This window comes from Artibeus jamaicensis, unplaced genomic scaffold, assembly GCF_021234435.1.
Source record: "Artibeus jamaicensis isolate MK-2021 breed Jamaican fruit bat unplaced genomic scaffold, CSHL_Jam_final scaffold_1964, whole genome shotgun sequence".
NCBI lineage: Eukaryota > Metazoa > Chordata > Mammalia > Chiroptera > Phyllostomidae > Artibeus > Artibeus jamaicensis.
In genome coordinates this window covers 69,460,651-69,532,739 of record NW_026522030.1, presented here as the reverse complement: position 1 = coordinate 69,532,739, position 72,089 = coordinate 69,460,651, and the positions used below count along the sequence as shown (strand labels likewise).

Genomic DNA, 72,089 nt, shown 5'->3' with positions numbered 1-72,089 from the left:
AAAAAAAGACCATTAATATTCATTTTGAGGTAATTCCCTTAACACTGTGTTATAGCCTACTTTTATATAATGAATGTAACATAGGCATATTTCCATATCCGAATCAGCCTTATCTTAAAATATTCTGTGGATATATTTGTGTATTATACAAGTGTCTATGCACATATAAATATAAATATATACACATATAATAGTATCCACTAAAATGTAGGAATGCTCCAACATTGGGGCTTGCCCTTGGATTTTCACCAAAATCTACTGTTCCCCTTTGGCCTCAGACTTTGGAAGGCCAAAGAGCTGAATGCTCACTTCAACCTCATTCCTTGGATATGACCAATAATTGTGAGGATCCATAGATTCTCATCAAACTAATTAGTACAACCACAGTAATATGAACAAAGTAAGACATCATTTGAATTTATTATTAATATATTATTATTCACTTTAAGATCTACATGTTTCTGGGTGTAATATGGACTAAAATTTCCTTGTGTTTATATATTGAAATTCTATTAGTCGATTGATATATAAGAGACTAATTACCAGTTCAAGAGTAAAATGATTAAATAAAAAATAAATTACTAAAAATATTAATTTCACATGCAAAAATAATTATTAAAAACTTTCCAATACTAAAATAAGGAAATAGACAAATATTTAATACAAATATTAAGAAAGTGTGTTAGCCAATAACCTTGGGAAGAATACTGTTTCTTTTTACAGCTGATAATAATTTATAAAAATTTCAATGATATAAGGAAAAATATTAGATTTACTCTAATTCTAATATTTAGAGAATTATTTGGCATGGGAGCATTACTTATATTAAACAAAACAAACTTTAAGAATGATACAGGTTGCAATAAAAGTAGATTTACAGTTACGAGTACGTGAAACACAGTTTATTCTTGTATTATTTGTTAATTATTGCATTATTTTCCATATGAACAACTGTTAACCTACTTCTGCCCTTTCCTGTATTTAACTTTTGGTTACTGAATTTCACATATGCCATTAATCTTTTAAAAAAAGATCCTATTCAGGAATTATTATCTATGAAGATGGTTTTTTTAAGATTTTTTAATTTTTTAAGTATATTTTATTTATTATGCTATTACAGTTGTCCCAATTTTTTTCTCTGCTTTATCCCCCTCTGCCCTGTATGCCCTCTCCCACCGCATTTCCTCTCCTTAGTTCATGTCCATGGGTCATACATATAAGTTCTTTGGCTTCTCCATTTCCTATATTATTCTTAACCTTCCCCTGTCTATTTGGTACTTACCAATTATGTTTCTTATTCCATGTACGTTTTCCTCCATTCTCCCCTCTACCCCTCCTCCTGATAACCCTCCATGTGATCTCCATTTTTATGATTCTGTTCCTGTTCTAGTTGTTTGCTTAGTTTGATTCTGTTTTTCTATTTTAGGTTCAGTTGTTGATAGTTGTGAGTTTGTCATCATTTTACTGTCTACTGATGATGGACTCCTTTAACTTCACATTGTCTGAGAAGCACTTTATCTGCCAGTCTATTCTAAATGATAGTTTTCCTGGATCGAGTAATCTTGGATGTAGGTAGTTTCATGACTTGGAGTACTTCTTTCCAGCTCCTTCTTGGCTGCAAGATTTCTTTTGAGAAATCAGCTGATAGTCTTATGAGAACTCCTTTATTGGTAACTGTCTCCTTTTCTCTTTCTGCTTTTAAAATTCTTCCCTTACCTTTAATCTTGGGTAATTTAATTATGATATGTCTTGGTGTGTTCCTTGGGTCCAACTTGTTTGGAGCTCTTTGTGCTTCCTGGACTTACATGTCTATTTCCTTCACCAAATTGGGGAAGTTTTCCTTCATTATATTTTTAAATAAGTTTTCAACTTCTTACTCTTCCTCTTTTCCTTCTGGTGCTTCTGCAATTCAGATGATAGAATTTTTTTATTTTTTAAATATATTTTATTGATTATGCCATTACAGTTGTCCTATTTCCCCCCTTATTCCCCTCCACCCTACACACCCACTCCCCCCCACATTACCTCTCTTTAGTTCACATCCATGTGTCATAAGTTCTTTAGCTTCTACATTTCCCACACCACTCTTACCCTCCCCATTTATTTTCTCCCCACCGTCTATGCTACTTATTCTCTGTACCTTCTCCCCCCTTCTCCTCCTCCCACTCTTCTGTTGATAACCCTCCATGTGATCTCCATTTCTGTGCCTCTGCTCCTGATCTAGCTGTTTGCTTAGTTTGCTTTTGTTTTAGGTGGGGTTGTTAATAACTGTGAGTTTGCTGTCCTTTCACTGTTCATATTTTTTATCTTCTTTTTCTTAGATAAGACCCTTTAACATTTCATATAATAAGGGCTTGGTGATGATGAACTCCTGGAACTTGACCTTATCTGAGAAGCACTGCCCTTCCATTCTAAATGATAGCTTTGCTGGATAGAGCAATCTTGGATGTAGGTCCTTGCCTTTCATGACTTGGAATACTTCTTTCCAGCCCCTTTTTGCTTGGAAGGTCTCTTTTGAGAAGAAATCAGCTGACAGTCTGATGGGAACTCCTTTGTAGGTGACTGTCCCCTTATCTCTTGCTGCTTCTAGGATTCTCTCCTTCATTTTAATCTTGGGTAATGTAATTATGATGTGCCTTTGTGTGTTCTCCCTTGGGTCCACCTTCTTTGGGACTCTCTGAGCTTCCTGGACTTCCTGGAAGTCTATTTCCTTTGCCATATTGGGGAAGTTCTTCTCTATTATTTGTTCAGATAAGTTTTCCACTTGTTGCTCTTCCTCTTCCTTTTCTGGTACCCATATAATTCTGATGTTGGAACATTAAAGACGTCCTAGAGGTTCCTAAGCTTCTCCTCATTTTTTTGAATTCCTGTTTCTTCATTCTTTTCTGTTTGGTCATTACTTTCTTCCTTCTGGTCCACTCCATTGATTAGAGTCCCAGTTTCCCTTCCATCACTCTTGGTTCCCTGTGCATTTTCCTTCATTTCACTTACTGTAGCTTTCACTTTTTCATCTAATTTGCAACTAAAATCAACCAGTTCTGTGAGCATCCTGATCATCAGAGTTTTGAACTGTGCATCTGATAGGTTGGCTATCTCTTGGTCACTTAGAAGTGGTTCTGGGGCTTTGATTTGTTCTTCCATTTGAGCCATAATTTTTTGGTCTGGTCATGCCTGTTATGTATGAGGGGCAGAGCCTTAGGTGTTCACTAGGGTGGGGCAACCCAGTGGCTGGGTTGTGATGCTGTATGTGGGCCGGGGGGGATCAGAGAGGGAACAATGGTGCTTGCTCACTCTCTCTCAGATTTCAGTCCCTTCTGCCACTTCCCACAAGCAAATCAGGCCCTTCTGGTGCTGGGCCTGGTGTGTGGGCTTGTGTACATTCTAGAACCCTGTGAGTCTATTCAATGAACTCTCCTGTGAGGCTGGGAGACTCTACTGGCACCTCAATCCCTGCAAGTTTTTTCAATTGGTGCTTTTAGGCTTTATTTCCCGGTGCTGGGACCCTGGGTTGTGCCGTCTGTCTCACTGCCCATTTTTGCCTGGTTTTTCTGTGCACAGATGTGTGTCCGTGGTCAGCCAACCACTTTGTGTGCCTCACTGGGTATGCTCATTTCTTCCCCGTGCCTGGGGTCTGCTAGCCCCACACTGCCTGTGCGCTGGGTCTCCCAACCACTGCTATTTTCTGCCATGACTCCTCTCCACCGGCCACCAACTTCGCCCCTCTTACCGATCTGGATAAAGGGTTCATTGTCGGACTTCCATACCATTCAATTTTCTGTCTGTTCTGGTTGTTTTTGCTTCTAAATCTTTGTTGTCCTTAAATTTGGTTGTGCGAGGAGGCACAGTATTTCCACCTATGCCTCCATCTTGACCAGAACAGATGTTGGAATGTTTGAAGTTGTTCCAGAAGTTCCTAAGCCTCCCCTAATTTTTCTGGATTCTTGTTTCTTCATTCTGTTCTGGTTAAATGTTTATTTCTTCCTTCTGTTCCAATTCATTGATTTGAGTCCATTTTCTTCCCTCCACTGTTGGTTCCCCATATATTTTTCTTTATTTCACTTTGCATAGCGTTCACTGCTTCCTCTATTTTTCAGTGAATGTTCTATTTTCCCCTACGTTGTTAGGTATTTTCCAGGGTGGGACAACTCACTTTGCTGCCTTATGGGGGAGGGATCAGAGAGGGAACAATACCACTTGCTCTGCTCTTGCCCTGCTCTCAGTCACTTCCCCTGCTACCCACAAGCAAATTAGCCCCTTCTGGTGCTGATTCCCAGTGGGTGGGCCTGTGCACACTCTAGGACCCAGCGGTCCCCTCCAATGGTCTCTCCTTTGTGACTGGGAATTTCTCCTGCTACTGCAACTTCCACAGATTTTTACCACCAGAAGCTTTGAGGCTTTATTTCCCCATGCCGGAATCCTGGGTTGTGTGGTCTGTCTCACTTCCCAGTTGTTCCTCCTGGTTTATCTGCATGGGAATGTGGGACCACACAGTCTTCCAGCTGCTGCCTTGCCCATCCAATCCACCACCTTGTTGTGTGTCTCCTCTGCCCATCTCTGCCTCTCCTACTGATCCGGATTAATTTTTTCTCTGTAATTCCTTGGTTGTTGGATTTCCATACAGTTCAATTTTCTGGCAGTTCTGGTTGTTTTTTGTTTTTAAGTTTGTTGTTTTTCTTCTTTTGATTATGTGAGGAAGCACAACATATCTACCTACGCCTCCATCTTGGCCAGAAGTCTACTTATTTATTTTTAAAGTGAGGGAAAAGGAGCAAGAAAAACATTGATATGAAAAAGAAACGTCGACTGGTTGCTTCTTATATGTGCTCTGGGCTACAGGGACTGAACCCACAACCCAGGCACATGCCATGACCAGGAATCAAACCAGTGACCTCTTGTTTATGGTGCAACACCCAACCAATTGAGCTAAACTGGTCAGGGCTGTAAAGGTTAATTTAAGGTAAAATTTCATTTTCATCAACATAAAACTTCTTAGGAAGAAAATTAATTTAAAATTATATACAACAACCTACATAGTCTGAGTAAGAAGTTGGTTTGGATTAATAAAGAATAAACATAATTGTAGAAAAGAAGAAATGCTACAAGTAGAGGAAGGGCCCAAAGCATATATTTTCACTAATGATATTTCAAAATAATGTACATTATATGAACTTTTCTTAAAGATAATTCATTATTGTTTGATGTCTTTGGAAACTAAACTTTTTGGAAGCAAAAAGCTTGTCAAAATGTTGCCCTACTGAAAACTGTTTTCAAAAGATGAAGACAAATAACTACTATGATTTACTCAAGTAATTCAATACAAAGCATCTTCCAGGAAACATATTATTAAAAGGGTTTTTTAACCCTGAATTCTATTCTGCTCTTCACACCAAGTTTGATGGTGCTAGTCAGTGCGCTACTTTTGAACTTCTTCCATCGGTCTGATGGCTCGGTGGATTAATGATGAAAGTCAAGTGAGCTTCATCTTTACTTTGGTGCCAAGAGGCCCTGGTTCTTCCCAGCAGAGTGAATTTTATTGAGGAAATATTTATAAAATGAAAAGTTCATCAAGAAGAGTGTTGGGCAATTGTCTCTGACAAGAAACCAAACTTAGCAAAGGCTATAAGTGATTCAGGAGTCACCAGCATCCCATGGTTGTCCGCACTCTTCAGTGGTGTGTTGACAAAGCTATTATGGCACCAAATTGCTGCCTTTAATCACCAGTGATTGGGCCCCTTTCATCATTCTTTTTCATCCAAAGATAAACTACATGACATAGACATGATTTTGGAACTGCCTTATTGTGTAATTTTACAAAATGTTTCAACAAACTGGAACAGCAGCTATTACATGTTTAAAGGCTGCTTGAACAGTAAAAAAGCCAAAAAGTTTGATTTTAAAATTGAACCATGTGGAAAATACTGCCAGTTCAGCATGGCACTAACAACCAAATGTCGCTTGCAGAAAAAGTACCTCATTGATGGAACCTGCAGAAGTGAACCACCTGACAGGCTTGGAGAAGGCAAGTATCTCATTTTAAAACTGCATTAAGGTCAATTCCCGCCACGGGACCCATGCTGGGCTTGGCTCGTGAGCAAGAGAAGCTGAGGGGCATGTGAAAATTCCCAGATGATAGTGTTCTCATAAAAGCCCATTACATTGCTTTGCTTGTAAGTGGAATATTTAAGGACAAACTTTTGCTTGAGTGCATGCAAAAATATTAGAAATAAAGATGACTAAGTGAAGGCAACAACCTGAGGTCTGCTTCTGAGATGTTCAGAAGGCCTCTAAAAGCAGTGCATACAGCTTCAGTTTGGGGGTTTCTTCACCTCCACAGACCAAATCTTCTCCTACAGGAGACAAAGAGGGGAGAAGACTGGACTTTAGCTGGTTACTTACATTTAGAGCAAAGTTTCCCAATGTCTGTACTATTGAGCATTTTGAATTAATGATTTTTTATTGTGAGGGGCTGGCTGTCCTTTGCACTATAGCACATTTAGCAGCATCCCTGGCCTCTACACAGTCAATGTCAATAACATCTCTGCCCCAGTTATAATAACCAAAAATGTCTCCAGACATTGCCTAATGTCCTCTATGCAAAATCTCTCTGAGAACCATTGGTTTAAAGCACAATTTTCAATCGGCGTGCCACAAGAATTTTTAAAACATGCAATACCTGTTTTGCAAAACATGCAAAAGAGGTCAGGGGCACTGACCTCTTTTCTTTTAGATTGTAAAATTTTTAAAAAAGTGACAACAGCCAACACAATAGCCATCCAGTGTGAATGAATCAAAATTATACCTATTTTTTGTCAAATCAGCAAAAAATACAATATATTTCTTGGTGTGCTATAAAATTTTAGTAATTAGTTTATGTGTGCCATGAGATGAAAAAGGCTGAAAATCACTGGTTTAAAAAAAAGGAAATCTGAACCAATGGTACAGACATTTCTTACATGATAACCTGCCATAAAAATGCTGCTATCATCCACTGCACACACTAGTATCTTTTGTGGACCCAACACCAACAAAGCTGCCAAAACACACCACATTCCCACACTGCTTCCAGTTGGAAATGGGCTTCTGTTTGGCTCGTGCACATGAGCACAGTGTTACAGGAGCACACTGCTGAGATTTTTGATACCACACAATACTATCAAAATTTTTTTAATTAAACAGAAAAGTTCTTAAGTGAACATTGAAACATTGGCTAGATATTCAAGTAAACTTCAGCTGTATCCATGTAACCTAGAAGTTCTAAAATGGCCTTCTGTGCCTTTGATGGAATGCCAGTTTACAAATGTGTGCATTCAACCTTGGGTCAGACTGGATTCAGCACACATATCTGAGCAGAAGCAAGGTCAAAGCCACCGTGAGGCCATGGTAGTGCCCAGTGTTGTCTGCTGAACAAATGATGCAATTTAACCATCCTTCGTGGCTGAGCACTGAAGTTGTCTGCAATATTTTGGTTTTATAAATTACCTTGCAAATAACTTTCTTAATTAAAAAGAAATAAGGTCCTATTAAATTATTCTCTTCAAAAAATTGCTAGAAGTGGAATTATGGCATCAAAAGTTTTCAACATTGTTATGGTTTTTTTATAACTAGTATTGTGTCCTCCAGAAAAACTTATTTATACCATCAGCAACGAGTGTACTGCCATGCCCTGGAAATTATAATTTTTTTCAAAGATATTTGCTAATATGTTAAGGGAACATTGTCTCTCTTTTTTATTATTATTATTTCACATTTCCTTGGTTTAGGACAAACAACAAATATTTCATAGTGTCCAAAGGACTATCTATCATTGTTTCTTTAGCTGAGCCCCTGATGACATTGTTGGACTGCAGTTAGGGTGCATGAGGTGTGAAACATGGAACTTTACACTCTAGAGCCCTACTTGGTATGGTGAGATGTTCACATATGGGGGGATGAGGGAACTGAGATTTGCCAGGGAACAGCAGATGCTGAGTCCCCGAGTACAAGTTCACTAAGTGGAAAAGTGAATAAACTGGAGATTTTCAAGCTGCTTTGTTTGAACGAGATATTTGAGGCTTCCAGTCAAAATGGTGACTTAGGCAGACATGGCTCACCTCTTTGCACAACCACATCGAAATTATAGCTCAAATATAGAACAAACATCATTCAGGAACATCAGAAATTGAGTTGAATAAAAGTCTGACTACTATGGAATTTTAAAAAACACATCCATCTAGACTGGAAGGAGGGGCATGGATGTGGAACAGGCTGGCTCCACACCCATGTGGATCAAAATTCAGGAGGGACATCTCAGGAGCAAAGAGTCCCAGATGTACACCAGGGACCCAGCCCAGGATTCCAGTGCAAGGAAGATAAATCCCCACAACTCTGACTGCAAAAACCTGGGAGTGAGTTGGTGGACAAGGCTGCCGGGGAACCCACACATAGACTCACCTACTCAGACATAGCCAGGGGGGCACCTTAAGAACACCAGTTGTATACAGGGAGAGACTGTAGTGTCTGGCATCAGAGTAAGCAGAGGCTCTTGTCCCTTTGCTGAGCCTTCTTCCCCCATAGCTGGTAGACTGGCGCCATATCTGAGACTGTCAACCTGGCTAACACTGTGTGACCCACCTTGGAGATACATGCGGCTCTACTCCACCCAACTTATGGACTTACCCATGCTGCTTTTCCATAAGAATGGCTGGTCTTGGCTCCTTAATCCTATCAAACAAACAACAGCTGAGTGAGCCTTAGCTGCAGCCAGATTAGAGTCACAGCTTGGCTTCACCTGGGAATTTCCAAACCCAGCATAGGTAGCAGCCATCTCAGATGGCTTAACAGCTCATGCAGGGTGGCCCCAGGAAAAACACAGGTGGCAGCTGACCTTGGCCTGTTCCACCCAGAAACACCCAGTGGACGGCAGTAGATCATCTTGGAGCACCATCACCCTGTACCTGCACAGCTGATCCTCCATGGAGGACAGAAGTTTGTGGTCAGTGGTAACAGCCAGTCCTTGCAGCTGACTGGCCTGGGTAAGTGTCACCCATTGACCTACCAACAATAACCAAGGCTCAACTACAAGAGGAGGGTATACTCAGCCCACACAAACTGTGCACCTTGAGTACCCAGCTTGGGTGATAGGGGAGGCTGTGCCACTGGACCCTACGAGACACCTACTACACTAGGCCATACTACCAAGACACAGAGTTAAGGCAGCTCTAACTAATACATAGAAACAAACACAGGAAGGCTGCCAAAGTGAGCAGACAAAGAAAGATGGTCCAAAAGAAAGAATAGATCAAAACTCCAGAAAAAGAACTAAATGAAATGAAGATAAGCAATCTATCAGATGCAGAGTTTAAAACACTGTTTATAAGGATGCTCGAGGAATTTAGTGAGAACCTCAGCAGCATAAAAAATACCAAGCCAGAAACAAAGGATACACAAATTGAAATAAAGAACAGTTTACAGGGAAACAGAAGTAGAATGGATGAAGCTGAGAATCAAATCAATGATTTGGAACATAAAGAACCAAAAAACAACCATGCAGAACAATAATAAGAAAAAATAATCCAACAAAATGAGGATAGTAAAAACAGTCTCTGAGATGACTTCAAGAGGTCCAACATTCACCTCATAGAGATGCCAGAAGGAGAAAGGGAAGAGCAAGAAATTAGAAATCTATCTGAAAAAAATAGTGAAAAACAACTTCTCTAATTTGATGAAGAAAATAGATATGCGAGTTCAGGAAGTGCAGAGAGTCCCAATTATGATGGAGGCCCACTCCAAGACACATCGTTACTAAAATGGCAAAGGCTAAAGATAAAGAGAGACTCTTAAAAGCAAGAGAAAAGAAGTTAGTTGCAAGAAGGTTTCCAGATGGGAAGGGGGAAGGGAAGAATGGGTGTAAAGGTGAGGGGATTAAAAGGTACAAATAGGTAGTTACAGAATAGCTGTGGGGATATAAAGTACAGTATAGGAAATGGAGCAGCCAAAGAACTTCTACGTATGACCCATGGACCTGAACAATGGTGGGGGGACTGCCTGAGGGAGTAGGGGGTGCTGGGTAGAAGGGGGCAAAGGGGGGGGAATCAGGACAACTGTAATAGCATAATCAATAAAATATACATTTTTTAAAGCAATATTTGAACAAGCTGGAACTACTCACATTTTTCACTTGGTCTCTCCCCGCACTCTTCCCTTGCCAGGCATGGATAGTTGCATTTGAAAGACTTGAACTCACATATGAGGTGACTGATAGTTACTGAGCTGCTGCCCTGGTTCGTGAGTGTCAGGTTATCCATTCATTCTTTGAAACAGTCCTGTCACGTGGGCAACATTTCTAGGCTGTGAATCAGGAACTTGAGGTTCAAACAATGAGCCTGAGTTCTGAGGTGAAATGAGTGCAGAGCTGGAACTCACCTTCGGTTCTGCCGATTCCAAAACTCCTACTCCTTTATTTCCCATACCATGCGGAGTACCAATGTCAGCTTCAAGTACTCATGTTTCCTCATGACTCCCCCCTCCCCTCGAGAATGAAAAGTCCATGGTTCTTTCCAACTCCAATTCAAAGAAAGCTACCGAAATTATTTAATTGCTGTGATGACTATTTTAGAACATCTGGTTCTCTTCCACCCCCACCCCCCAATTTGGGGCAAGGAAGAACAGGTGAAGTGATAAGGGAATAAAAGGGGAATTTAATTTCCTGGTACAAGGAATCACAGCATATTATGAAAGTAAACACTCAGTAGCTTCTTCTTCTAAACCCCCTCTGGTGGTCAACTTTCACAGCCTCACAATGTGGGCAGAGCCTGGCCCAGCCTGTATTGTCACATTCCCATTTGAAAATGTTTGAAGGAGAGCAAGCATTTGCCTCCTCCCCAACAGTATTCTTCCAACTGGGGACAGACTTGGCTTCCTGGATTGGTATTGCTCTGATGCCATCCTTCTGTGGCTATTTCTGTCCAGGCCTCATGGGCCCTTGAAACCAGATTCACTGTTATTGAATGACCATGGTATTCCAACTGGAAAACAGGCTGTTTCACCAGCTCTCCACCTGAATCCCCAGTCTTCCAGAGGTAGGAAAGCAAGCAGTTCTTGTCCCTTCTCCATTGAGAACCCAAAAGAGACATATTTGAGCTGCTTAGTCATTTCTTAAGTTAAAAGGGAAGGATATTAAGCATCCAATGACTTTCATTCTGATTTCACAAAAGTCACTTTTAGTCCTGTGCCCTGGAGAATTTCCTTAACATTCCAGGACATTTATTCTTGTGAAGCTCACACAGAATTATACATCCTGGTCCATGGAAATTATGGAGCCTCATGCAAATGTAAGTTATAAACTAGTATTACCCGTAATAGCATTTTCACCATCTAATGTGCTATATGTTTGATCTATTTTGTTTCTTTTCTATCCTCACATTTTTCCAACTCTCCCCATCCCCGAATTAGAATATAAGTCCCATGAAGACAGGGATTTGGGTATTTTATTAATTACTGTTTCCCCAGAGCTCAGAAAAAGGCCAGTCACAAAGTCAGCACTTGACAAATATTTGTTGAATTAATAAATGAATTGATGATAATCCCTCTCCAAGGTTGCCCATAAAATCTTATTTGCTGGAGAACTTTGAGAGAAGGGCAAGCAAGACCCTATCCCTATCCAAATGAGGTTAGTGATAATACTACCAAGAGGCCGGGAGTGAGACAGGAAATCTCTGATGGTCGCTCTGAGTCCTGATTCTACGGTTTTATGGCTCTCTATCCAGTATTGTGCCCTGGGCCAGGCCACTTACCATGTTTGCATCACTGTTCAAAGGCTAACCATCATCTTGCTTTAAAATGTGTAAAACTGGCTCTGAAAATATTAAAAACTCATTATAGACTTATCCCCTTCTCACCTGTCTTGGGGGTGGGGAAATTGCACTTATTGATAACAGACTGAGCTACTGGCTGCTCCAATACTTATGAGGCACTGAGTCTGCCCCGGACTTTCCTAAACAGCCTTCAACTTGACCAGCCAGCCAAGGCCTTTCCAGGATCCTGGTGACAAGCAGCCAGTGGAATTCAGGGCTACAGTATTTAGTCAGCATTCAGATTGTACACTCCTTCATTGTACATTCAGAAAACTCCTCCTTCCTCCCTCCAGGAAAACATATGGTGAGAGCTGCTTTTTTGGGAGCAAGCCCTCAGGAGAAAACAAACTTTTCAACTTAAAAAAAAGTTCCAGTAAACCTGTCTTACTGATTTCTAAGGAAATCACCTCAGAGCTTAATTTTGCTTTTCCCATCAGAGTAATCACTTCTATTACTGAGAAAGTGCAACTGACAACGGCTTTGAGATGCAGCAAGTGTGGGCTTGAAGGCCCAAGTGTGGGCGTGTGTACACATAATGTATGTACAAACCAATGTATACAGTATGCTCATTAGTCACTGGAAGCAATGTTCAAGAATAGTCCATTTGCTTTTCCAAAAATGGCTAAATCATGACCTCGTTGACAGCCCAGCTAGGCAGTGTCTGGTGGAATTTTTGGCTCTGGAAAGGCCAGGTGTTGATGGTTCCAACCTTCGTCAGCACCTCTGAATACTAAAAGGGCTCTGTGTGTGTCTGGAGGGGCAGACAGTGAGCAGGCAGGAGCGGAAAGGGAGGCAAGGATGGGTTCTATGGGTCTTTGCTTCTTGGAACAAAGGCAGGAGTCAGATGCCATGATTGGGGACCGCCAAGCAGCAGCTGTGAAGGCAGGAAGGCATTTGTAACTAGTGCAAATATTAACTGTGTTGAAACAGAATCACAGAACTTTTGTCCCGTATGTCATGCCCCATAGGAAAGCCCTGTTTCTCTTTGTGTTTGCTGTGTTTAACACAGGAATTTATTTCTTTCAAAAATGGATGGAAGTTTCAATAACACTGGGGTTTTTTTGTTCTTTCCCCAGATGCCTGCAATGTTAGCCCCACTAATAGAAGAGCTACTTCCTTTAACTTTTCTACAAGCTAAGACTTCTCTGGTGGGCCCAGGTGTGTCTGGCCCTGGCAGACAGTGCTGGTGTCATCCCTCAGGAATTGCCTGCTGGGGAGCTCAGCGGGTCCTCTGCTGAAGCCCTGGCAGCTCAAAAATACAGCATTTCTAGGGGGAGAAGCATAGCTTATTGAGCAGGAAGATCTCCCAAGGCCAGGTGTGGGGAAAGCCTATCGGGTGCTGCAAACCACAAGAACTGACAACAATGGACAAACTGAGAGTTCAGAAACATGCTTCAGGCCCTAGGCAGAAGCACTCAGTCATTGATGGCTCCATTTTCTATCATAAGATATTAAACATTTTGGCCTTTATCATAGTTCCCCCAAAATGAAAACTTGGCTGCTTTTCCAGATAGAAAATAACACTGACACTGCATGTCAGTTCTCAGTGTGGCTTTTGAAAAGCCCAGGAACGTCTCCAGATCTCCACTTTTGTCTGCCTCTGGTAACAGATGTCGTTTGCTCCTCTATCTCCTTATTCAGGTTTCTTTAGAGAGTTGGTCTCGTAGGGAACTTCAGTACCCACAGCGGGTCAAAGTCACAGCCATGCACCTGCGGGGCAGCTCTGTGAGAATGAGGAAAAAAGCGCCCCCTGTGGACAGACACAGCCCCTCACCAGAACACTAGGCATGGGGAACAGAGCCACCCGCTCCCAGCCCCTGCCCTTCGGATGAGCCTAGGTGTTATGCTGAAATTGAACAGGTGGGTATGGCAGTGCTCACAGATTTGAAGTTGAGGCTAAGGAAGGGAGAAAATGTGGTTTTTCCATCAGCTGGGGATGCTACCAGCAACGGATGGTCCCACTGGTGCATTTCAACAAATTCCGCAAACTAGAAAAGTCTTTACTTCCCACCACAGCTGTGATCTGCTTCAGAGTTTCCTGGCTCAGGAATCAGAGTCCACCTGGCTTTCTCTTTGCCTTTTATCCAGTGCTTGTAAGCCATCTAACACTTAGCTGAGCTCTAGTATACAAAGGGTGCTCAGTAAATGTGTAGAGTTGGCCAAACAGCTTCACTAAATCAGCCCTCTTAGAGGGTGTGAACACTGTCCTTTTCTGTTTCTGGGTTCATTAACCCCTTTGGTTCATGTGACCACACTCAGGATGGCTCTCCTGACAAGCACCCGGGTTACATGACAACCCACAAATAATAAGGTCTTCTTCACTCCACAGACTTAGCACAACCCAGACCATCCACACTCCCAAACAGCGGGGGGAAATTAAATTAAAACAACAGGCCAGGAGCAATTTGAGTTCATTTCACCCTGGCAAGACTTCAGATCAAGTTAGAAGAGAACTAAATGTCTCTAAGGCAAGTCCTGGTGACCTCCCACTGGTCCTGGAGGGGATTCGGCCTCAACCCCACAGGAGCCCTGCCTGCTCCACCGCTCCCAGTGTCTGCCTCAAGAGCCTCCAACACAATAGCCGAAGGTACTGTTTGTGGTTTCCTCTTAAAAAAAAAATAACCTCAGCTATGACAGGTCTAAACTGCAAAGACATTTATTGGCTGCAGTGAATCAGTTCCTCTTCTGCTTAGAGTAACTTTTCTAATTATTAAGTTGCTGATAAAAATCACTTCAATAAATGTGGCTTTTTAAACAAGACCAAGTCTGGGGAGACAAGCACAGACATCAATACCTGTGTCACGTTAACCCCTGAGCCAACTACCCACCATAGCTTTCAAGTTTAAGCCATTGTATTGTGACTGGTTAATTTTTTTAATATATTTTATTGAGTATGCAATTACAGTTGTCTCATTTTCCCCCTTCACTCCCCTGTACCCTGTACACACTCTCCCACCCACATTCCCCTCCTTTAGTTCATGTCCATGTGTCATACTTATAAGTTCTTTAGCTTCTACATTTCCCATACCATACTTGCCCTCCCCCCGTCTATTTTCTACCTACCATCTATGCTACTTATTCTCTGTACCTTCTCCCCCTCTCTCCTCTTCCCACTCCCCTGTTAATAACTCTCCATAAGATCTCTATTTCTGTGGTTCTGTTCCTGTTCTAGTTGTTTGCTTAGTTTGTTTTTGTTTTTGTTTTAGGTGTGATTATTAATAATTATGAGTTTGCTGTCATTTTACTGTACATGTTTTTTATCTTTTTTTTCCTAGATAAGTCCCTTTAACATTTCATATAATAAGGGCTTGGTGATGATGAACTCCTTGAACTTGACCTTATCTGAGAAGCACTTTATCTGCCCTTCCATTCTAAATGAAAGCTTTCCTAGATAGAGTAATCTTGGGTGTAGGTCCTTGCCTTTATTAACTTGGAATACTTCTTTCCAGCCCCTTCTTGCCTGCAAGGTCTCTTTTGAGAAATCAGCTGACAATCTGAGGGGAACTCCTTTGTAGGTGACTGTCCCCTTAGCTCTTGCTGCTTCTAGGATTCTCTCCTTCATTTTAATCTTGGCTAATGTAATTCTGATGTGCCTTGGTGTGTTCCTTCTTGGGTCCAACTTCTTTGGGGCTCTCTGAGCTTCCTGGACTTTCTGGAAGTCTATTTCCTTTTCCAGATTGGGGAAGTTCTCCTTTATTATTTGTTCAAATAAGTTTTCAACTTGTTGCTCTTCCTCTTCTCCTTCTGGTACCCCTATAATTCAGATGTTGGAGTGTTTAAAGATGTCCTGGAGGTTCCTAAGCCTCTCCTCATTTTTTTTTTAATTCTTGTTTCTTCATTCTTTTCTGTTTGATCATTACTTTCTTCCTTCTGGTCCACTCCATTGATTTGAGTCCCAGTTTTCTTTCCATCACTATTGGTTCCCTGTGCATTTTCCTTCATTTCACTTAGTGTAGCCTTCATTTTTTTAATCAAATTTGTGACCAAATTCAATGTGAGCATCCTGATCATCAGTGTTTTGAACTGTGCATCTGATAGGCTGGGTGTCTCTTTGTTGCTTAGTTGTATTTGCTGTGAAGCTTTGATCTGTTCTTTCAATTGGGCCATCTTTTTTTTGTCTTGTCACACCTGTTACGTGGTGAGGGGCAGTTAGGTGTTCGCCAGGGCAAGGCAACCCAGTGGCTGGGTGTGACACTGTATTTGGGGCAGGGGTTTAAGAGGGAACAGTGTTGCTTGCTTTGCTCTCTGCTGGCTTTTGTCCTCTCCTGCCACTTCCCACAAACAAACTGAGCCCTTCTGGTGCTGATTTCCATGTGGGTGGGTTTGTATATGTCCTGGGACCCTGCGGGTCTCTCCAATGAACTCTCCTGTGAGGCTGGGAATCTCTCCCAGCACCTCAATACCCACAGGTGTTTTCAATAGGTGCTTTTAGGCTTTATTTCCCCATGCTGGCACCCTGGGTTGTGTGGTCTGTCTCGATCCCCAGTTTCTCCTGGTTTATCTGCGTGTGAATGTGGGACCACCCAGTCTGCCAGCTGCCTTGTGCACCACGCCCCTCCACAATCCACTGCCTCACTGGGTCCACCTGCTGCCACCCTCATGTACCCAGAGGTCCACCAGCCACCTGTGTGCCCAGGGTCCACCAGCTGCTGCCTTGCACACCCAAGATCCACCAGCCACTGCTTTTTTTGCCACCACCCCTCTCCATTTGGCTGCCTGACTCCTCTCCTCCTACCAGTCTGGATGAATGTTTCTTCTTTAACTCCTTGGTTGTTGGACTTCCATACAGTTAAATTTTCTGTTAGTACTGGTTGCTTTTTTTCCTAAATTGTTGTTGTCCCTATTTTGGTTGTGCGAGGAGGTACAGTGTGTCTACCTATGCCTCCATCTTGGCCAGAAGTCTGGTTTATTAAAATGTGACTCAAAGCTACACAAAATTGGGGGCAACCCTAACAACACCATTATAGCTAGAGAAGCAACAATTCTTTTCTTCCTTGAGGAACTAAATGTTATTTTTACAGCATGTTTAAGGCTTTAAGTACTAAATGTATGGATTTGCTTTCTTATATAAAAATAGTTATTCCAATAATCATCTCTTGATATATTATCTAATTTCCCCCTAACCTCTCCCACCCTCCCTCTGTTGTTAAATTAACATTGTCATGTGAGGTGGTTCTTGCCAATAAGTCATCGGCATGGTTCTGAATAAAAGATTCCTATATCTCTTTTTTGTAGAGAACTCTTTCAGAAAAGTGCAGTTAGGCTGGTGACTGCATTGTAAAGGCCACTACCAAGGGGATGGGCAAACATCACCAGGCATTAGAGAAGAAGGACAGTCACAAATGATTGACATCCATGGAGTTTAGGCACACCACGCAGAAAGGGGGACTTGAAATGTCTAGGATGAAGGGAAAACAGGAGGAAGCAGGAAGAAGACGCAGCAGGCAGACTTCTCTGGTGGGAATGTCTGTCCTCAAGGACCTCTGACCTCTAGTGAGAAGAACAAACTGAAAGAAAAGAAAGAAAGAAAGAAAGAAAGAAAGAAAGAAAGAAAGAAAGAAAGAAAGAAAGAAAGAAAGAAAGAAAGAAAGAAAGAAAGGCAAACAAGAAACAGAAGATGAGATATTTCACTTTCTCTGTCTCATGTTACCATTACGTAACACACAGCCTAAAAGATGATGTTTCCCTTTTTCATCTTCTTGTTGGTAATGGAGTTTTAGAACATACTTGTGTGTGTGTGTGTGAGTGCTTCTTCAGCTAGTCTAAACTGTTAGATCTAAGGCCCACCTACAAAGAGTTAAGAAGACCCATTTCCAAGACAAGAATGAAAAGAAATTCATGGATACATCTAAGAAAGAAGACAGAAAAGATATTACAGAGTGGTTATAGGGGGGAATATCTCTACTGCACATAAATGGAGGCCAGAAATGTTGAGCAGAATTTTATAGATTTCTTGGGAACTTGTAATGTTCTCATTGTTTATTATTTTTTATCCTGTCAGTTCCCTATAGTTACAAGCCATTGCAACCCTTGAAACAAAGCAAAACATGGCAGAAGGTTTATGGAATTTACTTTGTGAGGCAAGAGAGAGACATCTTCTCTTGTGGCTCTTCTGTACAACTAGGAGAGAGAATTCTGGAAGAAACACAGATGAAGACAGGCTAGGGAAAAAGGCGACTCCCTAAGTCCTCTGGGAGAAAAAGAAACAGAGGAAGCATGGGATTAGCTTGGGAAGAACTCTCAAGGGAATTCACCTCCATGAAATTCGTTTTCCTCCTGACATCAAGTCAAAAAACTCCTGATAGATTTTGCTGAGTGCTAAGCACACTGGATTGTGCAGAGCTATACTCCAGTAGTTCTTCCACTGTACTTCAGTCTCAAGATAGCTAACAGTTCACTGAAGTAACATCAACTATACCCACATTCCCCAGGCCCAGAATTAATTCCCACCAGGAATTTTCAATGAAAGCTACAAATCTCTGCTAGCCTTAATCAATATTGTCTGTCCTCCACCCCTACCTATCAATATGGCTTAAGAATCTACTACAAGATTCATCCTTATGAGAGGATTACAATAATAAGTGTAATAATCACAGAGGTAACAATACTAGCCAATGTTTACTGAGCACTTAATATGTGTGAGGCAATGATTTTTGTGCTCTGTATATATTAACTCGTGCCTCACCACACCTCCTTGAGGAAGGGACTATCTGATTATCATTTCATGTGTAAGGAAACTGAGGTATAAAATCACCCAGCTAGTTTCAGGGGAGCAGAATGTGCTATCAGGCGGTGAATCGAGACCCCCTAACCTTGTGAGCACAGAACACCTAAACACTAAGCATCATCTATGGAATCAAGACTTCAGGCTGGGTTTGCCACTTTCCCTGACTACCTGCAACCCTATGGCTTTCAAAGAGTTTGGCCCTGTGGGCTCCTTTCTTCAAGTAAAATGTTGCATAGAAGCCCCATATTTATGCATCAAATAGAAAAACATGGATTGAATTAGGAAGAGGGGAAAGGATGCCTGATCCTCTCCACTTTCAGTCAGCCCCTCCCTATGCCCCAGAAGGTTCCTGAGAGCCTTGGGGCTTCTGTGGAACACAGCTGGAAAACCCCTGGACCAGTCCCTAATTGGTCTCCTTCCACCGGTAAAATTGCCAGCTCCAGAGTCTCTTTCCAACTTGCTTCCAAAACTCCAAAGTTTCTTGTTGTTTCTGGGATAAGTTCTGAAATTTTGCCCTGGGAATTTCAGGATTTCCAAGTCCTGTCCGTAGCCCAGACACCCAAGCTTTCTTATTGTACCCCATCTCTGTCAAGCTGGCCCAACCTTCTTGCCATCTCCAAACAGGCATCATCCTTTGAGCCATCTGAAGTGACCTCGACTTTTCCCTCTGCTTCTACAAATAACCACAGAAATGAAGTCAAACACGCCTCTTCCACAAATTCTTCTCTGACTATTCACCTCAGGACCATGTTTAGGGTTCACTCAGGCCTTGCCACTTCCTGTAGTAATTAGCAGACAGGTTTCACTGCCAGAACAGAGACCAAAACAAGAGTAACTTCAATAAGATACCAGTTGATTTCTCTTGCCAGAATTGCCTAAGCATGTGCACCCTGGGCTGCTGCAGCAACCCCACAGTGCAGGACCCAGGTTCCTTCCACATTGTTGCTCTGCCATGCTCTCTGTGGTGGACAGTGGCTCCGTGCCCGTGTCTGTGTTCCGCCAGGAAGGAGGAGGGGGAGAGGACACATCCTTTACATTTAAAGTCTTCACCCTGTGCTTCAGTCATATTCCACCAGCAAGATGAGAATGGCTGTTTGGAGGACAACTAGCAATCTCCTCCACATTTAACTATTTCAAAAAGAAAAGGGCGAGAGGGGCATTTCCTCTCATCTCTCTTGGAATTAAGAGGCCCTGGAATAAAGGGACCTTGTCTCACATATTCTGTCTCCCACAAAGCCTGTCCAACCTCAGCATCCTTGTACACACATTGAATGTACTCAGTAAATATTAAAGAATGAATATACAGGTATTAAAGAACAGGAAAACAGATACATAGACATTTTTGGAAACTGCAGATAATGTTGAGTTTCTTTATATCAGTGCTGAATTTAAAGTTTAAACTACTGGGCCCTAAATGTAAAAGGGTTTATGTACTTACTTTTAGAGAAGTTACTCTAAAAGATTATCTGAATAAGCAAGACTTTTTCAGACTGCCTTTATCCTGACCTCCCAACACACACACACACACACACACACACACACACACACACACACACACACCACTCCTCCAATTTATTCAAATACAGGACCTGAGAAACTGCTTCATTTATACTCGTACTTCGTTCCTCAGATAGATAATGCAAAATTAATGAAAGGTTTGAAAAGCTAAAGCTTAAAACATAAAAGCATTTTTATACAATTATCTTTGTGGGTTCCAATGTATGGCAATAACCTCTCAGATAATTCACTGAGCACTTCACCAAATGACAAAAATTTAGGCAATGTTTAGACCCAGGTAATGTTACTGTCTGAGTAACATTAGAGTCTGGGTCTTTCAAAGAGAATTTATTCTCAAGCGGTCACAGTCATTCATTTTTGTGTGAGGGGAATTTGTTCTTGGGTCCCCTGAAGATACTAAAATCTGTGGATACTCACTTTGTATAAAGTGGCATAGTGTTTACATATAACCTATGCACATACTCTCATATACTATAAATCATCTCTAGATTACTTATGATACCTTATAAAATGTAAATGCTGTGTACACAGTTTTATACTACACTGTTTAGGGAATAATAACAAGAAAAAGTCTGCCCATTTTCAGTACAGACCCAACCATCCTAAGCCTATCTACTTAGTACCCATCAGCAACAATGTAACGAAGACAGAGGTCGGTTGAATTCCAAGATGTGGAATTCCAAGCACTGGGGACCAACTATATTAAAGAAACTACCCATCTTATATCCTTTTTTTTTTGAAAAGCAATAGTTGGATTTATGTTTTGATCTATTCATCTCTATGCACATTAGATATTACAAATACCACCAAAGTTTTAAGAAGCTTTAAGGCAATTATAGTTACAGAGCAGTAACTACATGTACCCTATTTGCCAGTTGCAAAATGTCCTATGAGTTCAGACATCTCTGGCCTTGAATGAAACGACAATAATAGCAGTAAAATAATAATAAAAGCAGCTTCCCTATTGTACTGCTCTGGCCCAGATACTGTGCAAACTACATCCCATGAATTCTTTCAATCCTTTAACAATTCTAAAGATGTTTTTAAGGCTCAAAAAATGAAGTGATGATTAAAAGTCCTTCAGAACTGGATTCAAATTGAGTCCATTTGTTTCTAAAAACTTGCTTTTTGAATAAAAAGATACCAAATTAATGGTTACTGCTATTCTCCAAGTGTGCTTGGTGGTGCATCCACTGCAGCTGCTAACGAGACGGCTGCATACATACCCCTCAGACCCCTGGCGTCTGTGCGCACATCTCATGGCATGAGTACAGGGGTGTTACGAAGAGCACGCCCACCCCGATGATGACCTCACACAGACTCCTGACTGGGAATCTCAGGAGACTCTGAGTGTCAGTGAGGGTGCCTGCTTTTCTCCCAAGACCCTGGACAGCATGCGACAAGGCAGTACGAAGATGCTGACTCAGAACAACCATAAAAGGAAGTGCCTCCCTCAGAGGAGGGCCTGCAATTCTCCCACTTGCTCATCTAGACCACCCCTCCCTCAGCGAGGCATTCTCCTATCTGCCTTCGCCTGGACCCTGAACTTGGTTCTTGCCACTGACACGACAAGGCTATTTTGTGTTGTGAATTTGATGCTCCTGCCAGAAGAAGGGCTGATCCTCAAGGCCTAGGATACCTCAGACATTAGGCCCAGCTCTGCTGGGCAGGAGTCTGGCAGCATTTGAGTTCACATATCTTTGCAGGACACTCGAGGAAGTAGTGGGAATTTTTGCTTCCTCTCACTACAGAAAATCATCCAATCTGCTTCAAAGGGCCTGGCTAGAAGAGACTGGCTTAGAATCATACACACAAGAAAAGAGTCTAAGATTCAGCCCTCCAGTGATGCTAAATTTGCAGAGTAGGACACAGGCCAGTACATCCCAAGTAGACTCAGGTCTGCAATACACTCCTCAGCGAAATGGAAACTTACACAGACCTCCTCAGTGCTGGCCCTCCCACAGGAACCTTGTCTTGAAGTCTCTCTCAAGAAGTTTTCTCTCTCTGCTCTAGCCCATGGCTCAAGAACAGTGGTACCATTGACATTTCAGGCCAGCTAATTTTTTGATGTGTAGACTATCCCATGCTTTGTAGAATATCTAGCAATATCCCTGGGTTCAACCCACTGGATGCTGGTAGCCCCCACCTCCCAGTTGTGACAACCAATAGTTGTCTGTAAACATTGCTGAATGTCTCCTGGGAAGTAAAATCACCTATCTGAGGACCACTGGTCTAGCTGGTGAAGCTTGTCCAGTTCTGGTGGCCTTGAGCTGCTTTCCCCCAGGACAGCAGGTACACCCCACCTGACCAGGGTCTCTCAACACAATCTTCAGACACTAAAACTCATGTTTAACAATACCTGTTACCACAGATATCCCTCAGTTTTCCAGCTATTCAAGCCCGCTCTTCCCCACTAACATTCAAATTGCTTCAGTCTGAGTGCCCTTCCAAAGGAACGGCAAGAATCACCTCCCTTGGACATTTCTGCAGATGGCAGCTCTCCACTCTCTCCCAACCCCCTCATCACCTCTGTGCTGCTCCACGTCGTCACTCAGTCCCACCATAGGGACGGGTCTTCCCTAAGCCATGGGGGAAGAGCATGGTCATGTTTAACAACCTTAGCTAGCAATCTTGAGGAATTACAGATTTTTTATGAAGGGAGGGGAAGAGGCATTAGATATTCTCACCCCTGAGCTCCAGAGACCATTCCTTTGCACGGGAGAATCTCTGCCTGGTATGTCCCCTCCACCGAAAGCTTAGCGCACTGTAAATTGAGTGTCATTCTTCCTGCCCCTGCCATCCCCACCCCAGGATGGTCAACAATCTCTGCAGAGATGCACCCTGTCCTGGCAAAGACCAGTGTTTGCACTTCATTAGCCAGATTATGGGACATTCTAGTCTGATGTGTGAACCAGTTGCATTTGAAAGTCTCCCCTGGGAGGACTCCTACAAAGATGGAGAGCAGGAGTTTCGTGAGCAGCTTCCTGAGCTTGGTGAGGTCTTTGCCAAGTCTCTTGAGCCACGTGAAGCAACTGTCACAAAGCCACCTTACCCTGCCTGGCCATTCAGTACCCTGTTCCTTCTCAGCATTACACCAGCTACCATAATCAAAGTCAACACAGTCTTAAAACACAGCATCTGGTTTTAATTACTTCAGTTCTGTGGAGCTTAGAAGCCAAGACATTTCCAGGTTTGATCTTTGTCCCACTGAACCATCCTAGAAGTGGGGACACCCACTGTAAGAGTAGCACTTACTCATTACCATTCCAGGAACACCCCTACTCTGCCACTTTCAAAGAACCAAGTTGGAGCCAGAAAATCGCAAGTGGTGCTTTTCAAACTTCTCTCAACATCTCAACATTGTAACTCTTTTTTTTTTTTTTTTTTTGCACAAGGCTACCTGAAGCTTCAGGTGGAGCCACAATGGCTGAGCCTAGAGACACTGGACACCCTTGAAGTACAATCAGTATGATGATGACCTCAGAGCCCAGTGTCCAGAAATCTGGTCTTGAAAGCTAGAGAAAGTGAGGTGTGAGGCCCTGTCCCCACCTGCATAGCTCGTCAGATTTGCTGTCACGGACAAGTGTCTGCGGGTAGAGGAGGACCTGGGGAGGCACTGGGGAGCACTGGGAAGAGCTCTGCCGGCATCACACTGGTCACTGCAGCTCCTCTGCTTTACCGGGCATGATTCGTTAGAAGGAGGCGACTGCCAGAGGAACCCCTCAGTTTCCCTGGACCAGAGCATCTCCTCTCCCACTGCTGACCTTTGGGGCTGGGTAACTCTGTGTTGGGGGCGGGGCCGTCTGGTGCCCTGTGGGGTGTTAAACAGGGTCCTTGGCTTCCACCCAATGTCAGAGGTACCCCCCCAAGTTGTACAAGTTGTAACAACCAAAAATGTGTCTAGACATTGACACATGTCCCCTAGGGGCAAAAACGTGCCACCCCCAACTCACTGACCCCAGATCCACTGGAGTCTAGGAACACCCAGGACCAAAGCCTCCTGAGGGTGAGAGCGTGGAAGCTATTGTTCTCATCCTCCAGCAGCTCAACAGCCAGCTGGACAGAGGTAACCCTGCTGAACCTCGCAGTAACATGTGTAAATGATAACAGGTCAAGGTAACAAAAGCTGTCTAGAGATGGTATGTAATTAATAGGGTTTTAAGTAACACTTTCCTAACACTTGTTACATTGCATTATATTGAAATTATTTAATTATCTGTCTTCTTATGTAAAAGGGAGGCACCACGAGTGTAGACACTGAACCTTTTTTTGTTGACAACAGACAAACCCCTTGCGGTGTCTGACACACTGCCTGATGGCTACTGACCAAGGGCCAGCCATGCACCGGGTCAGACTGTCAGGGGAAGAAGGTATTGATGGGGACCTGTCCAGGTGGCTTCAGGTACTCACTGCTAAAAGGTGGGCTGGACCAACCTGAATGCTTGACTGTTTGTGGTCAAAAACTTTTGAAGTATTTTTAATTTTAAAAAGAAAAAATAAATATACAGGGTGGGGCAAAGGTAGGCTTACAGTTGTTCATATGGAAAACAATACAATGACTCACAGACCCACAACTGTAAACCTACTTTCGCCACACCCTGTACGTATCCCCCGGCTTTGAGCCAGAATGCGTGTGACAGAGTGAGTGTGTGTTCGTGCACGAGTGGGAGCCCAGCAATGTGAAGATGTGTGGGAAAATTTCAGAGGCAGTCTCGGAAGAGACATTTTCTCTGTCCCACAGCCCTCCTGTCCTTCCATCCTGCCCTTGTCTGTGTTTAATCCCCTCAACAAGGCAAGTGCATGGCAAAGCCCAGTGGCCAACCCCAGGCTCTTGGCTGGGAAGAGACGAAAAACGAACCCAAACCCGTCAGCTTGTCCCCACCCCCGCCCCCACAAGCATCATTTGTTATTTGTAGAGTGTGTGCACTACTAGCACCTCCTCGGTACTGCACAGCACAGGGACCAGGGCCTCTGCCCAGCAGTGCACAGAACAGAGAAAAAAATCCCCGCTCTCCGGACGCCCACAGCCAGGCCCCTGACCTCACAGCTCCCGGTGAACGCAGTCACCCGCGGAGGCTGCACAGGCGACGGCTGCGCCCCCTTCCCAGACTTTCCGATCCAGCAGGTCAGAGCAGCGCCTGAGAATGGCATTTGTAACCAGCTCCCCTGCGAGGCTGCACTGCTGGCCCCGGGACTCCAGCTGACACGCCAAAGATCCCAAAGGGCCTTCGCCAAGGGTTCGGGGCGGAAGGTGGGGACATCTGGAAAAACAGGAATGTCACTTTGCCTGGCCGGGACGCGGGGCAAAGACAGAGCTCCTCTTCTCTCCTGTTTGCCGGAGCGCCCAGGGCGACGGTGGCCAGGGCCTCCGCGGGGACAGGCCGCACCGCCGGCGCAGTCGCGGTGGGTGGCAGCGCTGGCTCCGGCGGCCGCTCCCCGGTCTGGGCCGGCGGCGCAGGGGCGCGGGCGGCCGGGCGCAACCCGCCTGCGTCTCCAGACCAGTTTATTTACTTAAACAACAAACATCCCGCCTTCCGTGGGGCCAGGCCCAGGGCAGTTCCTGCATGGGACGAGACGCTGTCTTCACAGAAGCCCACCCACGTCGCCCAGAGGGCTTAACGGCCCTGCCCCGGTTCGAGGAAATGACAGGCTGCGCTCCGGGCGCCGCGGGCCGCCCAGGAATGTGGGTGACGCCAGAGCCGCCTGCTGCGCGGCCCGAGGCGAGCTCCCGGCCGGGGCCGCCTTTCTCTGCCCGGCTCCAAGTCTCCCCTCATTTTGCCCGCGGTTTTTATTCTTCTCCGAGGTGGTAAAGAAAAGCAGACAAAAAATTTAGAAAGAAAAGATGTTAAGCTTTCTCCCTCAGAAGGGTAGAATAAACAGAATGTCACTGCAAAGACAAACAAGACTGAAAGAAACAGATGGACTTCCAAAACCTTCTAGAAGCTGCGTGGTGGGGGCGGGGATGGCTGGGCCTGTGATGTTTGTGGGGGCGGACCGGTCGGTAATTTAGATCAGGATGCTCACCCCCCAGATCAGCCTGTGAAAATGCAGACCATCTTGGAAACCTCAAACCTCCCGGAAAGGAAGTAAAGGACAACAGACCTCCTGTTATCCGCCACTTTCCCTACCATGTCCTATATCCTTTCTTTCTGACAGATCACCAGTGTCTTGAATAAGGAATTGCTGACCAGATTATTTTGTTACTGCAAAGTTGAGGGAGGCTTGGGTGTTTGTTCTGTTTTCTGTTTTTCTAAAGCTCTCTTAGACTTAGCTAAATGGCCGTGTGCATAGCAGAGTGTGTCAGTTTGGCCTTTTCTCCTTCTCCATTTCATTTGTCCTTCATCCACTAAATCAACTACACTTTAAAAAAACGATATCTGACTGATATCCAAATTCCTCTAATAATTTCCCAACTGCAGGGTGATGTGTACTGTGCAGATTGAAAGGGAAAATATTTGCCTTAAAATTCATTTTCTCATTAAGCATAAAGTCTTTTTTCTAAAGAAAGGCTTTTATTTTTAGAGCAGTTTAGATTCACAGAAAATGGAGCAGAAGGTACAGAGATTTCCCTTACACTCCTATCCCCACCCGTGCGCAGCCTCCTCCACTATCCACGTCCGCCACCAGGGTGGGACATTCGTTAGCATCTATAAGCCTGTGTTGACATATCATCATCAGTCAGAATCCATAGTTTGCATTAAGGTTCACTCTTGGTATGGTACAAGCTATAAGCTAGGACAAACATATAATGACATGTGCCCATCATTATAGTGTCAGATACTTTCACTGCCCTAAAAATTCTATCTGTGCTCCACCTAAATAAATCCTGTTTTTCAAAGAGAATCAAATTCGGTATATGAAGTATCTCCTAATTTGATACTAAATGTCGTTCATCTGCTGGAGAGAAATGTCTTCACTGTTGAAGCTTTAATTTTGAAAGTTTTGAAGAAGAGCATTAGCTAACCCAATTGCTAGGTAAGTGCTATTGCAACTTCCCAAAGGGAAAGTCTGAAACACATGCCGCCAACATCACTTGGGCTGGAAATCCGAGTCCTAGCCACTGGTGGAAGCTCAGACACTAAGGTTCACCTGCTCTACCACATCCGCCCAATGCTAAGAAGGGTAGCCCGGAGCCCTTAGTGCCCCACCTGATGACCGACACTTGAAATTTTACCATCAAAGTTTTCTTTCATGCCATGGATGTACCACAACTTCAGAGCCTTCTCTGGCAGCATATCTGACTGGTGACTCCAAAGAGGTGGAACAAGAGGAAGCACCTGAGTGGGTAAAGGGATGGAAAGGTCAGCTGTTGATTAACCCAGCTGACTTCAGAGTAGGCTCCAGACCCAGTTTTCCTTTGGCACAGGTGGAAATAGGCCAAGCAAAAGGTGAGACTCTGGCACATTGCCACTAGTGGGCATGCACTAGGGAAGGAGAAATTTGGGGCAACACATTGAGTCCAATTCCACTGCCATTACCTGCAAAGGGGAATAGTCAGAAGGCATAGCTTGTGTGGGGATATAGAAAGTCAATATACAGAAATGTTCCTTCACAATAGTATGTGTTTTCTTTTAATGAATGTGTATAAGGCAACCCTGTTCCTTTATTGTTTCTCTTCTATAAAAGAAACCAGATGTGTGAGATAAATTTAGATGAGTGCCTGAGGATAGAGACATCTCATCAGATTTTAAATTTTTGATAAAAAATTGGAAGGAAGAAAGGCAGTAAGAGAAGAAGGGAGGGCAGGAGAAAGAAAAGGAAAGAGGGGAGGAAGGAAACAAAACCCAAACCGAAAATGGCCATGCTTCTTTGTCAGCACTGACAGAGGAGTTCTTCGGCTATGCCCCCAGTTTTTAGGTAGAGGCAATGCCACGCAACATTACTTTCTAGTATCCAAACTTCATTGCAGGCTCTAGTTAGAAACTAGGGGAAAGAGGAAAAATCTTCCTCAAGGCTCTTAAACTTGTTCACAGCAAAATTACAACATTACATCATGGCTAAACAATTCCAGAATTTCCTAATATGTGGCCTAGCTTCAGAGAACATGGTGACATTTCATCAAAACACCAATTCATCATTTCCTCAATGTGGCCTCCTTTCCATTGGTTGGCAAATATAAAGAATTTTTTTCTAAGCAACAGTTTGTCAGGCACATTTTATGATCCTTACCACACAAGAACAAAGCCACTGAAGGCATGCCCAAGAGTGTTGTTCACCCATCCATGTCCCATGCCTGGAACAGTCATTCTCCGTCTTTACAGTTGCTCCAGAGTCACCTGGAGGGCTTGTCAGGACACAGACACTGAGCCTCACTCCCAGGCTGGTGGTCTGTCAGGTCATGGGTTGACCTGACAGTCAATGCTTCTCACAAGTTTCTGGTCAATACTGATGCTGCCCACCTGACGACCATGTTGGATTCCCCTTGGCCTAGTGTAAGACTTGGTGCTCAATAAACATGTGCTGATTACAGGAACAGGCAGCGTCCTGGGTTGTATTTCTGTCAGTGAAGAGTGGAGAAGGCTGCGTGCTTTGGGCTGCATTGCAGGGTTTCTAGAACTCAGGAAGAATCTTAAATGTCACTGGTTCAACAACAGCCAAGGCAAAAGTTTCCTTAAGGCCAGGTTTTATTAACAAAATCTACTTCATGTATAAAAGAAAAGCAATAGTATCCAAAAACTTTTCAGTTCATGCTGCCTCCTCCTTCCCCAGCACTAGTTGGCACTGAGTACTTATCTAGAATTGTTGTCATATTGTTCTATTTCTACAACCAAAAACTAGTTCCATAACAGGCTTATGGCTCTTCTTAGCCAAGCTGGCATTTATTTCTGATCTTAGCCAGTTTCCTCGGCTCCTCTATCCTAAGGATGAAGGGGCTGAAGCAATCAAATGAGATTTTGAGACTCATCCTAGAGTCCCTCGGAAGGCTGTGATGAGATTATCTGCTTATCTGTGGCCCGCAGACCCCCACCAGATAGCCTGCTGCCCATCAGCTACACACAAATTTGGTTACTGGGTAAGTACAACTAAGCAGCCTCCTCTTCTGATGAAACACAGGGCACCTCCATTAAGGTCCAGGGATGGTGGAGATCCAACTATAATATTTATTCCTCTGGATGATAAGATAGAAGCACCATGTCTCAACATGCCCAAGAAAATAAAAAGAGCTCATCTTTCAAGATACGTTATTATTAAGCATATTGAACCTAATCATTAGGCTAACAAGGAAAGAGTGCTGAACTGGACTTTTCCAAGCCCCTACAAGCAGCAAGAGGCACCAGGCGAAGGCTCAGTTAATGAGTGCTTTAGGGTTGATAGCTATGTTTGAGTGTCCCCTTTGAACTTAGGTTGAAACTGATTGTGCCTTCCAAGAAGCTAATCTTGGACACTTAAAAAGAGCTAAAAGCCTTTCATGATAAGGAAAGGAGAAAAAACACCAATTTAATAGTAAGTCAAAGAAATGACCCCTACCACCAGGCCAGCGAAAAATATTTGCAAGGTCTTGGGATAATAAGAGGGGGAAAAGGAGGAAAAGGAAGACCATATTTGATTAAGCCATATAAAAATGACCACTTTTGTAAGTCAAATTGATACAATATTGACAATTTCACTTGGTTCAATCTAATAGATGAGGGAAGCCCTCACCTACTCCCCAAAAGGCATACAATACTTCTCCTCCCCAAAAGTCTGGGCAGCTCTGCCTCCAACCATTTCCTTCCAGCCATGTGACCACTATTAAGTCAGTGGAACAAAAACAGAAGCTGTAGAGGCTCCAGGTCCACCAACTCACCTAGAGCATGAGTAAGAAGCAGCATGTGCTAACTCCTAGCACCTTTTGGTTTCCCTTTCCCTTTGGTGTCTGAAAAATCAACTGCTGTAAACAGAATCTCTGTTTTGATGAAGTTCAAGCAGCAAATGGTGAACACTGTCCATGAAGATGCCAACTCAGAACCAGCCCGTGAAAAGGTAAACAACTGTCTTTCATGGAACAAAACTTTAAACTCTCATATTTGGTAAATAAACACATCACATCAGAGAAGTTAATATTCTCCACGTATAACAAGATATGATAGGGCAATGATATAAAGAGCCATAAAACATGGGACTATAATACTGATAGCGTTATTCTCTCCATGTGGACCAAGACATGGGGTCCCACTCCGTGACCCACTCTGTGCCCTTGGGAACTCGGTTCACCTCTCTGAGTCTCAGTCAAAGGACAGGGCTGGGTTCAGGTCATCTAAGGCGGACCCTTCCCCCTTGTGTGTGACCTTCTAGAGCTACACCGTTCCTGTCCTGAAGCACATTATTAAATACTGGAAGAGGAAATTGAGAGGATGGACAATAATGACATAAATCACCACAAAACTCACCATTTAACTTACATTGTTTCAAAAGAATTTTAGCCTTGAAGAAGGCACCCTCCTATCCTTCCAATGCTGGGGGCAGGGCTTATCTAAGAGGAAGGAAAGCAAAGGGCAACCAGCCCCATGGTGGTGACAAGTTTGCCTCCACCACACACATCCAGTGTTTGTCTGTGTGTTTTAAGGATGACCATTTTCACATGGCAAAACAGGAAAATGGGTGAAGAGCAGAGACTGGGGACTTCCCCTAGTGGAGCAAATAGACACTAGCGATGAATTTTTCCTTTTGAATTTAATAAATTAGGTCTTGCATCTAATGGAAATCATCTCTTACTGGCAATTAAAAGTAATCGCATTATACCTCAAAGCAATTGATCAATCGATGTTAGAGTGTGATTGCAGCAACGTCAAAGATGCAGGCTCCCTCATGGCTGCCCACTGTTGAGGACACAGGGCAGGGCCTAGGCCTGTCTGTTTTGTTCAACCCTGGAACGAGCAGGCCGTCTGCATCTGAGTGTGGAGTAAGTACAGTGCCTATTTTATGATTGTACGCAATGGACAGGAATCTCCAAAATTTTAGAAATAAGATAACTGGAGTGGCTAGCAGAGTTGAAATGTTTCTGAACTATGAGAAGAAAATTCAATTTAAATGACAGAGATTATTTCTATGCTATTTTTGTATGAATTTTAATAATTTAAAAAATTGTGCAGTGAGTCAAAGTTTAAAATACACTTGTAAGTCTGTTTGAAAAAAATGAGCAGCCCACACTTTAATTTTTTACCACCTTGTCCCACAGTATGCAAATAAATGAAGTTAATGATTAAATGAGAAGACAATCTTTGAATCTTTATTTAATATCATTCTACTGTTTGGTTTCAACTTATGTTTAACACAAAGTACTAATAAGTTGGGATTTTTCTAATTCCAAGCTCTTTAACATAAAACAGAAACCAGTTGAGAACAGAAGGCTGTAATTGTCCTGCTTAGAAAAAATACCATTGAAAAACAAACAAATGGGAAAAAAACAACGGAGCCCATGAGAAAAAGGAACCCTTGTGATTCCTGGGATTTACAGATAACTAATCAATTCTTTTCTGAAATTAGCAGCAAGCAGTCAGGAAAAAATTATCCAAGGACATTGAAGGTTTAAGAGACAAAGAGATACCAGCTCTATGAATCTATAATATTGAAAGTGAAAGAAAGATCTAAAGGGTCTTCATTTAAAATAGCATAGGAAAATCAGGACTTCCACCAAGATGGAGGCATAGGTGGAAATAGCTTGCGTCTGCGCACAACCAAATCTAAAAACAACAAATTTTTAACAACAATAAACATAACCAAACCACGCAGAAAATCGACAATACGGAGTCCGAGGGCAACAAAATGCTCAGCTAGACTGGTAAGAGGGGCGAAGCCAGCAGCGGAGCGGGTTAACCAAAAAGATCCCCGACTGGGTGGTGCTCAAGCAGCCAAAGGTGCAGATCCCAGGTACAGGGCGGGCTAGCTACAGGCGGACACTGGGAAGAGGTGCAGCTGGCTGTCTGCAGTTGGTCGCGCATTTGCGTGCAGATAAACCAGTGAAGAGGTGAGCACTGAGGCCGCACGGCGCAGGGCGGCGGGCTCGCACAATTCCACTCAGATAAGCAGCCCGGGCGAGTGGTGGGATGGACTGGGCTAGCAGAGAGGACCGCCATTGCTCCCTCTCTGACCCCGCCCCCACATTAGTGTCACAAACCAGCGACCTGGGTGGCCCCACCCTGGTGAACACCTAAGGCTCCGCTCCTCATACTTAATGGCACGAACAGACCAAAAATGGCTCAAGAACAACTCAGAGCCCCAGAGCCAATAAATCTAAGCGATGAAGAAACAGCCAAACTTTCAGATGCACAGTTCAAAATACTGGTTATCAGGATCCTCACAGAACTGGTTCATTTTAGTCACAAATTAGAGAAACATATAAAAGCTAAACTTATTGAAATGAATGGTAAGGCACAGGAAACCAATAGTAATGGAAAGGAGATTGGGACTCAAATCGAGGGAGTAGGCCAGAAAAAAGGAAAAAATGACCAAACAGAAAAGAATGAAGAAACAAGAATTCAAAAAAAATGAGGAGAGGCTTAGGAACCTCCAGGACTAAGTAATTCGGTTTAATGGAAGTTAAACATTTAAACGTTCCAACATTCGAATTATAGGGGTACCAGAAGGGGGAAAGACACAACCACCAGTGGAAAAACTATTTGAACAAATAATAAAAGAGAACTTCCCCATTCTGGCAGAGGAAATAGACTTCCAGGAAATCCAGAAAGCTCAGAGAGTCCCAAAGAAGGTTGGACCCAAGAAGGAACACACCAAGGCACATCATCATTACATTACCCAAGATTGAAATGAAGGAGAGAATCCTAGAAGCAGCAAGAGATAAGGGGATTGTCACCTACAAAGGAGTTCCCATCAGACTGTCAGCTGATTTCTCAAAAGAGACCTTACAGGCAAGAAAGGGCTGGAAAGAAGTATTCCAAGTCATGAAATCCAAAGACCTACATCCAAGATTGCTCTATCCAGCAAAGCTTTCATGTAGAATGGAAGGACAGATAAAGTGCTTCTCAGATAAGATCAAATTTAAGGAGTTCATCATCACCAAGCCCTTATTATATGAAATGTTAAAGGGACTTATCTAAGAAAAAGAAGATAAAAAAGATGAACAGTGAAAGGACAGCAACTCACAGTTATTAACAAGCACACCTAAAACAAAAGCAAACTAAGAGGACAACTAGATCAGGAGTGGAACCACAGAAATGCAGATCACATGCAGGGTTAGCAACAGGGGAGTAGGAGAAGGAGAAGAGGGGAGAAGGTACAGAAAATAAGTAGCGTAGATGGTAGGTGGAAAATAGGAGGAGGGCAAGAATAGTATGGGAAATATAGAATCTAAAGAACTTGAGACATGTGTTCATGAACTAAAGGGGGGAATGGTGGGGGAGGGGTGTGCAGGGTGGAGGAGAATGAAGGGGGGAATAGAACAAATGTAATGGCATAATCAATAAAAAATGTTAAAAAAAAGAAAAAATAGGAAAATCAGAAGGAAAAATCATCAGTATCTAATTTTTAAAATAATTTTATCTAGTTATTTTTCAAGTACAGTTTTTTGTCTATTTCTCCCATCCCAGCCCTCCCCACCCCGTGCTCCCCACCTCCCTCCCATTTCCACCCCCCTTGGTTCTCGTCCCTGTGTCCTTCAGATTTGTTCCTCCAAATCCCTCCCATTTTTCCCTCTTAAATTCCCTTCCCTCTCCCCTCTGGTCGCTGTCCCCTTGTTCTCTATTTCAGTGTCTTTGTTTTTATTCTGCTTACTTGTTTGTTTTGTTGTTTAGCTTCCTGTTAAAGGTGAGATCATATGGTATTTGTCTTTCAACACCTGGCCTATTTCACTCAGCATAATGCTTTCCAGTTCCATCCATGTTGTTGCAAAGGGTAGTAGTTCCTTCTTTCTCTCTGCTGCATAGAATTCCATTGTGTATATGTACCACAATTTTTGGATCCATTCATTTACAGACGGGCACCTAGGTTACTTCCAACTCTTGGCTATTGTAAATTGTGCTGCTATGAACATTGTGGTGCATAGGTTCTTTGAAATTGATGTTTTATGGTTCTTAGGATGTAATCCTAGCAGTGGAATTGCTGGGTCAAAAGGCAGGTCGATTTTTATTTTCCTGAGAAAATTCCATACTGTTTTCCATAATGGTTGTAACAGTCTGCAATCCCACCAACAGTGAACTAAAGACCCCTTTTCCCCACAACCTCTCCAACATTTGTTGTTTGTTGCTTTGTTTATGATAGCCATCCTGAATGGTATAAAGTGGTATCTCATTGTGGTTTTAATTTGCATCTCTCTGATAGCTATCAGTATCTAACTTTAATCTGAGATTTGTGCCAAAGTGCTTATATCTTACTCTATGAGACATTATTCTTTAAAATTCAAAGGTATTCAAAAATCCTTATAAATGCCAATATTAGAAAACATTGATTTTTGTTTTAATAAGTGTTATATTGATTTAGAAAAAAAGCCTACTTAAGTAGGAAAATGCTCTATATTCTATCACCTCAGTCAGGGAATGTCCCTCTTTGGACCACAAAACTTAGTGCAGAAACCCCACTCACATGCATCAACACACAGGAAAATAAAGCGTTCCCTTAGCATGTCTCATAAAAGTAGGAATGACGAGAAATATCCCTGGTGCTATCAGCATGGCTTTGACATTCCCCATCTAAACTCTCAGTCTTCCTGGCTGAGTAGACAAGTCACAACTCTCAAGGGAAGTATAAAATTTGGTTCTAGTAAACATCTACTAAGTTCCCAGTTTTTGATTTTACCTAATATTTGTTGAATGTGTACTAAATACAGGGGGCTTGCTGACCATTTCCAGGGAAACAAAGATGCCCAAGATATAGATCTTTTTTTTTTATCCTACCCCAAAGGCCCTTTTTCTTATGCTTTTTAGAAAGAGAGGAAGAGAGAGAAACATGGATGTGAGAGGGAAGCATCACTTGGTTGCCTCCCATACGTGTCAATACCAGGGATTACCTGCACCGGTACCAGAGACCATACTGGGATTGTCCACACCCGGACCAGGGATCAAACCCACAACTTAAGTAAGTGCCCTGACCAGGAACCAAACTCACGCTTTGGTTATGGGGCGACACTCCAACCAACTGAGCCACACCAGCAAGAGCAAGACATAAATCTTGATCTTTAGGGAAGTTACAAGCTACCAAAAAAGAAAAAGAAATGTGTGTACAAATAGAATCAAACACATAAGTACTTTCTTTGAAAAGAAATATGTATTCAGAACCATCTTCTTAGTGTTCAGAAAATGACTTCTAAATGGAAGGCGCAAGGATACAACATGGAGAAACTGTCATTTAAGCTGAATCTCAACATGTAGGAGGGCATCTCGGGAAAGGAACACAGGCACAGAGCAATGGAATTTACTGGTTAAAACGGGAACTCGCAAACTGGCAGCCCATTGCCAAAGCCAGCCAACAGATGTGTTTTGTTTGGCCAGAGTAATGTTTAAAAATTTTTTGAATTAGTTGCCAGCATTTTTAAATTGAGATTTCACATAAAATTCTGGATTTTGCGGCTACTCTTGAAGAACTTAGAAGATGTTAACACTGGGTCCCCATCCCACAGAATAACAAGAGTCAGCTGGAGCTTGGGTATCAGCTGCTCCCTTAGAAGGGCACACAGCTCACCAGAGCACCAGGAGCCCGCTCAGCGTCCTCTACATGTCCTGGCCCCTGGGGGAGATGGCCTCGCACGCCTGAGCTAAAGTATGAGTGCAGGTCAGCCCAGTGGTATGCTGGTAAATGTTTAACAGCAGACTCTCTAAGGAAAAGAAAAAAGCCCTGATTGTAGTATTTGCCAGTTTCTGTGGTATAAAGACTCTCACCGTGGCCAATTGCAAGCTACCAGAGTTGTCTCACTGAAACTGAACTGGTAGGGGATGTGCACTGATTCTGCTGCCACTCATTCTGCTCTCATACTGCTGGGTCAGGCCGTCCTAAATGCAAAAGTCAGGGTCTCCTGAGGAAGTGTCCTAAGTCTCCAAGCACCCCTGTCTCCCTGAGTTAACCAGGAGAAACGATGGCCTTCCTCACAGTGTTTTTGTGCAGTTCAAAGGATTTTCCCAGAACCACTGGCTGTTCCCTAACGTTGCTGAGGGTCATTCCTAGGATGAATTGTTCTTCTGCACTTCTTGTGGGCCACAGGTGAGCTGTGTGCTTTGTGGTAGTTGGGGGACAGGATTGATGGGAAATGACACAGGTGCAGATACTGGTAGTGGGAGGTTGGCAAGAATGCACTAAATGTTTCCAGAACAATGGCCATGACAGGGAGAGCATTTAGTACATAGGATACCAGCAAATTCACACACCTGGCCCCCAGCCTGCCAAAATAACAGCTGAATGCTTCTTGAGGGCAGGGACTAGATCTTTGCCACCTTTGACCTTGCAAGTGTACCTAGGGTTGCCAAATGGTCCAGATAGGCAAACTATTCACCCTTGCTAGAGGCCATGAGTCACCATAGGGAGGGAAGGAGGGAGGAACCAAAGGGGGGAAGGAAGCCACCAGAAACTTCCTACCAACAAGGACCTATTCCTTTCAAGTTCTAATGACGGAAAAACTTTAATTTCATTTCATGAATTCCTGGAAGAGTTCTAAAAATAAATAAATGAAACAAAAGAAAGTGAAGCCATTTCACTAGATGGCAAATCACCTGTACAAATATATTTCTGATATAGATTTCAGACAATATTCTCAAGTCAAGTGTCAGACTTTAGAAAAAACTCCAATCACAGCCCTAACAAACATGTGGCTCAAAATAAATGTCTTGACTAAAAAATTTAAAAGCCACAATACTCATAGCCTTTCTAATAGACAAAAAAGGGAACAACGGGGAGAAAATGGTGATGAAACCAAATGCAAAGAAAGTCACAGAAGACTGAGGGGACCCACACAAAGCCTTCAGCTCCCTGCTGGTCCCTGAGGGGAAGGTCCCTTAAAGCTCGGGGTGGGGGGGCGGGGAAGGACTGCTGGAAGCGCCCCTTTGTGTGAGCTATTGTTCAGTAACTTTATGACTTCACAGCTTTTTAATAAGAAGAATTTAATGAGAAAAGTTTCCTTCAAGGTTTCCTAATGAAGTGGGTGAGCTGAGTTCACTGTTTCTCTGTTCTAAAATGTTTTCTCATCCTCTTTCACGTTCAGGAGGAGAAGGGGTTCGCTGAGTTGGCTTACTTGAGGACAGTTTTAAAGAGAGGAGGGAAGAGAGATTGGGATTGCATTTAAAGCTCTGAGTCGTGTAAACTTGTTCTTCCCAAGACTCAGACCTTGGAAGCACAGGCAATTCTAAGGGGCTTCCCCGCATGTCACGGGCTTGTTAGCTTTTCCCTATCTCTCATTGGGGGAACTAGTTATTTTCCTCACTTAAGTTCTTTCAAAAAAACAATTTGAAAAACCAGTAGTATTATCCTCAGAATTTAATAACCCAATCCTTTATACCAGCAAACTGAAGTCACATCAGTGGCACCAAACAAAAACTGAGGCTCAAGGAAGCCTTGCTGTCTAAGAAAGTGACCAGTTTAGAACTGACCCATCCCTCCCACCTGGTACTTCCCTAAAATTCTGAATGAGGGAGTCTGTTCGCACTCACCTCCCTTGAAAATCTATAAGAAACAAATGGCCCATCTATTGTGTGGTTCAATGACAGAAACCAAAATTTTGGCCTTAGATCCTATGTGATCAAAAGCGGGCCACTCACTACTGTCTGATCCTCAGGTTCCTGACCCCATCTCAATAATCTGTGAAAATAGATAAGAAGGAAAACTCTCAATACATCTCTTTTCCCAAAGAAGAATGACACCTACTCATCCAGTCATGGTTTGCAGGCTCAAGGCCGAATCATGTCAAGTGAGAAATCGTCCTGTACAGCAGATTCTTCTTTCAAATCTTATTTTTGGTCACCGAGTCTATACTGTTATTGTGGGCTCCCCTGCATGTGCAGACCATCATGACAGGACTGTGAGAAGTACAAAAGGAATAAGGACACCAACCTGTGAAGTAAACATTTGTGGCTCAATTCCACCATTGACCCACAGCATCCCCATCACCCACTTATGTGGGTACCCTTGTCCCACCATTACCTACTCATCCCTCACATGGTTCCCATTCACTTCCACCTCCCTCCAGCTCTATTTCCTCATACAAAGTCTGCTCTCCATGAAAGAAAGAAGGAAAGAAAGGAAGGGAAGGAAGGAGACAACCAGGAAGGAAGGGAGAAGAAAACCACATACTCATTCATATTAGGGTGTAAATTACTGATAGCAGTTTAAATTCCTCTAGGAGACTAAAAATTTCCCAGGACTCAAGATCTTTTTTTTTAAATTTTTTTATTGATTATGCTGTTACAGTTGTTCTATTCCCCCTTTCATTCCCCTCCACCCTACCCCCCATCCCCACCATTACCCCCCTTTAGTTTATGACCATGTGTCTCAAGTCCTTTAGATTCTATATTTCCCATGCTATTCTTGCCCCCCCTTCTATTTTCTATCTACTGTCTATGCTACTTATTTTCTGTACCTTCTCCCCCCTTCTCCTCCTCCCACTCCCCTGTTGTTAACCCTCCATGTGATCTTCATTTCTATGTTTCCACTCCTGATCTAGCTGTCCTTTTAGTTTGCTTTTGTTTTAGGTGGGGTTGTTAATAACTGTGAGTTTGTTGTCCCTTCACTGTTCATGTTTCTTTAACTTCTTTTTCTTAGATAAGTCCCTTTAAGATTTCATATAATAAGGGCTTGGTGATGATGAACTCCTTGAATTTGATCTTATCTGAGAAGCACCTTATCTGTCCTTCCATTCTAAATGAAAGTTTTGCTGGATAGAGCAATCTTGGCTGTAGGTCTTTGGATTTCATGACTTGGAATACCTCTTTCCAGCCCCTTCTTGCCTGTAAGGTCTCTTTTGAGAAATCAGCTGACAGTCTGATGGGGACTCCTTTGTAGGTGACTCTCCCCTTAGCTCTTGCTGCTTCTAGGATTCTCTCCTTCATTTTAATTTTGGCTAATGTAATTATGATGTGCCTTGGTGTGTTCCTTCTTGGGTCCAACTTCTTTGGGACTCTCTGAGCTTCCTGGATTTCCTGGAAGTCTATTTCCTTTTCCAGATTGGGGAAGTTCTCCTTTATTATTTGTTCAAATAAGTTTTCCACTGGTGGCTGTGCCTTTCCCCCTTCAAGATCTTTAAGGCATGAAGCTGCTAAGGTGAGATTCTAGCCATCACAGTCCAACGCAAGAGACGTTTTGGGAGCCAGAAATTCCATTGAACACCCATAAGTCACACTTTTAAAGGCTCTGCTGAGACCAATGCTGTTCAATAGAAATACAATGGGAATCACTGATGTAATTCTAAATTTTCTAATTGCCACATTAAACAAAGAGAAGCAGATAAAATTCATTTTAATAATATATTTTGTTAAACCATGTATATCCAAAAATATTACTTCAACATGTGATTGGTATAAAAAGAAATATTAATAATATAAGCCCATTTCTTTTTTTCATGTTAGGCCTTCGAAACCCAGTGCGGGTTTTGTATTTGCAGCTCCTGTCAGTTTGCACCTGCCACATCTCAAGCGCTCAGTAGCTACCTGTGCCTGGTGGCTGCAGCATTGGACAGCAGAGGTCTACTGAGTGACTATGAGTAAGCCAGCCCCAACCTTGAATAACTGCACGTTAGTAGCCAAAACTGTTTGTTTCCCTTTTTTTCCTGTGCATTCACCTGCCTTGTTGTTCTTCATGACAGCTTCCAGTCAGGGAGCATCCACAGTACATGGAATGGCACATTTAAGCCTCATAACAACCCAAAAAGCCAGATTCTGATGAAGAAAGGAAGCCTGAGAAGTGAAGACCTCACTAGTGGTTCCCTCACTGAGAAGCGGGGAGGCCGCATGAAGCAATAAGAAATGATCACAAAGGAAGGAGCAGAAGAGAAGACAGGCGCGGTAAGTAGCTGAGATGCTAGAGCTGTCTGAGACCATGAATGTTACACAGATATGTGGGTCCCTCGGGTGGCAGAGAGGGACTTGGAAGTGTAGCATCACAAAGCCTGTCTTCTCAACCACCCATCTGTCCTCTGCTCCCAAATGAAGTCATGCAAAGTGGGACCCCAGTCACACTGTGGCTCTGTGCTTGCAGCAGCCCTCTGACCTGTCAGACAACATATACTGGTACAGAATACAACAACATACTGCACAGAATACAAAGAAATACAAGACACAAGCCTGCCTCCCAGAGGCTTATAATCTACTTGGCTAGGTAATAAAAATACATCATATACCTCAGCCCTTACTGTCAATAAACAGACTAAGAATTCAGAATAGTCAGAAAGGTTTCCAGGAGGAAAGGGCATGGGGCTGAGCCTTGAAGGAGGTCAGGTTATCAGCTCTAGAAGACTGTTTCAGGCAGAGGGAACTGCTTAAGATAAGGCTTGTAGGTGGGGGAGGAAGCAGGCTGCAGGCGGAAGGATGCCGCAGGTGACTGTGCTGGCAGCAAGCTAGCACGCAGGGCTATGACCAGCACTAGGGCTCCCCTCACAGCTGAAAAATGACCAGAGCTGCTCCTGACCTCTGACCTCACACCCATCCACCTTAGGAGGAGAACTGCTATCCCTGCATTCCCAGAAAATATCCAGATGTTCTCTCACTTAGGTCAATATGCTCTGCCCCCAGGATCTAGGGTGACATCAGCTCACCTGAAATCTCCTGGAAATCCAGAGGCAGCTGTTCCAAAGAGGAAGGAGAAAGTGGACACAAAGATAGCAAGAAGGCAACGGTCATTTGTCCACGACACTGAGCCCCAGGTGTGTACATCTCACCCAAGTTTAAGGAGATATTGTGGGTTTCGTTTGGTTTCCAAAACATTTTGTGCATAAGGATATGGGTTGGCATTGCACTGGCTAACAGCTCTGGGGAGCTGTTTCCCTTTTGCCTTCCAGTTTCCACTTTCTCTAATTATTCACAGCATAGCAAATCACATTAAATGTCACAAAGTAAAAGCACTATTGACATTTTTAGCCAGATAATTTTTGTCATGGGGATTATCCTGAGAAGTGTTTAGTGGCAGCCCTGGCCAGGTGCAAGTTGTGGCAGTGAAAAATGTTAAGAACCACCACTTTGCAGGGCTGACTCTGGAGTCAGCCGTTGCCACCCAGCAGCAGCATTAGGTTCAGGATGAAAATACCACAGGGGATTCAGGGGCATGAGCTGTAGGTGAACTTAGCAGCTGTGTGACTTTGGACAAGTAGATCTACCTCCTTTCATCTGTGCCTCACCTGGTGGTTGAAAACTTCCATGAAATCATGTATACACAGCCATCACCCCAAGGTGGTTATCAATACCATTAGCTATTTTTCTGGCACTGCAACAAAAACAGACATTTTTTAATTGTGTGTTTCAGGAGAATGTGCTTTGCAGGAGCAGGGTGTGGGGGAGTGTTCAATTGTTTGTTTTTCTTTTTCTTTTTAAATCAGAGCCTTGCTTTTGGAAGAGCAACAAAGAAAACTTCTCTGAAGACTATTTTTGTGGCTAGACCTCCTCGACTTTTCCCTCTTCAAAGACAGCCTCTCCTTGTCCCTTAGAAAGGCGTGGCTAGCAGAGAAAAAAGTCAGGCAACATGCTGGTTAGCTGAGGGCTGGGGAGCCTGCTTAGGGACAGCCAGGGTGGCCGCCCACGCAGGCCCCAGCGCACACTCTGGGGGCAGCTCCCAGGCCTGCACTCTCTTTGGTTCTGCCTGTGATCACCCTGCTGGGCCAGGGTTCTCCCTGTGTGGTCCCAGCTGCAGGGGCCTGGGGCTGCCCGTGGCCTACACTGTCCTCATTCAAAGGAAGGGCTGTCAAGATGGCAAATTTGCCTTAAGTCACTAACCTTTCTTCCATAGATGGCGTATGTTTGCTCCAAAATGTCAACCTTGGCTTTACCCCCCTTTTTAAAAATTATACTCTGTCAATCTCCACAACCCTCAACTAAGACAGTTGAAAATGCCCAGTGGCACCAATCAGGAACGTTGGGGCTTCCCAACACGACATGGAAATCTGGGAAACCGGACGTGGTGACCGCGCTCTAATTTTATGGCCCCGACTTTATTGCCAACACAGAGGCAATAAACAGAAATAATAAACGAAACAGCATGCGGAGCTCAGGGGACAGCGGCCCCGCTGGATCTGCACAGGCGCCTAACCATTCTGCACAGCAGCCTCCCCCGTCCAGGGAAGGGAAGGACGACACGCCCTCTAACACGGCTTCTAGGTGACCTCAGAAAAAAGTCCATCGGCGCTGTGCTCCTGGTGAGACTGTGCACAGGTTTGTGGCATCCTGGTGGAGCATGAGAAGTGAAAGGCAAATGCCAACAGGAGGGATTCTGAACCTCATAACCCAGTGAACCAAACTACTAGAACAGATGAAATCGAAAGCCAACTATTTGGGATCTGTTAATTCACAGTACAACTGTCCTCAGCAAAATGATTGTCAAAAACCCAGTTATTAGTATATTTTAAGAATGTGTTTCCCTAAGTTTTTACCAGGAAGAGAAAGACCCATTAATCTCCTCATACAGTATCCTTTGAGAAGACCATTTTATAATTTAGACTCCCATCTCTGGGTTTCAGTGGAATTACATAAATCAGAAAAAGATTAACAACAATTGAAGGCCTTAGTACCTAAGAATAACTAGCAATCAGTGATATTTCTGTTTTTTCAGGGTCCAAAATTATTCCTCTATTATTACTAAGACGTTCTGCCTGCATTAAAACTATCTGCATCCACAGGTGGCTAATAACACTGTGTGATGCCATCGGGACATGTTAGGTATGGACACAAGAAATGGGAAACCCATGTTATGGTTTCAAATATTTCTAATTCCATAAAGTCCTCGTGCCTCGACACTTACTAGCTGTTATAGAAACAAATATGCCAACCTGGAATCAGTGAAGAATGGAACACTGAGAGAAAACGAATAGAAACACACGCACATGTGCCCTGGCTGGGGTGGCTCAATGCATTGAGTGCCAGACTGAGAACCAAAGGGTCACCAGTTCAATACCCAGTCAGGGCACGTGCCTGGTTGCAGGCCAGGTTCCCCAGGAGGGGGCGCTTGAGAGGTAACCACTGATGTTTCTCTCCCTGTCTTTCTCCCTCCCTCCCCATCTCTAAAAATAAATAAATAAAATCTTTAAAAAGCAAATACATGCACAGGTGTGTATGTATATGAATATTCTTGAAAAACTAATTTTATAGACACAACTGAAATAATGCTCCCAAAAGTATTTAATAATAAGTAATAGAATATAAGAGAGAATAAAGATAAAAAGACCAAAGTGTAGTCAACGAATACTGGAAAGTGGAAATCTCCACACTGGTCATCAGTTTCTACCTGTTGGCACAACCTCGTTCCCACCGGGATGTGGTAGAGTGACTTGCAGGGGCTACACAGTTATGGAGGGAGAACTGTGGGGATACTCCACTCATGTCTGACTCTCACAGGCCATCTGCCTTTGTCCTGAGGCTTCCCACCTTTGGAAAAAAGAATAAGGTCCTTGGCCAATTTAAGAAACAGTTATAAAACATAAATGAAATAAAGGGAACCCAACTCATAGTGCCACTAGGAATAGCCACACGGAACCTTTATAAGAAATTTGTCCCCAAGCAAGATTGCTCCATTCTCATCATCGTTCTGCCAAAGAGGTTTTCTCTTTTGTTCCAGGGGCTTTCTTAAGCACTCATTTATAAAATCCTCTTGTGACACCCAGAGAGGCAGAGGCGGTCAAGCCTGAGCGCACCCTGCCAACCCAAGGGCTTGAGACCAACACAGCTTTTTCTTTTCACAAACATTCCCAATGAAGAAAAACTGTGAGTTCTGATTTGTCTTATTTGGAAGCACCACTCATATTTTTTTTGTCTCAGAATGGAATCACTTCTCAAACCAAGATGACACAAAAGCTATATCCCATTCCATCTTTCAGCAGTCCCACTTAGGATTCTGCTGTGTTTGACTGTGGCCTGAAGCAGTAGCCTCAAAGGTAGCAGAGGGTCTTTTGAACACTGAGTTGTGTTTTCATGGAAAGTCCCTGAGGAAATGATCCTAGGAAACACACACCTGAGGGCCCTTCTGACTGGCTGGAACCACAGGGCCTGCCCTGCCCTCCTCCGGGGCACTGTTCATAACCCTCCTGCCAGCCATGGTCGAAGAGCCCAGCCTTCTGCAGAGAGACTGCCTGGGACGAACTCTGGAGTACCAGAGTCTATAGTAAGAAGCCCCAGGAACCCTGCAGGCTTCCTGTCCCTGTGTAATTGCCCTTCCTTTTCCTCCCAGCATCTTTGTCTGATGCAACCTGAGAGGAAATACAGATCACTGAAGTCTCCTCATCTAATCTTAATTCGCCACTCCTTCACTACACCTAAGTGTTTATGTAGGACACTACGCAACTCAAAGATAGATCCTCCCTGAGCTTATCTTAAGTGCAGCCGTCTCCCCATCTCGGATGTACCTGCAAGTTGAGATCTTCAGGTAAATCTATCATTTTGGGTCTCATTGAAGCCAATGCCTGCCTCCAGCACAGTCTATTTCCAGGTAACAGGTAGAAGGGCCAATTTCCTTGGTGTGGACTCTCACAGAGGATTACATTCTCCAGGCTTCCTCAGATCTTCTCCCTTAAGGGTGGTGCAGAGAAGGGAGGCAGGGTCGGTAACAAACAACCTTATTCCAGTTACTACCACTCCTTGGAAAACTACCCCCAAACTTAGTGACTTGAAACAGCAGCCACCTTTTTATATCTCATGATTTCATGGGTGAGATTTTATTGCTAGGAATTTGGGCAGAGCTCAGCAGAGCAATTCCTGGGTCTCCTGAGGCAGACAAGAGGTCACTCCATGGTAATTCGGCAGAAAGACAGCCTCACAGTCATGTCCGGCACCTTGGCCAGAATGGTTGGAAAGCTGGGCTCACCTGGGGCCGTCGCCCATGTGGCCAGTGTGGCCTGGCCAACTCAGGAGATCTGGACTCCTCACCCTGAAGTGCCTCTTCCAGCCACGTGGCTTTTTTTTTTTTTTGACTCAGCCTCAGAATTCTTGAAGCATCACTCCACCACACTCTATTGGCCAAAACAGTCACAAACATGCCCAGATTCAAGGGACGGGGACGCGGATCCCACCTGCTCACGTGAAGTACATCAAAAAAGAAAGAAAGAAACTACAAAAAGCCTCCACCGTTCTTAAGAACTGCTCCCTCAGAACCTGGGCTCCCTGGTCTTCCCGATGACTGAAGAGTCAAAGGCTACCTATGCCCTGTCTCGCTTCAAAGGATGCTTCATGGAAGTGCACCCACCTCTCACCCAGCCAGTACCTATAACAGCAAGGTATGTGTCACCAGTTACTTGTACCACACTCTTCCTCAGAAGGGCAGTTTGGCAAAACTTATTTAAACTCCTCTAGACACATGTTAATGAAATCAGTCTTCTCTATTCCCCACATTAAAAACCTAAGTGATTTCCCACCACACAGAGACTATTTTGCAGAAATAGTCCTATTGTAGAAACTTCTTACTGCAAACTAATAGGCCCTAGCTGGCCTGACTCCACCACCTCTCTGAGCCTTCATTCCTTGTTTCTCTGTCACACTCATCCTCCACAGCCACACTGGCCTTTCTTTTCTCCAGCTCACCAGCCTTATCCTCACCTCAGTGTAGGAGACCGTTCTGCGTGGCGTGGGCCCAGCCCCCAGTGGCAAACATTTACTGCAAAGTAACTTCCTAAAATCCATGCTAAACCTTCCAAGGACGAGTATAACCGGTTCAACCACTTTTTCCCTTTTCATTTGCAAATATCCTTCTTCTGTGATGTGATTAGTGGCAGTGGCTCCTTTGTTTTCTGTAAAAGGTAACCACCTAAAACAACCCGTGCATGAGGACCATTATGTAATGTGCTGAGAAACCCAGTAAAGGCCGGTCACAGCAAGGGCCAAGCCTTTTGCTCCCCTTGAGAGAAAAGCCATGCTGTCCCTTTTCCTCCACAGGACTTGGTAGTCCGTGTGAATGTCTCCTTTCATCCATAATGACGTGGACACTGCGGGCCCGTGTCTGCATCACCTCAGGGCCATTGCACTTCCTTGGCACACGAGAATGTCTGCCCTCTTCCTCACCTGTCCATTTCTTTTGAATCATCAGTTTCATCCCACGTGTCCTGAACTCAGATCTCTCCCCACCACCTATTTACTCCTTATCACATCACTCTAGTCACACAGTCATCTAAAATGATGTCAGTAATTAATGTTAACTGACATTAAGAGCCGTTTGCCTATATTCTTTGCACCCAGCTCAGTTCCTGACACGTGGACAGCACTCTCTAAAACAGGTTGTGTGAATGAATAAAAAGGAAGTGAATGTTATTCCCCTGGCTTCTCAACCCCACTGGCAGGACACCAGCTCCTTTGGGCTCAGTAGAAAGTTCCACACAACTGGATCAGAGCCCTCCATCCCCAAAACCACTTGGAGGGAGTTACAGTCACCACAGCTCACCCTTACTGCCATGCCTAGAGTCAGATATCTGGGGCACTTGGTAATGCTTTTCTGTGGTCCCCAAGGAACAAGATCCAGATGCAATCTTGGGAAAAGTCTGAGTGTCCAATAGCACTCCGAAGTAAGTATTCGCCATAAGCTAATAGTAAACCTGGCCTTTGCTGAGAACCTATTAGCCTCTGGCCACTCTGGGAATATGCTTCCTGTATATCTAGGCTGATTCCTCTGGTCACTTCACATTCCCAAATCTCACCTTCCTTTCTTCCCTGAACCAGCTCAAACTCCAACTCCTCCAGAATAGAAAGCATTCTCTCCTTTCTGCAAAGCATAACAGATACAAGCCATTGATTAATCAATCACATGATGCTCATTGGTTTCAAATTATTTAAATCTTTCATTGCTGTTCACATCTTTACATGCTGAGGTCCTAACTGCTTGGCTAGACTAAGTCTCCTTGTGAGCATCACAACTGGGCCTTCCGTAGAGTGGGTGCTTGGGTCATCCTCCCGAAATGCTACCTGGGATTCACCTAGTAAGTTTTAGATACCACTGGACAAATAGCCTTAGTAAAATTTAGAGTCCATTAAAGCTTCAAGGTCTAATCAGAAGAGATTATCTTTAAATAACAGGTCCCCTGTGGACAGCTCCAATGACCCCAACCGTTTATCTTAAGTAGCTAGCCCCTCTCTAAAATTCATCCTCAGAGAAGAGTGGGGGGAAATGTGTTATATTCCACAGTAATTTCTTGACTCTAGGACTTACACTTATCTGATTTTAAAAAGTAAAGCTAAACAGGTTCATATGATTGAGTGAAGCAAAGAGTTCATAGCATCCAACAGTCTGACTCTATAAAAAGAAATACTGATGACCCCAAGTGGAGAATCTAACAGCCAGACTGGCAGCTGACAACTCAAGAAAGAAGTGTCAACCTCGGGGAGCTTCTGGGGCCTACAGCCACACACGGCTGCTCCCCTACAGGAAGATCCCTCTCTAAGGAAAAGAGGTTTAATAGGTAACAGGAGTGTTGTTGGCTGTTCTGAGGCAAAATCTGGCTGGTAGAACTGGAGCAATTGCCTCTGAATATAACTGGTTTTATTTGAAGTATTTTTTTCAGATGTGTTTTAAAATTTTTGGAACAGCAACTAAACTCAGTGCCATCTTTCTTTGAGTATTGTTTGCCCAGCATCACAGCAACTCATTCTAAGCCACCCCTAGATGATTCTCAGAATTAATCATGGTCAGAATCCTACTGAGCGGGCTGTGGTCACAAGCCAGGAGCCTGTATTATAGACACCCTGCAGACTAGGATTCATCAAACCTTTCTGAATATTCGCAGCTAACGAGGAAAGTCTTCTGCTCTTATACATACATATCTTCTGGGGCCTCTGGCGTATCATACTTCTCTTCGGTACTTTTAAGCGAAGGAGAACCACTTTGGAAATGAGCCCCAGCATCTGTGCCCTTGCCTGCACCATCAGCAAGCTGCAGGCTCTGCGGTAGACATATGCTCTTTCCCAATCCAAAAATACCAGTGGGCACAGATAACAGCCGTCTGCAAGGAAAGCCTGCTCTCTCTAGCCAAGGAACAGAAAAGGGGCAGCTTGTGAAGGCAGAAAACATTTAGACAACAACAGCTCTCCTCCAGCCAAACACACAGAACAAAATGGAAACTGCAAACTCTTATCCTAGCAAAGGCTGAGCAGCCTAGGCTTCCAGTCTCACTAAACTACAACAAGGCACCCACCCCTCTCACCAGGGTGGGTCAGAGAAGGCCAAATGGGGAGCCAGAACTTTCAACCCAATGGAAGCACAAGCCTCTCCCCGACTCCACCCCCCACGCCCCACACAATGTCAGCAGAGACCATGCCAGGAACCTGGACATCCCCCCACCCCCCACATGCAGTAACAAGGTAACTCCTCTTCCTCACTGGGGTAGCATCAGGAGCCCCCTGCAGAATCAGGGCCTACCACCACTCAGCAGTAATAAGGCCACATCCACATGGTCATGGAGGCTGTGTGGGGAGCAGCATCAAGGCAACCCTCCCTGTCCCAGCCAGGGTGGTATCAGTGAAGGCTAGTGGGGAGCTTCAATTTTGAAATTTAGATGTTATTTATTCTGCAAGAGACTCTGTGGCCTCAGCTTGTGAGCACGGGCCTGAGGGTGGCAGACAGCAGAGTGGCCCTTACCAGGCCACTATTTTCTCATGATGAGTCTGCCCCACTGTCTTATAAGACCTCATTCATGTGGCTGGAATAGCCTTAAATGACAGCCACAACTGCAAAAATAATTCTAATTGTGACCTGGATTTTAGAACCTGTCCACTTTAGTGAGACCATTGTCAGGGTCTCAGTTTTCTATTTCTCCAGCCGAGACCTCTATTTCACCAAATCCGACATTTACCAAATCCAAAATCAATGCCTATTGGTCCCCATGGCATTGAGATTTTAAGTATGATGGAAACCACTGCAGGGTTCTAGGTATGTGTTGGGGTGTCAAATTTGATTTGTGGGTTTTAAGTTTCTCTCCTTTTACAGCACTGTGGATAATGGGTTTGGGAAAAGGGAGAGAGATAAGCAAGAGCCATAATCAGGTCATGGACAGGGTGGTTAAAAGAAGGTGACAGAATCAGAGGGAAGGAATCAGATTTTTTTTTTTATCCTCGCCCAAGGACATTTTTCACTGCTTTTAGAGAGAAAGGAAAGGGAAAAAGAGAGAGAGAGAATCATCAATTTGTTGCCTTCCATACACATGCAGACCAGGGATCTAACCCACAACTCAGGTTGGGGCCCTAACTGGGAATCAAACCAATCATCTTTTCATTATGGGACTACTCTCCAACCAACTGGGCCATGCCAGCCAGGCCTAGATCAGATTTTTGAGGCACGCTTTTGTGGTAGAACTAGAAACACTTAATGTTGGATTGGATATGGGGTATGAGAGAAAGTAAGGAGCCAGGTGTTTCTGGCCAAAGCAGCAGATGGGTGGGCAAACCACTAACTGGTCTGGGAAAGGCCGAGGAAAGAGTGAGATTGGAGGTGAGGAAGGAGTTGTGTTGTAGACATAGAAAGGCTGAGATGCTTTTTAAACATGTATATTTCACAGAGAAAATAGACAACGTCAATTGAGAGCTCCTTCATCTTCCTACCATCTAATCTAGAATCCAGAAGCACCTGTGCACACTTTCTGGCTGCCACTTCCTATTGCCATGAAGAAAGTTTCAGGTTTCAAAGACGAATCCCTCCACTTCCATTTTTCCCTTTATCTCCTTGCACCTGTTAAGGAACTTGCCCTTGGAAAACATTCTATTGTCGGTCTTTGGAACATGTTCTCCTGCCTGTCCTCTAATCACAGGCATCTTTCTCTGCATTTTGTGGCTTTCTCCACTGGATCTCTAAACCTGGGAGACCTTGAGGGCTACTTCTTGAATTTCTTCTCTTTCCCACTGTCTAGTGATATTATCCAGTTTCACCATTTTTAATGCTATTTATATCCTGGTGACTCTCAACTTCCTATCTCTATCCCCAATCTTCCTCCTGAACTCCAGACTCATCAGAGATCCAGCTGCCCGTTTGACATCTCTCCTTGGACGACTTGGGAAAGGGAGTAGAGGAGATTCGAGGCAGGGGTACTATATGAAATAGATGACTCTGGAAGGGGTAAGTTCACACACGAGCACAGCAGGATAGTTAGGCTTGATGTCCATCTAATGTTTAAAGTAAGGTCAGTCATCCCTACTTTGTCATTTTTCTCTAGCTGCACAGGGATAGGAATACAGACTGTGTTCAAGCAAGCTAAAGTTTTCAAGTAGAATATTACTGCTATGATTACGGCATGAAAAATCTTCCAAAGTCCAGTGACTTAAAAACATATACACGTATAAATTTTTAAAAGATTTTATTTATTTATTTTAGAGAGGGGAAGGTAGAGAGAAAATAGGGAAAGAAACATCGGTGTGGTTGCCCCACTCACACCCCCTACTGGGGACCTGGCCTACAACCCAGGCATGTGCCCTAGACTGGGAATCAAACCAGTGACCCTTTGGTTCATAGGCCAGTGCTCAATCCACTGACCCATACCAGCTAGGGCTATTCTTTTTTTTTTTTTTGCTTCACAGATTGGGAATTCAGGCAGGGCTCAGCTGGGTGATTCTTCTGCTCCTCGTGGCATGACAGAAATCACTCAGTGGTACTCAGCTGGCAAATAGGCTGGTCTGGAGCATCAAAGTCAGCTTCACTTGCACATCTGGCACCTAGGTGGAAGTGGCTGGAAGGCTGGATGCACTGAGACTGCTGATCCAGGAGCCTATACATGGTCCTCCATCACTGTAAGGAGGAGCATGGACATTTTAGGGTGATGCACTCCTTACTTGGTTGGCTGGCTTCCCCAGAGTGAGGAACCCAGAAGAATGAGAGGAGAGCTGCATGGTTGTCTCTAAGCCAGCCTTATAATTCACTCACTGCTACTTCCACTGCATTCTTTTACTTACAATCAAGTCACAGCCAGTTCATATTCAAGGACGGAGAGTTAGACTGCAGCTCTCAATGGAGATGACAAAGGCACATTGCAGTTGAGCCTGTGGAAGGGCCACACAGATTGGGAAACGTAGTCTTCCTCACAGAGCATTCCAGAGGGAGAGCAAGGATATGGTTTCTCGCATGACCAGGAAGTCCAAGTGAGTAAGGAGTTAAGTTGACCTCTGAGCAGACTTACTGATATGTGGAATATACAAGGATTAGAAGACTCGGTGAGACAGTCTTTAGCAGTTAGAAAACCAGAACAATGGGGAGGGCTTGCCAGAGAATGGGATGTTTGAAAATGAGATTTGATTAAAACCACTTCTGAATGACAATATCCAGGGTATGTGTGACCTTGGGAGTGGCTGCTTAAAATGAAGGGGAAAAAAGGGTTATTCGTGGAAAAATGTCAAATTCAAATAGTCAAAGGGTTGTATGGGTCATCTACATGGATATCGAAGTCCCTGAGAACGGGCCTGCACTGGGGTGGAGGGGCAGATTACAGGCCCAAGTCTGTACACAGTAGCAACCAGGAGGATAGGACTAGGAGTCCCCCTGCCCCAGTAAGAAGCCAGAAGGGGCATAGCTGCATGTCTTGATCTGCAAAGGAGCAGGACTCTGCATAAGAAGAGGGTTGCAGACATTGAGAAGCAGAAACAGAGTGAGGGAGCCACTGAGCTCCACCTCTCACCCTGAGGGCTGAAGTGTAAGAGAAAAATCTGCCTTTACAACAGCAAGTGAGGCGCTCTGCACTCAGTTCAGAGCAAACCAGCTCCCATAAAGGCCGGACCCCATGATGATGCTCAGAGAAGACTGGGGAAGTGGGGGATCAGCCCCTCACAGCACGGGAGAGTGAGGAAGACAAGGCCGGAAGCTGCGGAAGCTGAGAATGACTGAGGGGGCCAAGGTGCCTGAGGTGAACAGGAATATGAGGCCCACCGTGGGTCTGGGAGGGAGATGAGAAAGTCGAACTTGCAGCCCTGAATGTTTTCTCTGAGGACCTCTGCGTTTTCTCTAGGCCGTGTAGAAGTGGTTCGATAGGGTGGGGGACACCTCGGGCCTCACTCTTGGGAGGAGGGAAGAACTCCTGAACTGTCACCTTCTCCCTGCCCCATTCTCTTTTCTTCCCTGAGAAGAGCCAGCCCACCCTTCAGATAAGGAGGGCCCAGGCCTTGGGGGTCCTTAGTGATGGGCTCTGGGAGGGAGGGGGCGGGTGAGTGCAGCAGGATGGTGAGCAGCTTCCATTCTGCTGCGGCCGATTTGCTCTGAAAACATCCAAAAGCAAACATGTCATGCTTCAGCAAGGACTGATTTCATTCCTAAGATGCTCTTTTCTTATCTCTACGAGAGACTCACATTCCTTCAATTCATGTAATGTTGGCCATGTTTCTTATGGAATAATAAGCCTGGCATGATTTTGCTAAGGAAACACCCAATTGCCTCCCTGCCCTGGTTATACCACAAAGTGTCCTCATATTAACTGTCTGTTCATTCACTCACTCAGTCACTCACTGAGCACCTACTCAGTTTCCAGGCCCTCCCCTGTGCACTGGGGATACTGCAGAGGGCAAAATAGAAAGAAAATAAATCAGACTAAAATCTCTTCCCTGGTAGAATTTACATTCTAATGGAGGAAGGCAGAAAGCACTAAAAGGTAAAATAATACAATAAATACAATAAAATAGCAGAGAAACTACCATGTTAGCAGGTGACCACTGCTGGGGAGAAAAACACAGCTGGGAGGGGTCAGAAATATGGGGGCGGGGCAGGATTCTCAGGGAAGCCTTCGATGAGGGGAAGCTCTTGTGGCCACGCCTGAAGGACATGTCCATTGTGCCAGAGCATCTTGGTTTTGCTCCCACTGCAGCCTGACAGGAGGAGGAAGTGCCCATGCACCCAGCACCTCTGGCCTCTGAATCGAAACCTGGCTGAGCAGTAAACACAATGCCCTGCTTTCTGTATTACGGATTTACTACCTCAGACTTCTCTCCCTGCCCCAGGGCTCTGCTTCTCTACCTGCCCCTTTTCTACCAGCTGATCACTTCTCCACTTGTTTACATTGCTCTTGACCTCTGGGTGCACAAAGAGCACACTCATAACTGATATACGAACACAGGGTCTATGCAAGGATGAGAGTCAGAAAATCCTGGAGGGGTGTCCAACCTTTTGGCATCTCTGGGCAACACCAGAAGAATAAGTGTTGTCTTAGGCCACACATTAAATGCACAAACACTAACAAAAACTGATGAGCAAAAACAGGTCTTAAGTAAGCTTATGACTTTGTATTGGGCCACATTCATGGCCATCCTGGGCCACACACAGCCCATACCTGTGGGTTAGACACCGCTGTAGGAGGATTAAAGGTGCACCGAGTTGTCTCCTTCCTGCAGAAGCCTCCATCTGTAACTAACTTCCATTTTCTCAGGGTTATTCAGTGTCTCCCATCTTCCATTTTTTGTTCTCATGACCATCTGCTTTTCTTTTCTTCCTTCTCTCTGTGTCTCATAGACAACTGCTCACTGTAGGATAAGGGAGACAAGGTGACAACAATTTCACCTAGTGGCTGACACCTTTTCTGACATGCTAGAGAAGTCAATCCTACCTCCTTCTGTCCACCCCACCCCTGGAAAGCTAGAGGATGAGCAACCCCTCCCTACAGACCAGCAATAGTATTAACTCCAAGCAGAACCCTCGGTACTATTATATTTTACCAAAAAGATAGACCTTCCATTGCCAAAAAGAGCATCTTGTGTCAATCACTGACTTGAAGAAGCTGCCTCATATGAAGCCTGGCTAGCTCATCAGGGAGAAGAAAAGTTGCCAGAATGAAATGAGAACATATCAGAGGGAGCACAAACTATAAAGTGCACAGAGCAGCGCATGGAGCATGCTACCAGCTGGTGTCTTTAGCGTATTATAGACACACTGGTTCACGCACACACACACGTGTGGTTGCCTCTGGTCTGAGAGAAGAACAACTGAGAACAGAGATTGGTGAGTGGACGGGGGTAGAAAAATAACTTATTGTTCATTGTGTACCTTTTTCAATATCTTCTATTATTTTTAAATATTATATATTTTACCTATTAAAAACAAAAATGGAAGGGGGAAATAGATACAACTTTAAGTCCCTGAAAAAATTCACATGTATTTTCTGAGCTTCATACAAGAATAAGCACAGTGGGGGAATCTGCAATGCAACTCTCAGTCAAAGCTATGTCCCCCGTATCACCTCCGAATGTCACAGAATGAGCCAGGTGATGAGGAATATGGTACCACAATGGACCGATTCCAGCTTCCTGCCTTTGCTCCTCTGGAGGCAAATCTTGGTTTGTAGATAAATTACCTAAAATAAAATAATCGGCTCAAATATGAATTTACTTAGGATTTGAGCATGTCCTATGGAATAAGAAATCATTCACTGCCTACAAAAAGGACCTGTAGAGCCCTGGCTGGTGTAGCTCAGTGTATTGAGCATGGGCCTGCAAACCAAAGGATTACAGTTCGATTCCCAGTCAAGGCACATGACTGGGTTGCAGGCCAGTTCTAGCAGGGGACACATGAGAGGCAACCATACACTGATATTTCTCTCCCCCTCTCCTTCCCTTCTAAAGATAAATATATAAAATCTTTTTTAAAAAAGACCTGTAGAACAGAGTACCACTATGCTTGTTTTTTGTTCAAAATATCTAATGATGGCTTTGTCTCAAGCACCATAAATATTTAAATTCCCTAAGCCCTGCATTTGCATAGTTGTTTAAGTGGATTGTGACCCAGACAATGACCAGTGATTTCTTATTTCTCCCAGTCCATCTCTACCTCTTATTTCTTGTTAGAGCTGCTGGGCTATTTCTCACAATTAGCGTTTTCTTTTCATTCCCCAATAAATATGGCTTTGCATGTTCTATAATGAATAAAGACTTATACAACAATGAAACCTTCCCTTCAGCAAATCAATTCAAACTAAGGGGGGGTGGGGCATAAGACCTTTGCTTTGGTGCTATCTCAAGTAGCTCACCACTCACTCATCCAAGGACAAGCCAAGGACATAAAAGACAGGCGAAGCATCGAGTTGGAAGATGAGCCATTACAGGAGGAAACACATGAAAGCAAAATTCAGTGTCAGCGAACAACGTGAAAACAGACTTCAAATACCTGGAGGGCTGGTCCTGGCTTTGGACCCTCCACACACACACATACCACACACACACACCACACACACACACACACACATACACACACACACACACACCCCATACTATATTTGGTAAGCAGTGATTCACATCGCTTTCTGGAAGGTTTTTACTTGACTGGGGTGTTGGACAGATGGCCCCAGGGTATTCCAGCAGAGAGTGCTCCTGAGAGCTCAGGCTTTCCTTTGGGGGCCGTTTGGGGGACAAACAAGACTCTTGGGAATCTTGCAGCTCTTCCTCTGGAAGGACTTCGCCACCTTCTGCCCTTGCTTTCTTTTCTTCCAGCACATGTGCACAACACCAGAGTCACTTAACTTAAGCAATGGTAATTTACCCCAAATCCCAGGCAAGGGAGACCAAACCATAGACATAACCACCCCAAACCACAGATGTAAAATGATCCCTTCAAGTCAACTAAACTGGAAATGCCAGCCCCTGGGGGAGAGCAGTGAGAGGGAGGAAAGGAGAAAAGCAGCTGGTGCAGTTTTCCGCCACGTCAGACACAGGTTGTCTCAGACGGTAGGTCATTACATACAGGTGGACCCATGTCTACCACTCCCTGCTATGGGCCCTGTATTACTCTGCTGAAGTTAGACCACCTGCCCAGTTCAGGCCCTTTCTAAACTCTCACTTGGCTTATTGCATCACCTTTCTGTCTGGTCCACTGCCATGCGTGAGTCTGTATTCCAACACACCCTGCTAATACCTTACACGGCAAGGGGCAAACACAAGGCCTGGGGCCGAATCCGGCCCTCCGCCTTGTTTCTACCTGGCGGCAGCACCGAGCTCTCACTTAACTGTTAAGGAGTAGTTCCTTTTATTACATTCCGGTCCTAAAATTACATTCAGCCCTTTGAAGGCAACTGTGAGGCTGATGTGGCCCCCAGTGAACATGAGTTTGACACCCCTGCCTTACAGGGCAGCTTTAGCCTGTCCACTCCAGATATTCGGCCATCCCGCAAATCCTCGCCTGGCACTGAGCCTCCAATCACCCGCTCTGGGTCATCTCTGCCTCGCTCTCAAGCTACAGACTTCTGAGCTGATACCTCAATGACCAAAAAGAGTCAGTTACATGCACAGGCAGCAAGCATAAGCCAGACAGTGGCTAAAGCATGTGCAGAGTCCCTGAGACTGGAAAGACTTTGGGTAAAATCAAAGAACTGCAAGGGACCTGTGTTTCTGGAAGAAAAGGAGCCCAGCAGCTCACCCTGGGGCAAGAGCGTGAGCCTGGACCCAGCCCAAGCACGTCACAAAGAAGAGGTTAGCTCTCCTGTCACTGCAGGGCTCCTGGACAGAGTCCCATTTATGTCGGAAGATCCCAATGGCAGCTGCCAGGAAAATGGATCAGGTTGGTTTGGGGATGGGACAAGGGTGGAAGTGATGCTATTGTGACATCTGGGGTGAAGTGACACAGGCTTCACTTCACAGGTGAAGTGACATAGGACAGGTGATCCTGAAGGCAAAGAGCGGTGTACAGACTCAAGATACAGGACAGAGGCAGGTTGGAAAGGATTTACTGGTAGAGCAGATGTGTGAAAGGTAGGTTGGATGGAGGAGTGAGGTGGAGAAAACCAAGATTGACTTCCAGCTTTCTGCCTTGAGCAAAGGGAGAGTGTGGCAACTTTTACTGAGATTGTGAAAACTGGAAGAAAAGCAAGCTTTGGATTACAAATCACGAATTTGGTTTTGGACGTGGGAGGTTTGAGATGCTTGCAAAACACCCAAATGGGAATATCCAGAAGGCAGATGGATGTCCAGAAGTAGAGCTGGAGCTCTGGGGAAAGGGGTCTGGACTCTGCTGAATGTGTGGATGGTCTTTCAGGCCATGACGATGAGCCGAGCAGTTGGGGTGGCTTAGACGCTCAGACCTTCACCAGGTGCCTGGCCCGCAACTGAGCAGGCTGCTTGCCTGCCCTGGGTGCCCATGTCTCCAGGTGCCACCTAGGCTCACAGAAATCCCCCTCCCTCCCAGCAATTACTGAGAAATTGTACAAGCTGTCTTCCCCAACATGCTCCAGCTTCGTAAGAGGATGTGAAAGCAGATTGATTGTGAAACCCAAAGTACAAGAAAAGCCTGGTTGTAATGGGAAGAGTCCGATCTTACAAACCCAAAATGGTTCCCAGTTGTTGGCGTGATTTCTAGGTCCCTCTGCCCACACAGTAGGAGCCGCTATGGTGGCCAGTCAGCAGAGGGCCAGCCAGATCCAGCCAGGGGCAAATCTGATTATGTACCTAACAACATCTGATAGCAACACCAAACTTCCTGCCCCTCCTCCCCCAAATCTCTCCACACGCCCCAGTCCTCAGAAGAGACCCTGCATTACAATCACGAGCTCCAGCTAGAGAGGGCCCTTGGCTGAAAGCATGTGCTGAAAGCCAGCAGAGAGAGATTGATGTGCAGAGCTGGGCTGCCTGAGGCATGTGTTCGCCATCTGTCAGGCGGAGGGAGCCCTGCCAGCCCTACATGGTTATTCAGTATTAAAAGAATATTCTTGAGTTTGACTGACACCCTGGGCAGCCTTGGCCAAGATGGTTGGGCTCTGGGGTCCAGATGGGATGGAGGGGCCTCCGCTCTCCTGAGGAAGATGCCTCCGGAGGGCTGGGCCACCCAGGGGACACAGGCAGGCTCTCCCAGGCCTGGGAGGAGAGTGTGGCTTGGCCAGGGCCGGGCAGGCCTAGGCCTGAGCTGGGACTTTTATGTGTGGCTCATCTTCAAAGACAGGGTGGGACTGAAAGAAAATGTTCTTCACTCTGTATGCTCCTTTGGGGGGTAGTAATGCCAGGCTTGCAGGGTGCCTCCCACCACAGAAATAATCATCTTTAGGCTTTTCCTAAGAACTTGTATATATAGATGTGTGTTGCCCATTAATTTCAGGCCAGAGACCACGAGTGGACAGAAGGACCCTCCTCAGTGTTAGTCCTGCTGGCTCCATGGAATATCGGGCTTGCCCTCCTGACAGTGCCCCTCCTTCAGGGAGGGTCTGGTACTCACGTCCTATGGAACTTGGGACTGGTCAAGTAACCCACATTAGTCAGTGTAACGCAGGCAGACGTCAAATGTGCCCTCTCCAGGCAGAACCATTCAAAGCCAGCCTGTGGCTGTCTCTCTCTTCCCTCTGTCACCCCAGCAAGTTCCCGCCAGAGGGGCTCCTTGAGCCTGGACCCCAGAGCACACGTGGAGCAGGGCAGCGGCCAACCTGAGATAATGGCATAATGTGGATGAGAAACAAGCCTTTCTTTGTAAACCACTGAGATTTGGGGCTTGATTGTTTCTGTAGCAAATCCTAGCACTCCCGACATATACGGCCACTGGCCCACACCACTGCCATGCCCTTCACACACCCTGCAAGGTGTCAGAAGTTTCCACTGGGAGGTGTAAGAATGTCTTTGCAGCAACAAAATGCAGAGGGAAAACTGGAGGAAATTTAATGAAAGCCTGTCGCCCATTAGGTTTTTACAACTAAGAACAGCATCAGGCCTGAAACCACAAAAAAGTTGCTTAAGAGGCGTTGTGTCAGTAACAAAAGTAAATAAATGCTGGGAATCTAGACCAAAAAAGGCCTCACACTTCCCCACCCCTGATGCCAGAGGGTAAGGGTCTTGATTTAGAGCGAGGAGAGGGGGTTGGGCAGAACGTACTTGTGGGTTATGACGCATCCCTCCGCTTTACACGCGTGTGGGCTCTCTTGACATCTTTCAAACACTTTCATCCTGGTGTCTGATCTAATCTCGCTGGAGGTAGATTGGTAAAAATCAAACTCTTACAGCAGAGCCTATTTTGGTTAATGAAAAAGAATTCTGCTCCTTTGAACCAATGCCAAGCTTATCAGTGAGTCTTTCAAGAGGGAGAACTATTGCTCGCCTCTGCCTGTGGGCCCTGGTGGAGAACAGTGGGACTTGCCTGCAGCCAGAAAGGTTCCCAGTCAGTTACCAGGGCATTTCCAGTTTGGCCATGAAAAGTCAGGTATCTTCCTCCCAAGCGGTGCCCCTGAGACCCCCAGCAGGCTCTCCGAACTGAACTTCATGTTTCCCATTGCCGGTCGGTTACCGAGAGTGTGCCTCGGAACACCCATCAGAAAAGAGGCCCTGAAACCCTGCGCCGATTTCGGATTTAGCTAACAACTCAGTACTCCTAGCAGCTTAAAGTCTTGTGAACGGGCAACTCACATGCTGTGTACGCACACGAACGTGGGTACACTCCTTCTGCCACAGGGCGGGGCTCTTCCAGTGTGGTTCCGACTGGACACCGGGGCATCTGTCCCCCCAGCAGCAGTATTCTGTGCAAAGCAAGGGTGGCCCCTGTGAGCGGCAAGCGGCTCTGGAATGAGGAAATGTTTGCCTTGCCGCAAAATAACCATGGGGCAGCACGACTTTTCTACTTTTTCTTTCTTTCTCTTTCTTCCTTCCCTTGTCAGCGTCTGAGGCCATTCCGTGCCCTCCGTCCCATCCTTACCTTAGACGCGCACCGCACACACCCTCCTGCCTCCTCAGCTCGGAGCCACCCATGTCTTGTTATTTTTGCCACACTTTGAAGTACCTTAGACTGAAGCACAAATAAACAAAAGGATAGAAAAGGAAGTAACTTCTGAAACTTGGGGCAAGCAGGGTAGCAGCCTGCAGACAGGTTTTGAGAAGTTAAAGCCTCCCACAAGGCTTGTGTATCTTACGTTAGATGACGCAGCTGGGGCCTCCTTTGTAGTTTTTACTGAAAGGGGTCTCGGTCCTGAATTCCTCCCTCCGCACCTCCCGGCAGTGAAAGCAGTGGTTTCTTTAGCTCAAGGCGGGAGTCATCACTTCCCTCCACCTCCACCCTCCCTCAGGGCCTTCAGTCACTTTGCTAAGGGACAGAGCCAGGAGTGGGGCCAGCAGAAGGCACCCTATGATGGGGCCTGGTTTGGGGAGCCACCTGGATTAAGTGACCGTGGGCTCTGTCTTGGAGCAATGCTAGAAAACCTTCCCTTAAAATCGTCTAGACCTGCTGGTCTTGACATTCAGTCATGGAGAAGGATTATTCCTTTGGGGTTTCTGGGTTTTGCCATGCACTTAATCGCTGCAGCAGGAAAACTTGCAGTGGGTCAAAGCTCAAATCAAAGACACCTGCATTTCCAGGACACAGCCCACAAGCAGCGGTGGCGACAGGGCACTTTTGCCTGTGGTAGGGCCAGTGATGTGTTAGTCTTCCTATGCTCTGAGAGCAAAGAAGTTTAATGAGGAAGCTGGAGCTCCCACCACTCACTGTGAAGACTTTCTCACTGCCCACTCAGGTCTGACCCTTCCTCTTTCTGCTGGGCCGGGTGTCCTCTGGTCCACAGCCAACCTGCTCCGTGTCCGCAGACAAGCCTCCAGCCTCCCTAGGGGAGGGAGGTAGTTGCTGGGGTAAATAGGCAGCCTACCCAGACATATATCAACCCTTGGGTTTGGGTTCCACCTTTCATGGTACCTGGCGCCCTTGAGAACTGACAGACTCTGAGCGACAAGCAAGCCCTTTTCTCCCCTCTCTCCCCTCTTCCAACACTTAGAAGAGACATTTGGGGCCCTAGTCTGTCTGTTGCTACCTCCCTAGGGGCTCTCTGTCTTTCTTAGACTTCTCCACTCTCTCTCCCACTGCAGTGTTGCCCTTGTGTTTCCTTTATTGTCATCTTAGTGAGTTTTCTTGAAGGGACAGGAGATAAACACATGCGTCTAATCCACCATGTCTAATAAGAAGCCTTCTTTGTTTTTTGAATCAAATTCCAGTTCTCTATCCAGCTTTTATCCACCAACTGGCCACACTTACATACCACCCTTGCCTCCCATATGTATTCATACAGGCCTTTACATCTAAGTAAATGCCACGCCCACTCCCGATGTCATTCTTTTGTTCAGATTGCTTTCTTCACTTGGTATCACTTCCATATTTATTTTGAACTCGTCTGACCTCAAATATCACTCTCTTCCATTAAGCATTTGATGACTAGTTTAGCCCATATAACATTTGGTTCTCAAGTTCTTTGAACCTGTACCACTTGTACCATGTATTCAACCCTAGTTATTCATTCATTCACTCGTGCATGCATGCATTCGTTTCTTTTCTTATCATTTGAGAACTGGTTTCTAAAAGTTTTTAGCCAGTTCAGTAGGGACCGTAAAGCACCCCACATAACTGACACATGTGAGAAGAGTGTGTAAGGACAAGGAAAAGCCAGGGTGGAGACATAAAATGGGGAAAAAAGCACTCACTACCGTGTATTGAGTCCTATCCTCTCAAAGGAGCCATCTCAAAACTGGCTTTTCTGGCAGTCAGTGTGAATAGGGAAACTCAATCATTAATTTTAATATGAGCACCCAGCATGACAAAGTTCACCTTGAGAGCGAGCGTTCTGTTATCTCGGAAGACCTGAAGGTGGACTCCGAGGCATTATTGTGGGAGGGTCAGTCAGCTTTCGTAGCTAACATGGCAGAAGAAAACGACCACCTTTCTCCACCAAAGAATTCCTGACACTGCTGTTTCCGACAAGACGCCGGACCGCCAGGCCAGCCCAGGACGGCTTCTCCCTGGAGCACCAGCGGTGCCCCTTGGCCACGCTTTGGCCCTGACCTACAGCCTGGCAGGTCACTCTCACATGAAAGCCCGGTTTTCTCTGAATTTCAGCTGTAAAATGGAGATACACTTACTTTACCCACTACTCACAACTAAGTTTGAGATTCAACTGAGTTAACATTCAAATACTGTGAAACTTTTAAAATGCAAAGTATTATTATTTTCATATTGTCTATGATTTCTCTTGAAGTCTAATTAGCTTTGTGAGAAGCTGTACTTTCAAACTGACGAGGTGCAAGGCACCAACAAGGAGCAGAGGGGGCAAAATGCACCAGAGGCCACACAGTTTGACCTCCCGGCCGCTGCCCCTGTGGCTGATGGGGTGTGACACCCAAGGGGAGGGTGACCTGTGTGAAGGTCCCAGTGAGGAGTTGCTATGACTTCCAGTGCTGTGGTTGGCTAGCATTTAACCCCACCTCCCAATGAGAACAACCAAAAATGCTGATAATGTTTTCTTTTCTTTTTACTTTTTAAAAGCATCAAAGATTTGATCATTATCACACCAAATCTAAATGAAATCACAAACGCAAAGGGATAGCTGTGATTTGAAGCTCTTTTTCCCCAGGGTTTTGCTGAACTTGGCACATTCGAGTTCCAATTTTTAAAGCCTTGTGGGGCTCTCGGGGGTGGGGGAGGGGGAGGCGACACTTAAGGACCACCCAAGGCAGGGAGTCTCATACACAAGTGGGACCGGAAGTGGGACCAGCGAGGCCGCCCCACCCCTCCCTCCAGAAGCTGCAAAGAAAAGCTGCCTCCATGCTGAGCAGGAGAGAAAATCTTCCCTGGAATTATACCCACAGGCTCACTCTCACTGGTGTCTGCAGCCAAAAACACAAAACCTCAAGCTGTGAATTTAGTTAAAAGTGTTCTAGAGGGACAGTGGCCTTGGGTGGCAGAGGGAAGTACAGGTGCTACCTGAAAACATTCCCTCATTTTAAGCCTCACAGAACCCCTGCAAGTCCTGGCCTGGTACTTCACGTGGTTGGAGTGTCGTCCCACACACGGAAAGGCTGCAGGTTCCATTCCCGAGCAGGGCACATTCCTAGGTTGTGGGTTCAATCCCCAGTCGGGGTGCATATGGGAGGCAACCAGTCAATGCTTCTCTCACTCTCTCTCTCTCTCCTCAATAACCGTATCTTTCATAAGGATTAAAAAAGAGAGAGAGGAGAATCCCTACAAGTAAGCGACAAGTGACCCAGTGAAAAATAATCAAGCACACCACAAAAGGGCAAAGTGAGTGAGCAGCAGCAGAAACAGGGTGAAGGTGCCGGGCTTTCATTTAAAGCTTTTACCGGGCCTGTTACAGGAGAACCACCAGGGACCACGGCTGACCACACCAAGGTGTAAGGACATGTTAGCAGAAAGAGACAGAGTATTAGAACAGGGGGACTGTCCCCCAACACACAGGTGCACGCTAGTGGACCAGCAGCTTAATTCCGACATTGAAAGTGGCTGGAAAATTAAAGATGCGGTTCAGGTGGCTTTTCTGTCCCTTTCCCCGTTCCCGAATTGTTTTCTCTCACACCTGAATCACAAGAGAAGCTACTGTACTGCTTATATTTCCAACAACTGGGGCCCTCTGCTGCTCCCTGAATAACCGGCCCGCTTTCCCTCATTAAGGAGCCCACCAGGACCTGCTCTTAGTGCCCCAAGACCTGGAGGGCTCCCCTAATTCATGATACCCTCAAAATTAATCTGGCCAGCCCTGGCTGGTGTGGCTCAGTGCACTGAGCACTGGCCTGCCAACCAAAGGGTCACCAGTTCCATTCCCAGTCAGGGCACATGCCGGGGTCGCAGGCCAGGTCCTCAGTAGGGGGCATGTGAGATGCAACCACACATTGATGTTTCTCTCCCTCTCTTTCTCCCTCCCTTCCTCTCTGTCAAAATAAATTAATAAAATCTTTAAAATATTTATCTGGTCAAAGCTCATTCCATAGAAACTAATGACTTTTCTGCTAAGCCAACGAGTTTGGCTACCGATGATCCAAAATCATTTTTTCTCTGCATCAAGATCTCTGCACTCAGTTCTGAATAACCATTTCCCACTTCAGTAACTGTGTCTGTAACCCCACGAGGTCCAGCTCAGAACCTATTTTCCTGACTCCTGCAAATTTTGCTAGCAGTCGAGTCAACCACCCACAGCACCACCACCCCAAAACCCCCAGAATCGAGCAGGCCCCGGGGTCACTCCCCCCCAGCCACGCTCTGCAGCAGGGCCTGCCCACCCCTCCACGGCCCCGTGCTTGCTTTGGACTCCACCCAGCCGGACCTCCTGGCCCTACCAGGAGCATCTGCGCTCAGCTCTCTAACCTCTGACCCGAGACCTGAATGCCAAGTGGCAGCAGCTGTGCATAATTGGAGGCAGGAGCCTTCCAGGCAGAACGGTAGGCAGGTACACAGGTGCTGCAGTGGGGGCCAGTTTAGCAGATCCCCGAAACAGAAAGGAGGCCAGAGCCCTGAAGGGAGCGAATGAGTGAGGCGTGGCAGAGGAACAGGATGCTGTGCTAAATAAACGTATGTGTGCGACAACACAGCTTGGGGACTGGCACCAGCTTCTGTTCAGTAGAACGGTATTCCCTCTCCTTCTCCGCGCAGGAGCACCCACACGCTGCCTGACTTCTTACACTGCGAGTAAAGTCAGACGTGACCCGATCTCGCCACACCACAGGGCCAGGGCAAAGTGCTGTAGACCGCTCTGCCTGGTTCTAGGAATTGTATCCCTACCCCTTGTGGCTAAGGTCGAGGGATGACCTCTGGAATGCCAGCCGCAGGAGACAAGGCCTGTCTCTGGTAGCAAACGCTGCCTCAGTTCCTCTCCCTGCCCCCAAAGCTTGGTCGGAAGTCAATGACGGGTAAGACCCCTCACAGCGGGGGGCAACCTAAGCCAGACTCGATCACTTGGGAGGCCTTCATGGAAGGACTCAGGGGGCTGCAACAAAGAGCAATGGACTCTCCCCCCCGCCCTGGCTTTGTCAAAGACCAAGTCCCCATGTTCTCTGGGAGAAGTGCTTCCTGGCTCTGATCCCCTTAAGCCTGAATACCTGATGGGAGAGGTGCAGCTCCTTGCCTTGTTAGAGCTTGTCTTGGGGGAAAATCTGGCATCACAAAGACTTGCTGATAAACCTCTGAAATCTGCTCTGCTAAGAGTGCTTTCATTCATATGATAAGGGTCCAAGAGGAAATGAGTATGTCTCCCAAAGTTTCTGCAACTCTCTTCCTGACAGACTTGGACTCATACTAAGCCCTCAGATATGTTTGAAATGTTATCTACTGTTTGATCGTTGCCGCCATGTATTCCTGTGTATTACAACCCAATAAAAGGCCCTGGAGGAGGGGGCTCGAGGCCTTTTTCTCCTCGGAGAAACTGGCCACTGCTGGCCTTTGTCTCCCCTGAGAAACTGGCCACAGCCCACTCCTTCTCCCCAAACAGATCTCAGCATGTCTCGGTCATTATTCACTCACTTGTGTCCGTGGCTCCGGGGGGACTCGAGGAGAAGTCGCCCCCACAGCAAAGCCCAGATGTCGCCCTACCCCCATGGACAGCTGGGGGAGGGTTTCAAGCAAGGGAATGGCTAGTCTGAATCATATTTTTAAAACATCATTTTGGCTACTGTGTGGCAAATTCATGGTCAGACTGAGGCTCAATAGGAGGCTCCTGCCTCAGGACAGTGGGCGGGGAGGCGGCTCAGGCCAGGACAGCAGGTCCTGGCAGCTGCCTGTGGCCCTGGCAGCAGGTGAACTGGAGAGAAATGTGTGGACAGGTTGTACTTTGGATGTAGAGCTCACTGGACTTGCTGATGAACAACGTACACCTCATAGTCCCAGCCACCCCACCCCTACCTCCCAGAAGTCACTCTGTCCCCCAAACCTCAAAAGTCAATCTGCCCTGTGCCCGCAGCAGGCAGGAAGGCCTGGGGAGTTACCACACCCCGGTCACCCTCACTAATAGGCCTGAGTCAGTGACTCTCAAGTTTGACTCGTCAGTCGCCTGGTTGCCTTACACCTCGGGTGGGCTAACTCGGAGATGTGAGCTTCCCTAGATTTTCCCCTGGAACAGTGCTCCAATCTTCCACTGCATTAGCCAGCCCAGTGCTCACCTGTTATTGGCCACTTTGCCCTCTTTCCCGTCAGGTCCCTCCAGGAGGATGGGCAGGAAGTACCAAGCTCCCTGGTGGCATTCACGGACACGAGGCTGGCAAAGGCCCTTCTGATGAGGGCACAGGTTTTCTGAGTGGCTGCCCTCATTCTCCTTTCTCCACCTGAAGGGAGGCCCCAGGGTGCTGAGTTGTGAGAAATGAAAAGGCTTCACCTACTTAAAACATCTCCCTCCTCCCTGGGCCAGACCAAAAAATTAAATTAGAGTCACACCTCTGCTTCAGGCAGTCCCCACAGTGCCCCCCACACCACCACCAGGAATGGGACCCCGGGGGGAAGGGCCACAGGGCACATCAGTGTAGGAAAGCACCATCTCTGCTGTTAGAGGGTTAGCAGGAAGAGAGAACAGAGTCTCTAGGGAGAGTGGGAAGAGTGAATACTCGCTGTGAAAATCATGATGATGGGGGTGGGGGCGGCTGTTGGCTGTGAGTGGTGTTTTTCCCTTCTCCTGGACTGCACTTGTGAAATTATCTAAAATGTACAAGGTGAGTGAGAAATAGGATATTCACAAGATACTTATTGATCATGAAGGGAAAACTGTAACTTGACCTTGGAGAAACCTGGCAGACACCACTTAATCAAGTGAGGACATATGGGCCTCCTGACAGGGTGTCCTGTGGGATTCTGCCCAGACTAATCCTGGAAGAAGGTCAGACAAGCCCAAATTCAGGGAAGTTCTAAAAAACAACTGGCCTAGACTCTTCAAAAATGTCTAAGTCATAGCAGAGAAAGCCAGCGGGGAGCTGTTCCAGATTAGAGACTCGAGACCCAACAACGACCCACAGCGTCGTCCAGAAAAGGACATTCGTGGGAAAACAGGGAAACATGAAGAGGTAGATGAAGCAGTGTATCCGTGTTAACTTCCTGACTGGATCATCAGCCTGTGGTCAGGGCTTTAGGAAATACAGACTGAGGCACTCCGAACTAGAGGGGCATCGGGCCGGCGACTCTCTTTCAAATGCTGTTCTTGAGGGGCTCTGGGGGAGCGGCATATGGGGAGTCTTTGCAGGTCTTTCCCACATTTTTATAAGCCTGAAATTATTTTAAAAGAATAAGTTTTAAAAATAAAATGTGTATTAACTTTATAATTAATTAAAAACTTTTCAGAAAAAAAATGTGTCCATACCCATAGCCTGCACTACAAACTCATGGGATAGATTTTTGCTGTCAGCAAAGTTCCTAACTGCCGGGAAGAACAAGGAACAAAAGCCCTGCCCTGCCCTGGAGCTGTCAGAGTGCCAGACACACACAAAGCTAGGCCTCCAAGGGGCTTTGCTGAAAGATAAGTGCTGATAAGGCCTGCAGGTCGTCTCCGGCAGCCTCGGCCCCCCAGCTGGCTGAGCGGAAGCCAGCCCTTCCAGAGCTCCGTCAGACAGAAGCCAGAGCAGAAAGCAGCAGCTGGTGCTCCCCCCCAGGGTCTGAGCAGCCCCTGGGTGGGGTGCCTGCCAGAGTGGGGACACTGCTGGGCCCCTTCCCGGGGAAGGCAGGAAGGTCACAGCCAACGTCTCCTTCAGATTTACAGGGAGGGCACTCTGTTTGGGTCTGTTCAGGAAACCAGAAATGCTGTGCGTATGTGTGCTGGGGTGGGGGTGGCGAGGTACTTGACTTATCAGGGCAATCACTTCATAAGTTATATACATGTCTAAGCACTGCACACCTGAAGCTAGTATAATATTGAATGCCAACTGTAATTTTAATTTTTTAAATTAAAAAAAACAATATTACTCATTAAAAAGATAAACTACAAAAGCAATGAATGACTTAAACCAGTGTCTCTCTCATCAAGGCCAGTGCAGAGCAGACCTAGAAAAACGTGTCCTTTGCCTGCCTTTGGCAATGCCCACCAGGCCTGGGGAGAGGCTGCAGCCTGTCTAGGAGCCACTGACCTTGGACACTGCTCCTTATAGGGCAAAAGACCAATTCCCTGGGGACCAGACAGACTCTCCCTAACAACCCAGAAAGTTTTTCCCGGCCCGGCTGACCACACTGACTAGCTGTCCCAAGGAAGTGTTACTTGGAAACACTGTCCAGTCCAGGTCTGTGCCTAGTCCTCAATTAAGTGACTGGAGCTAGGCGTCTTGGTAGGACCCTGGACAGACTGGCCCCGGCTGAATCAACAAGAGCAGAGGCCATGCTTACAACAGATGCAAGAGGCTGCTCTCCTCCACTTTAATTGGGGGCCCCCTTTATCCAGCCCCCTGCTTTTTAAACTTCTGGGAGATGTACCCATGAAACAAACCCGTTCCTGCCTCACAATTATATTGTGAAAGGGGAATTGGGTAAACCCTGAGGCCGAAGACAGCTGTCTGGCGTCTGGAGCACTAGCGCGGAGGCACACTGCCCTCGTGCGGCGGATCGGAGAACTACAGGCAGGGAGGGCTCTTCAGTGGGGGCCCCTCACTCATTACGTGGGTCTCCCCGAGGTGTGGCAGTTAAAGTACAGTGTGACTCGTCTGCAGTATAACTAAAAACTAGTGTGTGAGCATCTGATCGATCTGAGGCTGGGAAGGAGAACATTCCAAATGGGGAATTAAAACCACAGGTTCAAGGTCTGGCTTTGGAACTCTAGGCAAGGTGCTAGAAATCTGTTCTCTGTAAAGGGAGGGAAAAATTTAAAGCTGTGTTGCTTTCATCACGGGGTTGTTATAAAGACTACATGAAGTGATGCGTGTGATATAGGCTTGACCACTCCCTACACACATGCACATATAGCAGGATAGTAACTGTCCAGTTTCAAAGGGACCGTGAACAGAAAACGCTGTCCTTTCTAATGCCCGCCCACACGTCTAGTTCTCCCTGAGTCTTTGGTTGTAAGGAACGGGGATCCACGAGGCTCAAGGATGGGCCAGGGTGTGCACTGAGGGTTTCCGAACTGAGGCCTGGCGAAATCCCAGGGCAGGGCCAGTCCTTCAACTGCGACGCAGCTAGTCTCAGGTGCCCGTGTCACTGGGACCTGTGCCACATCACGGCTCTTGTAAGTGGCCTTCCTGCACCTGATGTACAGCTGTGCTGTGTTCACGACTTTTACCTTGGAGAGGCTGTGCCCCGGTTTAAAACACCCTGTCCGCTCACACTTGCGCGTTCATAAACCCTGCCACCAGCCTCAGACTCTGCATTTCCCATCCCCAGGCTCCTGAACCGGAAATCTAATCAGCCCTGGTCAGTTCATAGAGCCAGGCCACTGCGGTCACTGGATGGACCTTACTGAGGTCCCAGGAAACAGTGTAAGTTCACATAGAAGTGCCTGTGTCTTTCTACAGGGCCATGAGCCAAATAGTAGGATGGCTTGGGCGAAAGACCACAGCAGAAGTGGGGTCAGTGAAGGCCACACCCCCTTCTTGGACGCTGGCGATGTATGCTTTTTCTTTGACTTTCCTTGAGCTCCAGGAACTATAAAGGTACTCTGAAGCAGGCACCAGAGCTTCGTGACTATGAAAGTGGGGCCCCGCTGCACCTCGCCAAAGTTCTGTAAGCCTCAGGGACCTATACACTTTCCTGAGAGCCGGGGCGTCCCTTTACAGCGGTAGCCTTAGTAGCTGGGAGCCAGCAGGCCTGTCTTCGAGCGCCCCCTAGCGGAGCAGCGCCTCTGAGCACGTTGGCGGGTGTGTTCTGAAACCGGCCGGCAAGGTAAGAGGAAAGACTGGTGCTTCTCAGCCTCCCTGAACCAGACCTGAGCCCTGGGCTTCTTGCACTTCGTATGTCTTCAGCCAAGATTAAAAAGACTCCAATTATCAAGAACTACTTTTTCTATATCTCATTCTTCCCATAACATTTTTTTTTGCTCATAGCAAAATAAGAGCAAGTTCTTCTGTGCTCCAAACAGTGGATGACCTTTATTTCCAACCCCACGTAAAAGAAACACCTAGAGTTGAGGTTACTAAGGCCATGAACTTGAGAGGGAGTACTCCTTAAATTTTGCCCTTGAGGAGCCTCCCTGGACTCGCTTCAGTCCCAGCCCTGTTTCTGAACCTCCTTCAAGAACACAGGTCGTCAGTAGAGGTGTTAGCACTGGCACTTATCCGTCGTGCTCATCGCGGCTGTAATTCCACCTTTGTTTCTGTGGTTACTTGGTTGTGTCTCCCAGCCTGGACCACCAGCTCCAGGACGGCTTCACCAGATCTTCAGTGCCTTGCACACTGCCAGGCGTACGTTAGATGCGCAGTAAATACTTGTTGATTGGCTGGGACAGGGGTGGGGGACTCAGCAAGATGACATAACCTCTAAAGTCGGGTCAGAGTCGTGAGAATGGGGATCCCAGGAGGGCAGAGGATTCTAATGGCCTCCAAATGATGTCATTCAAAATGTCCTAGCCCAGAGAGGAAGACCTGGCAATTTCCTCAGATATATTCCTCTACCCTGCACACCTTTATCCAGCATGTGCTATGGGTACACAAAGTCAGTGTAGGTAATAAAGTTGGGGGAGCGTGGTCCTGTTTTTGCCTTTGAGGGAAAAGCAGCCAAGCAGCCAATCGCATTAATATCTAATTACAATGAGCAGGTTGTAAGGGGAGAGAGACAATATTTGTTGGGTGCCTCTTGTGAGCCAGGTTCCAGAGATTTAACCTGCCTGTGTTGTTTCACAAAAGCCCCAAGTGTCACATCTTCTTCACTCCATTCTGTAGCTAAGACACTAAGCACAGAGCTCTGGCCAACATGGAGGCACAGGTAGAAACATTTTGCTTCCTCGCACAACCAAAAGAAAGACAACGATCAGTTTAAATACAATAAACAGCCAGAACTGCCAGAATAGCTAACTGCATAGAATTCTGACAACCAAGGAGTTAAAGAAACATTCATCCAGACTGGTAGGAGGGGGGGAGATGGGCAGACAGGTGGGCAGAGGGGACCCACAGTAAGGCTGTGGACCATGCAGGCAAGGAGGGGCTGGCTGATAGGGAAACGAAAGACTCAAAACCTCTAGCTGTAAAATACTGTGGGGTTGCCATGGTGAGAGAAACTCCCAGTCTCACAGGAGAGTTGGTTGGAAAGTGGGGCTAGAGCGGAGCAAGTGAGCGACATTGTTCCTCTCTGACCCCTCCCCCACAGAGAGCACCACAACACAGCAAAGAGGGTTGCCCTGCCCTGGCAAGTACCTACGCTTCTCCCCCTTACAACAGAACAGGTCTGTCAAAACAAAGAAATATGGCCCAAATGAAAGAACAGATCTAAACTCCAGAAAAAGAGCTAAGCAACAAGGAGGTAGACAACCTATCTGATGCAGAATTCAAAACACTGGTAATCAGGATGCTCACAGAATTGACTGAACTTAGTAGCAAAATGAAGGAAGAAATGAAGGCTACCCAAAGTGAAATAAAGCAAAATATACAGGGAACCAGCACTGAAAGGAAGGAAATCTGGACTCAAAGCAATGATTTGGAACAAAAGGAAGAAATAAGCATCCAACCAGAACATAATGAAGAAACAAGAATTCAAAAAAATGAGGGAAGGCTTAGGAAGCTCCAGGACATCTTTAAACATTTCAACATCTGAATTATAGGGGTGCCAGAAGAAAAAAAGGAGGAGCAAGAAATTGGAAACTTATTTGAATGAATAATGAAGGAAAACTTCCCCAATCTGATGAAGGAAATAGACTTCCAGGAAGCCCAGAGAGTCCCAAAGAAATTGGATCCAAGGAGGAACATACCAAGGCACATCATAATTATTCAAGATTAAAGATTAAAAAAAGAATCTTAAAAGCAGCAAGGGAGGAGGAGAGAGTTACCTACAAAGGAGTTCCCATAAGACTCTCAGCTGATTTCTCAAAAGAAACCTAACAGGCAAGAAGGGGCTGGAAAGAAGTATTCGAACTTATGAAAGACAGAGACCTACATCCAAGATTGAGCTATCCAGCAAAGCTTTTGTTCAGAATGGAAGGGCAGATAAAGTGCTTCGCAGAGAAGGTCAAGTTAAAGGAGTTCATCATCACCAAGCCCTTATTATATGAAATGTTAAAAGGATTCATCTAAGAAAAAGGTCAAAAACTATGAATAGTAAAATGACAACAAACACTTACCTATCAACAACTGAATCTAAAAATCAAACAAAAAGAAACTAACTAAGCAAACAACTAGAACAGGAATAGAATTACAGAAATG

The 72,089-nt window shown here is 45.4% G+C and overlaps 1 long non-coding RNA gene across 2 annotated transcripts; it reads right to left on the bottom strand.

Moving 5' to 3' along the window:
* Nucleotides 1–44,537: 44,537 nt before the first annotated feature.
* Nucleotides 44,538–59,513, bottom strand: LOC128626071 (uncharacterized). Of its 2 annotated transcripts, none has more exons than XR_008389959.1 (3): nt 59,427–59,513; nt 53,396–53,585; nt 44,538–44,690 (listed from the first exon to the last, which is right to left on the bottom strand). It is a non-coding gene; the product is annotated as an uncharacterized LOC128626071 (long non-coding RNA). The 2 variants fall into 2 exon arrangements; XR_008389958.1 differs by lacking the exon at nt 44,538–44,690 and adding an exon at nt 50,513–50,874.
* Nucleotides 59,514–72,089: the final 12,576 nt, after the last annotated feature.